The sequence below is a fragment of the Camellia sinensis genome, chromosome 12, assembly GCF_055761805.1.
Source record: "Camellia sinensis isolate YWXY chromosome 12, ASM5576180v1, whole genome shotgun sequence".
Taxonomy (NCBI): domain Eukaryota; kingdom Viridiplantae; phylum Streptophyta; class Magnoliopsida; order Ericales; family Theaceae; genus Camellia; species Camellia sinensis.
The window spans coordinates 121,418,496-121,490,584 of record NC_138972.1 but is presented as its reverse complement, the minus strand read 5'-3'; the positions used below and the strand labels follow the sequence as shown (position 1 = coordinate 121,490,584).

The 72,089-nt window shown below is 35.9% G+C and overlaps 3 protein-coding genes, 1 long non-coding RNA gene and 2 pseudogenes across 6 annotated transcripts in view; 3 read left to right on the top strand and 3 right to left on the bottom strand.

The window, feature by feature from the left end:
- Window positions 1–6,548: 6,548 nt before the first annotated feature.
- Window positions 6,549–10,541, bottom strand: LOC145804747 (nifU-like protein 1, chloroplastic). Its single transcript, XM_082899740.1, has 3 exons — window positions 10,029–10,541; window positions 7,116–7,255; window positions 6,549–6,979 (listed from the first exon to the last, which is right to left on the bottom strand). The coding sequence occupies exons 1-3, from the start codon at window positions 10,123–10,125 to the stop codon at window positions 6,791–6,793; spliced, it is 426 nt and encodes a 141-aa protein (XP_082755866.1). The 5' UTR covers window positions 10,126–10,541; the 3' UTR covers window positions 6,549–6,790.
- A 9,584-nt stretch (window positions 10,542–20,125) lies between these two features.
- LOC145804266 (uncharacterized) lies at window positions 20,126–22,432 on the top strand (annotated as a pseudogene). The gene has a single exon (XR_014345895.1). The product of XR_014345895.1 is annotated as an uncharacterized LOC145804266 (transcript).
- A 3,737-nt stretch (window positions 22,433–26,169) lies between these two features.
- LOC145804265 (uncharacterized) lies at window positions 26,170–27,886 on the top strand. The gene is made up of 4 exons (XR_014345894.1): window positions 26,170–26,259; window positions 27,377–27,451; window positions 27,533–27,584; window positions 27,678–27,886. It is a non-coding gene; the product is annotated as an uncharacterized LOC145804265 (long non-coding RNA).
- A 1-nt stretch (window position 27,887) lies between these two features.
- On the top strand, window positions 27,888–28,963 carry LOC114295565 (protein MAIN-LIKE 2). The gene is made up of 3 exons (XM_082897215.1): window positions 27,888–28,406; window positions 28,513–28,656; window positions 28,748–28,963. Exons 1-3 carry the CDS (start codon window positions 27,888–27,890, stop codon window positions 28,961–28,963), a joined length of 879 nt encoding a protein of 292 aa, XP_082753341.1.
- A 36,981-nt stretch (window positions 28,964–65,944) lies between these two features.
- The window catches only part of LOC145803841 (meiosis-specific protein ASY1-like), an 8,303-nt gene continuing 2,158 nt past the window's right edge, over window positions 65,945–72,089 (bottom strand). Inside the window, exons 3-20 of the mRNA XM_082897214.1 lie at window positions 69,655–69,751; window positions 69,492–69,560; window positions 69,310–69,402; window positions 69,009–69,132; window positions 68,851–68,920; window positions 68,664–68,705; window positions 68,066–68,194; window positions 67,870–67,983; window positions 67,706–67,748; window positions 67,559–67,600; window positions 67,345–67,469; window positions 67,208–67,220; window positions 67,026–67,102; window positions 66,829–66,927; window positions 66,488–66,638; window positions 66,314–66,390; window positions 66,166–66,223; window positions 65,945–66,069 (exon numbers count right to left, since the gene is read on the bottom strand). Of these exons, the coding sequence (XP_082753340.1) occupies window positions 65,945–66,069; window positions 66,166–66,223; window positions 66,314–66,390; window positions 66,488–66,638; window positions 66,829–66,927; window positions 67,026–67,102; window positions 67,208–67,220; window positions 67,345–67,469; window positions 67,559–67,600; window positions 67,706–67,748; window positions 67,870–67,983; window positions 68,066–68,194; window positions 68,664–68,705; window positions 68,851–68,920; window positions 69,009–69,132; window positions 69,310–69,402; window positions 69,492–69,560; window positions 69,655–69,751 (1,548 nt within the window). The remainder of the gene's footprint in view (window positions 66,070–66,165; window positions 66,224–66,313; window positions 66,391–66,487; window positions 66,639–66,828; window positions 66,928–67,025; window positions 67,103–67,207; window positions 67,221–67,344; window positions 67,470–67,558; window positions 67,601–67,705; window positions 67,749–67,869; window positions 67,984–68,065; window positions 68,195–68,663; window positions 68,706–68,850; window positions 68,921–69,008; window positions 69,133–69,309; window positions 69,403–69,491; window positions 69,561–69,654; window positions 69,752–72,089) is intronic.
- LOC145804264 (squalene epoxidase 3 pseudogene) overlaps window positions 71,673–72,089 on the bottom strand; it is a 1,382-nt pseudogene continuing 965 nt past the window's right edge. Inside the window, exon 1 of the transcript XR_014345893.1 lies at window positions 71,673–72,089. This exon is cut by the window's right edge and continues 965 nt beyond it. The product of XR_014345893.1 is annotated as a squalene epoxidase 3 pseudogene (transcript).

The following is a 72,089-nucleotide window of genomic DNA, read 5'->3' as shown; positions in this document are numbered from 1 at the left end:
ACAACTAAAATGATGGTCAATTCAAAGCTTAAAATCAGTCAAACATGCTAGATTTAATCATTTGCAAAAGGTAAGAAATTTCATATATTTTGGTCATTTCAAAGCTTTAAAAAAAGCTAAAATTGGGATTTATATGCCCGCTTTTGAACATGTTCTTGTGCAGACGTGGAATTCATAATAAAAATGATGAATTACAAATACACCCCTCAAGTTTACTTATAATATGAATTGTCTCATTGTGAATTAAAATATGAATTGTCTTATCGTAGTTTGAAAAATTACAAATACTTTTCTGTCAGGATTTTTCATTTAACAGAATTAATTGAAAAAGTGAAATTTTTAACTGTTCACCTATATAATAATAAAATTATCTGAATTATTAATTGAAATAAAATTTTAACAATATTAAAAATTATTAATTAACTTGATTATTTATTAATAAAATGACCTATTTATTATGAAATTAAAAATCTTAAAGAGCATAATATAATTCTTAGAATCACAGGAAGTAATTTGTAATTTAAGTAAATCTTAAAAAATGTGTTTGTAATTTACCCTAATAAAAACAAACGAGTGAAAATTTTAATTGAGTATAATTTGTAACTCAATGAATGACCTTAATTTAACTCAAAAGTATATATTCATAAAAACCAGGTTTCTCTCGCCCATATAAATGAACTTTGATCTGCAGTTTAGTTTTCTTGGTACGGGTTTGTCTTGGGCCTCTTTTGATATTCAAATTGTTAGTGCATTGCTTGGTTTTACTTTTTAAAAAATACTTTTCAAAAAGTTTTACTTTCTTATTTTTCGTATTTTTTTGTTTTTATTTATTTTTTTTAATATTTTAAGCAAATTTTTAAGCATACTTAACTTAGATATATCTAAAAAGTAAAAAATTTATAAAGAAAACATTTTAAAAATTCACTAAATATCCAAAATACGATAATTCAGTACATTTTTTATATTTTTATGTATTTATTAATTTTTTAAAATATTTTTTCATAAATTTTTTATTTTTTAGATACATCTAAGTAAGGTACATCTAAAAAGTAAAAAAAAAAATGTTTAAAATTTAAATAATATTCACTAAAAATAAAAAAACATAAAAATTAAAAAATTTAATTCAAAAAACTCAAATTAAACACACTGATTATTTTTATAAAAAATTAAATTCATTGAAATTACTTAGTCAAGTGATCAGATTATGATCATATAAGAAAATGAATGATTATAATAAAAGTGAAGCATGACGTTTAACAGCTGTTTATTTTATTTTATTTGTCACTTTTAGATATCCTTCACAAAAATTAAATCATTTTTATAAAATAAAAAAACTTCATTAAAGAAAGAAAAAAAAAAGTTAAAAAGTTGGATTTTTTTCTTTTATTTTTTTAAAAAACACTTTTTTGAAGTTTTTTTTATAATTATTTTTAAAATCTTTCTAGGTTATGAAAATAGCATATTTCAACAATAAATAAATAAAAATCACTAAAAATAATTTTTTTTTTTAAAAGAAAAACAATTATGATTTACGGCTGTTTGTCCCCTCTGATTCGATTTTGTAACCGACGGCGTGGAATTAAATAGTAATTCTTACTTTAAAAATTTCAAAAAAAACACTCATTTAAAAAATGTGTGCAATTATTGCAGAAAAAGTCTACATTCCAGACTTTTAGGGATCAGGAAAACAATGGTTAGGATTAAATTAGTGTGTTTTGGAGCGCATAGGTCCGTTTATTTTCAGATGGAAAGAATTTATAACGAGGGGATTGATAGTGGGGAGATTAATAGTGAGGAATTATTAAATTATTTTTATATAAAATAATAAAATAAATAAATAAATATAAAAAATTAAACATTATATTTAAAAAAAATTCCCAATTTATAAAAAATAAAAAAAATAAAAAAATTTCTAATCCCCTCACTATTTTTCTAATACCATCTCTACCTCTTCCTTACCAATCCCCCTTCCTCCTCCTTACTAATACCAAGGGATTACTAATCTCCTTCCTATCTTTCAATCCCCTCCTTACTATCAAATCCAATCCCCTCCTTATAACCCCAAACAAACGAGGTCATATAGTTAAAAATCTTGCTTACTTGATTTTATTTATTTATTTTTATTATTATTATGATTAATTTAAATAGTGAGTTATCATATTTATATTTGTGTCTGATAATAAATAATTGGGTAGAGTAGCCCTGTTTGGTAGAGCTATGGGAAAGTGCTTATAGTTTATGCCTAAACAGCTTATAGCTTATAACTTTCAGCTTAAGCTGATTTCCAGCTTATTCTTAAAGCATCTCCTGCCCCACTCAAAGAATAAGCTGATTTCTGACTTCCACAAAGCTATAAGGTATAAGCTATAAGCTAAACCAAACACATCAAAATAGCTTAAATTAAGCTGAAAACTGAAATAAGCTGTAAATAATTTCTGCCAAACAGGCACAGTATTACATGGCAAAAAATTTCTGGTACCCATTAGTTTACTAAAATATAATTTCACAATACTATATTCATATTTGTAAAGTATTAGTTTTTGCACAACATTTTATATTGTACACTTTCTTAAAAAAATTTCTTGGTCTTTGTTTCTCGACATTAGAAAATTTGGACAAGGTCGATTAAGATTTTGTGCATTTGATTTAGTTGTTATGTTTAAATTTTAAATTCATGAATATAAAATTATAAGACGAGATAAATGTCCCATAAAGAAGATGAAAAAAAGATTTTTGCTTCTATTCTATTTCTCTTCTTTTTATATATCAAATTTAAAATTCAAATACAAGGTATGAAAAACAAAATTTAGGATTTTTTTTTTCTTCACCAAACTACAACAGTACTTTTGTTACTTTCACCCATAAGAAGAGCAAATAGTTCATAAAATTATTGTCAACAATGCAAAATATGTCGTTGGTCCTCCACCTTTTGCCCCTAAAAAAATATATAAAAAAACCCCATCCAACAAATTTTAATAATACTCAACAAATAAATTCCAACTTAAAAAGAAACTTGAAACTTTTAAATTATGATTTTTAAATACACATCATGATATGGACCGTTGTATTTAAGTTATTGTAATTATTAATTGGTTTTCAAATCAATCATATCAACCCCCTACCACATCATTACAGGTAAATTTAAATATATGCTTTAAAGATTTCTGGCATTTCTGTCAATTTGTATGGCATTTGTATGGCATGGAAATAGAAATGCTAAGACTTCTAAATTTATCTCCAATGACATGGACTCCTGCATGTTATTTTATTTAATAATCAATTAACTTAGATTTGATCTCTTGTCATGTAAATATATTTAAAAGTGTTATTTTAGAGATTGCTAACATTATTAAACCTAATGACTTACAAAATTCACACATAAAACTATGAGTAAAAGATATATAAATAAAATAATAAAATATATACAAAAATGAAGTGAATAGTATTTTCCAAATATCATATTATTGATCGATCATTCTCAATCCTAAATTTTAGGAATACATGTCTTACTTTCTATGGACAAAGCCGGCCGATATATAGAACATGAAAACCAGAGGACAATACCTTCCATTATTATTAATATTGTATATGCAATGTAATGTAGGTTTTTTTATTTTTTTAAATGAGCAAAAATAAAAAGTGATTTCCTTGCAAATTATTATATGTTAGGTAATAGTGAAAAAAGTAAAAGTGGGTCTTAAATTCCTCCTTCCTTGCCACTTGGCACAAGCCTCTAAAACATATTTATGTCACTGATTGCATGTGTACTGTCCCAGCCAGCTGCAATAAAATCAAATTAGGTGATTCATAATTTTGTAAATTAGTTAATTAGGAAGCCAAAGTGGAACCATTAAACATGTCATTAGACTATATACTACCTATTAATTTTTAGAGAAATTATGCTTAAACAGGGAAGGAAGTCGAAAACGATAATAGTGGTGAGTTTAAATTAGTGATAATTTTGTGATCTCATATCAAAAAGTTTGTTGTGTTTGGTTGGGAGATTTGGAAATAGATATAGAAAGAAAAAAGGAAAAAGTGTGTGAAATTAGGTGAAAAATAAGTATATTTTATTTACATTTCACCTACCTTTCTTTTTTCCTTTTCAAATCCCTTCTAAAATCCTTTAACCAAACACAACGTAAATAAATCATATAAAAAAATTTATAAAAAAAAAAAATCAGATGCAACCGTCAGTTATGACTAGAAATTCGATTTGAACAACAATGTGAATCCTTTCATCTAACTATAGTCTCAGTCACTTTACATAAAAGCATTGTCTATGAAACACAACAAAACTCAAAAAAATTAAATAAATTAGTAGTTATTTAACTTTCAGTGTCTCAGTCACCAGACAGTTAAGCACCAACAAAGAAACACAAGACAAACAAGTAAAGCCAAAGAACAAATGACAATAACAAAAAAACCTTTGCCATATGTAGTTGGAATTGGCGTTGGACTTTATTAATTAGAAGTTCTTCCTTGGACCAAGTCTTAATTGGAGTTTCTCTGCCTATTTTTCTAACAAAAAATGATTTACGATCAGGCTGCGTTTGGCAAGTAACTATTTTGGTCAAAAAGTTATTAAAATCATCAAAAAGTTTTCAACTCATACAAAAAAGGTCAAATATTTCTTCTCATTCACTTTACCAAGTCAAAAAAAATTCCCATTTACACTACTTTTACATATTTTTTTCGTAAAAATTTAAAAAATCCTTTTCAAATATGTTAATTTTTTTCACCTTATATTTTAATCAAAAAAATCAAAAAACCATTTTCCAAACAAACCCAAGTATTTTCATACAAAGAAACTCATTCAAACGATATATCAACAATACTTTTGAAACTACAAGTCAAAATAGACACATCATTCCGCATAAAAATACTATTTATATATCGCTACTCTTTCTCAATATGAGAACACAAGGAAATAAAAGAACAAGAAAAGAATGTATGTTGTGGTCTTTAGACTATTTGACCTAGTTAGTTGGATCCTACTTAATTAGATGTTTGTCTTTGGACTTAATCTTAACTGGGGGTTAGTGCTTTCTTATCTTTTAATCCCAATGCCAATGGGCTTAATTAAGGCCAAACAAAATAATCATACAAGGACTTGAGAATTAGCTCATGTCTTGCCGTTCTAGTAGGGGAAAAGAAAACAAAAGAGAAAGAAGAATTGATGGAATATTACTGATGTCGTTTTGGTGATTGACAGTAAGAACGTCGTTACATTGATTTCTTTGATGATTTCTGCTGAATTATTCTATTAACCTCATGTCATTTGTTATGCTGATATCCAGCCCAATGGACTGTTCAAGAAACCAATCCAATTATAAAGTAGTAATATAAATAAACTAAGTACACAGAATACAATATATACGTAACTTGATAATATGCTACGTCTTTGAGTCAAAGTAGATCAAATCCATTATACACAAACACAATTGTCACAATCTTACCAAAACCAAACTTTGTCAAGCTAAGAAGCCTAGAATGGAATTGCAAACAAGATATATAAGATATATATATATATACAAGGTTCAATAATGTGTCTACGTCAACAAATGATAGGAGATCAAATCCATTCTAAGCAATAATTATAGAGCTCTGAATCATTTTAGTCTACAATGCTTTCACACTCTCACATTGAAATCCTAACTGATATAGTACAATAAATACCACCAAACTTCATGCCGAGAGTGCTACCCCAGACTCATATTCCCTTGTTGATTTTTGAACGTTGTTAACGTCAATAGAGGTGGTCATGAATCGGATTGGTTTGATTTTAAAGTGATCATGGGACTAAACCGCTTCTTATGATTTTAAAAAATTAAAACTAGAACCAGCCATTGAAGCTATGTAATCAAACCAAAACTAAAGTACAAATACCAATTTGGTTCTACTATTCTAAACTATTTTATTTCAGAAAATCTTAATTATCAATAGAAGATCAATTAATTACAACAGTATATAGAAGAAACTTGAATTTAATTAATTAATTACAATGTAAACAAATGTTGAGAATAGTGAAACACTTATTAACTACTCATCCTTAAGAGTAGTTTCTTTGATGTAATACAGACTGCTTGGAAAGAATTTAGCTAAGTTTCTTTGATGTAAATACTAAAATATAATATGTTTCAAAAGAATTTAGTTTGTTTTTAAGCATAAAACCCAAGGTTGTGATTTTTAATGCATTTTAATGTTAAATTAGTGGCTGCTATTATCTCCAGCTAAAATGGCTAGGTCTACAGCCCCACTCAGACATGGAATCTGTTTGGAGTTTCATACAGCTGACAAGTCATGCGATACCTGTTATTCCAGACTTTAAATAGACAAAATTTAGCCAATTGTTATTTTAAAAAATCATGTTTTGTTCTCAAAATCTCCATTACTTCTAAGCAAGAAATTGGGATATCATATAATGCCTTCAAGAAGATAAACGAAATGATTTCATATTTCATTTGTCCCATCAAAAGAAACAAAACAATTAGAGCAATGACTAGAGACTCCACACCAAGATGAAGCTAAGAGAAACATGGTTGAAATGACGCATAACAAGTGATTTTATTGATCAAGGAACAAAGCCAACACACTGATGACAGAGTGACTATACATTGTGAATATAGGATTTACACACATGCGTGCATGTTTGTCACACACAGAAGGTAAAATACACTGAGACATTGGAATTGAAGTTCTATCGTGGCGCTTAATATATTCCCCTCTCATGAAAAATATTCGAAAATCCAGTCATCTACTTCCCTGAGCTTCCAAAATTGACAGCAGCCTAACCAGTAAACACAACATTTGTAATGTCTGGAAACCTCTCCTTTATTGCTGCTTTGACTCCAGATCCAATGGAGTCAGGCCCTACATACTTTACAAGGCAATCGCCACCCTCAACAGATAATACTTGCACACTCCCACCATAGTTCTTTATGGCTGGCCTCAATATATCAAGATGGCCATTCACCGCCTACATTTACACAGCAGGAAATTCTAATCACTCCCAAATTTCAACGTAGTTCATATTATTGCTATCAATGGATGAAATTCAAGATATTTTGGTATTGTTTTTACTCCCTTCGTAGCCCAGGTTAGCAAAAAATTACCTCTACCGTTGTCTCACTTGTGCGGTCATCATCATACACTTGGCAAATATCCTTGACTGCATCTCCAAATTTTTCCTTCAGTACTCGTTCAATCCCCATTTTCATGGTAGTTGTTGAGCTAGGGCAGCTTCCACATGCTCCTGTTTTCCATTTACCATCGAAATCTTAGCCAGTTCACAACAAAAAATGAATTTGCAAGGCTCAAAATTTGAAACACCACTCAGACTTTGTATAATTATGTTGAAAATCTAATGACCATTTTCACCCTAGAAACACCGCTCAGGAACACGAGTAACAAATTTTAATGACTAGTTCAGACAATGAGGGGAAACAAACTTTCTCGAGTTTATACTGGTCACCCACCTCAACAATTTCAAGTTTCAGCCATTTCTGATTCATTCCAAACCACAAATTTAGCAATGGTTTATTTGTCATCTTAAAGCCATCATGGCATTGATTGGCAGCTGAAATGGGATGTGGTTGCAAACATGTTTAATGAATGAAAGCTTTACGCATGCCTGGTTTTGCTTATAATGTGTGTTCTGATAAGTGGGACAGTAGAATTTAGAAAAATACTTATCTAGTGTCACGGGAATAACATAAATCACCAAATTCTTGGTATCTCATCAGCAGTGCCAAGTGTCACGCTGTCTAGCAAATTTACATCATCTAGATGATTTTGGATGCCTCAGCTGCATGCAGTATGATAGTTTTTGAGTTAGTTGGAAGTTTCAATTGCATGCTTGTTTTATTCTTCCTCTTTTGTTTTTATTCATTGCATCTGAGGTATGGGATCTAAAATTCAACACATGAAGGCTCTAAAATCTACATCATCTCTATGTTTATGATTTGCAAAAGATCTAGTTTCGCGAACATCTTTAGGACAAAGTCGTTATGGACTTAATGTCAGCTTTAATACTTGAACGCTTACAGAAAATCTATGAAGCACTGACACGTTCCTAGGGCCTACGTACGAGTGTCGGACACGTATTGGACACAGACATCTCTCTAACGTGTCCTCTTTTTTTTTTTTGAATTTTTGCAGTCGGAGATGCCATGGACATGCTGTGACACTTTCCGAACACGTCTGAGGTGGATCAAAGCCCTAACTATTGGAGAGAAAGAGAGAACGACAGAAAGAGGTCGAGGGAGGAGAGGAGCAGGGAAAGAGAAATAGAGACAGAGAAAGAGATCAAGAGAGGAGAGAAGACAGAGATCGAGGGAGGAGAGAAGAGGAGACAGAGAAAGAGAGCGAGGGAGGAGAGGAGAGGAGCCCTAACCTGTTCACATCAACTGAAGAAGCTGAGGTATTCGTCTGCTATCTTCTTCTTCGCCTCGTCCTCTTTGTCTTCTGTCTCCATCTTCTTCTCCTTCTTCTCCTCCCTTTGCTTCGACTTATGCTCTCTCTCTCTCTCTCTCATTTGACTTTCCTCCTTTGCTGATTCACTTTCCCTCTTTTTTATTTCACCCGTTTCTCTCTCTCTCTCTTTTTCTATTTCTCTCCCCTCCTTTATTTTCTTCCCTCTCTCTTTTTTTCTTTTTTCTTTTTTTTATCTTTATTTTTGTTAAACCTAAAATTCATAAAATAAATTATTTTTATTTGAAAAAACTCATTTTTTATTAAAAAAAATTAAAAAATATGTTTATTAATTTTATTATTATTGTAATTGTATAAAAATTAATGATTTTCTTTTTATTTTAGACATATAATAAATAAATAAAATTATATTTATTAAACGTGTCCCCAGCATGTCGTGTCCCCTATTTTTTTAAAATTTGCGTGTCCCCGTGTCCGTGTCGTGTCCCGTGTCCGTGTCCGTGTCCGTACTTCATAGCAAAAAATGCAAAATTGAAATTGGTATGATTGAAAGATTTTCATCGAGTGCACGCATCACACTCATCCTGAATCTTTCACTGCAAATCTCCTAGTCCGTATTTTTATTGCATGACATAGGAGGCAATTCCAAAGGTAAAGAGCTCATAAAACTTTTTTGATTGTGTTTGGGAGAGTTTTCAAAAACAATTTTCTACTTTCAGAGAGTAATAGAAAACAGAAAATATCAAACCACGCCTTGTATCCTAATCAAGGGAAGTCCGCTACATGAATCCTTTTTTGCCATTGTATTCTATCAAGGGCTATATGATAAGTCAAATTAAATCAATTCATATCCTTTTTTTACTATCGTATCCCATGTTAGCTTAGATCTTCCCCTCTCCCTAACATCTCCATTTATGGTCTTCGTTGTAAATGGCCAAATCACCTTAGCCTGTTTTCTTTCAACTTATTTCAAGAGTAGTGCAATTCAGCCCCAAAAGTAAGACCCATTTTTCAAACCCACTGACGTGGGCGTGGCAATCTCTTAGAATATCCAAGACAACTTTCTCTCATATCTTCTCTAGCAATCAGCCAATCACCCCTTTTACACATCACTGATTGTAGAAAGTGGGTCTATAAAATGGATTTGTATCTCATTTTCCTATTTTCAATAGGTCTTATTTCTAATTTCATGAATACATCCATTTCTAATTCTACCTTTCCTACACACATCTCTCTAACCATTCTAATCTCAGCTGCACTCATTTTATCCGCACATTGTTTCTTGATTTCCCATAAAACTGAAAATAAAACTAAAATTCATTTTGTTTGTCTCAGACATTGTTTTCAAAAAACCCGAGTTAAAAACAATCAATTACCATGATGATGTTTTCTACAATGTTCTGATTGAAACCCAGAAGCAAAAATGAAAAAAGAAAAATAAAGACGCCCTCATTGAATAGTATCTATCAGGCAAGCTCAAAAACCAATACTAACAAAAATTGAATGTTCATTTGGAAATAAAATAAGATGAATATAATCAATTCAATTAGATTAAACCATAAAACAATGAAAGAATAGGCCAGAAATAAACAAACCTTGGAGTTTGAGAGAGATGACACCGTCTGCGACAGAGACGACGTCAACGTTGCCACCATCGGAGATGAGGTAAGGCCGAACGTCCTCAAGAACCATGTCAACGTTCTGAGGTGTGAGTTCGAAAATCTTGGCCGAGTAGAGTCCCGGAGGAGACCCACTGGCTGAGGCTTTAACTGCCCATTTTTGAGGAACTAATCTGGGTCCTCCTTGGAATGAAACGAAAGATGGAGATTTGTGGGATTTATTCGAGATTTTTGGGGGGGAATGAGAGGGGTCGATTTGGGGAGGACAACCCAGTTGCTGATATTGATGCCATTGTCGTCTAGCTCTTGTGCTGCAGAGAAGAAACGTAGATTGAAAGGTGCGGGAGTGTTAGTGCCCGTTTGGCATGTGGGTTGGGGTTATGTTAGGGCATGTGGTGAGTCCGGTTCGATTAGGTTTGATTAGGTTCAAACCTGAGCCTAGTTTGGGACCCGAGTATGGGTTTGAACTATCATTTTGAAGTCGGACTCAGCCGCTCTTGGCCGGCCTGTGGTCTTTCTAAGGCCCGAATACGCCTTAAATCTATACTTAATTTTTTGACTTATGAACCGGCTTGATTTAATCTAAATTTTAATGGAAGCTTATGAGACCCGACTTGGCCGGCCCAAATCCGAGCCCGATGTCATGTAGGCCAGGTCAAATTTACACCCCTATATTAAGACTTTTTAATTATAAAAAGATAAAATAAATTTTTTAATCTCAGATTGAAAGTTGTCATATATAAACTATAATTTTTTTATTTTTTCTTTTATAAAAATTAAAGGAGTTAAAAAGTTCATCCTAAACGAACTTATTTTAACCCCAAATTAAAATAGTTAAAAAAGTTTAAAGCCAAAAGTCAACTCATATTCCAAATGAAGCCTTGTGATTCATTAATGTTTGGTAAAAGAAAAATGAATAATGTTTGGTGGCCCGAATTATGTGGCTCGAATGGCTCGAATTCTGTAAAACGACGTCGTTTTACACCAAAAATGACGTTTTGGGTGTTTCGAGCCATTTGAGCCATGTATTTTCGGGCCACCAGCCATTGCTGAAGAAAAATACTACAAACTACAAAGATTTCGTTTGGGAACTGTGTTGCTTTTTAATTTTTTGGTTTTTTGGCTGGCCTTATTTGGAAACATTTTATTTTAGTAATTTTTAGCTTTTTACAAAAAAAATGTGTAAAAAATATATGCAGTTATGCTGGAAAATGTTATAGGTCGCAAATTGCAGACCTTACACCCATGCGAGACATTTGGTTATTTATTTGGTAGAAAATTTTGTATCCTTAACATTATTCCTGTTATGCTATGAATCCCAAATAATCTATCAAATTTTCTATCATACATCTCACATAGGTATGGGATCCACACACATGTGAGTTTGTATGGGCATCACCCATGTGAGAGGTTTGGTAAAAAACTGACAAATTATTTGGGATCTGTAGCATTTTTATTTTAGTCTCAGCTAAAATGTCTCGTTTGGGTAAGACTTTTTGACTTCTGTGAGAGAAAACGTGAAATGATTATAATTTAAATGTGATATTTTTGTCTTATTAATTTTTTAACGTATTTTATCTTTTTACAACCATTTTAACCTTTTAATCTCCCAAACCTTGAATGCCAAATTAGGGCAAAATTTTTATTAAATTTTGTAGCAAATGTTGCAAGTCTATGTGACATTTGGTAAAAGATTTAGAGTATAACTTGTAGAGAGAGTAAAGTTAGAGATATTTGAGGAACTATGAAAAAGGTTAATTTTTTAGTTTTTTTATTGTAGCTTTTTTTTTTTTTTTTGGAAAGCATGTAAAAAAATAAAGATAATGTGATCTAAAGAATCAATAAGTTAATAAATTAACTTTTTTCCTAGGCCTATTTTGAGAAGTGAATTTTTATTTTTTATTTTTTGACTTATTATAAAACAATGTGCAAAAAAAAAAAAAAAAGATAATATATGACCTAAATAAGTTAATAAGCTGACTTCTTTTATCATTCTCAAAAGAGGCCTTATACTCATAAATTCATTGTAGATGTGGCAAAAAAATTGAACCCTCCATTGTTAAATGTATAATAAATCAAAAATTAATATATATCAAATATATTATTGTGGGTAGCATTAAACATTTCCCAATCAATGATAAGCCCAGCCACAAAACAAATTACATGCAATGCAACAGAAAATATATATATTTTGGGAAAATTAAAAAAAATATATTTTTGTAATAAAATAATTTTTTTATTTTTAATTTTGTCAATTGAAATTGAAATTGAAATTTTAAATTGTTTATCTATTTTTATTTAGTAAAATTGATAGAAAAATATTTATTTAGTCATTAAATTCAATATCGATGTACATAAAATGATTAAAATACTATTATTAAATTTAATGAGAAAAATATTATTTTTTAGTCAATTTTATTTGACGAAAATAAATAAATTGTTTAAATTAAAAACAAATCAAAATATTAAAATTTAAATTAATAAAATTAAAAATTCATAATTTATTTTGTCACAATGATCATTTTATTTTATTTTTTTTGTAATTTCTCCTAAATTTTTTGTATTTAATTTTGAGACATAACATAATAAGTATCATTACTATGAAGAATGATGTAAAGTATTATTTTAAAACCAAATAATCTCTCTTAGAGACTGTTTGGCATGTGATTTTTTGGGTAAAATTATTGAAAAATCGAAACATCCATCACATTACTCTTTTTGTTTTTCCTCATGTGTTTTTGTAAAAAAAATGAAAAAGTCAAATAAAGTGATTGTTTGGAATTTTCTTATTTAGTGTATTTTTTGACTTTTTACAAAATAAAAAAAATATAAATATAATATGATCCAAATAAATACACTTATTTCTCAAATAATTTCTAATTCCCAAATGAGCCACAATCTGGAGATAATAATAAAAAAAAAATTAAGACATAACATTATTTATATTATAATCTAATACCAATTACGTAATTGAGTGACAAAATATAACTTACTCAATAAGCATCGTATGATTTTTAATTTATAATTTTTTTCTTTGAAGTATTTAATTTATAATTTTTTTCTTAAAGTTTAAATACTTCAAAGGAGAGATTGAGTTTAAAAATAATAGAAGTTTGTCTTTAGTCCATCCATTCAGCTTGATCCAATAGGTTAACAAGCAATTTTGGATTAAGCACATTACTAGTTCTTAAAATATGTATCATTTTTGGTATCTATTTTTGTAATTTTTTCAATTTGTGTAAGAGAGGTTAACTTGAGCCTATTAAATTAATTAGGCCTAATCGGAGTCCAATCGGAAAACCCAAAATTCGTGGACCCAGAGAAATTATCGCCAAGTAAGCTAAAGTGAATTATATTGAACAAGCCTGCAAGAAAGTCAGCAAATTGAGTTGAGAAAGACCCATCAAGCTTATATCTCTGAAGAGAGCCCAACAAGCTCATCCAAAGAGACTTAGGTCATATGATCATCCGATAAGGTGAACTGCTGCTTTTAGAGAAGATAAAACCCTCAGAGAAGATCCATCATTCGAGGTATCTGTTTAGTCTTGAAATGGCTCAAAATCACGAATCTAGAGACCTATTTGAGCTTGGATTTGAAAAGATTCGGATCCACAAACCCAAAGATCCGAAAGTGCTTGGCTTTGAACGGATTCAAATACAAAACTCGCTCCGTTAATGAGTCCCAGAACACCTGTGGGTTCGGAGCTTTACGGGATCGATGCACCAGAACCATGGAATGATGGAGTTTGAACAAAGAACTCGATCCTGAGAACAATGTGTGGAAATAAATTCACTCTTCGGTTAAACTAGTCTATACCCGAATCAAGGGGACACGATTTAAGGGGTCCTTGAGACTCGACAATATTTGCGGCATGGCGTCCTTTGGGATCACCCCTGACTCTTTGGGGGTGATTGATGATCATTGGTTAGATATGGCTAAGAAAAAGGATTCGTTGAGAGGTTGATCTCCTCTTTGGGATTTTTCTCATCCTCAAAGAGATCACTTCTTTGGATAAAATAGCTAGAGAGAATATTTCCCATGTGCCTTGCACATAGACTCCATCGTACATCATGAGGTACCTATAAATAGTACACGCTCGTGGCTTTACAATGGGATGGATTTTGGAGAGACAATTTTTTGGAGAGAATTAGTTTCCTTTCTCCATTATCTATCTTGAGAGTGAAAGTGGGAGATCCATAGAAAAACCTTGCCATTATTCTCTCTCTAACTACTTTGTTTTATTCTTCACCGAATCTCTTATCTCCATCATCTCTTTACTATTGTGTTTCTAATTGTAACCATTGAAGAATTTAAGCCTCTCGTCATTCCTAGAATATTCAAAGTTTCCAAACATTCAAATTTTTCGGCAAACATTTGTAAATTTTGGCAACCTTCGATTTTTTCGGCGACATCCCCAAACCCTTTCGTACAATTTGATTCGTGAGATTTATGATTTGAGTTTGAATGGTCCAATTGCTAACAAACATTAGCTTAATCTACAAATAACAGGCCTACTACGGAAATTCACATTGATAATTTGATCAGTTTTATGTGTGGGACTTGTCAACTAATTCATCCCTACAAAAAAATCGCGTTGATTTGATATCGATAGCTATTTGATCATATTAAATTTGTGTTAATGGTAACTAATAACTGTGATCTAATCAAGTGGTTATGGTTATCTGATTAACATGATTTTTTAAAAAAATTAAATACTTGATGAGGCCCATATACTGAGTGGTCTAGATTATCGATACGTGTTCCGTAGTGGGTCCATAGAGGCCTAATAGGATGTTCCAATTGGGAAACCTAATTGAAGAGAAGCTAATTCCTAATAATTATTAGAAAAATGATTGATCAATCGAATTTGAGCTCGCCTGAATTGTCCGAATTAATAAGTCAGACAATCGGGGTCACTTTTATCAACTGCTGTTGTCATCCTTATCAACCACGATCGTTATCATCGTCTATCGGTGTGCCAATTGGCATCTGCCCAATGATTGACATCTTACCAGATGACCGGTCGAACGATTGTCATGCACAAATTTGGACGAATCCAAATTCGATGGATAAGGTTTTCTTGTCATTATTATAAGAGTAAGAAAATTATTTCATATCTAAGGTTTGAGAAGAAAGAAAATGAAGAATGACAGGAAGATGTGTGATTCATGAATTTTGATGGATGTGTGATTCATGAATTTTGATAGAAATATAAATAAAAGAAGAAAAAAAAAAAAGAAGGTAAAATGTTAGTAAAATATAGAAGTATGTCAAAAAAAAAAAAAAATTCTATTCACTCAAGTAAACGAATTCAAATTATTTTTTTTTTGAAAAGTTATATAAAAAAAAATTAAAAGTCAAAATAAGCAAAAAAAAAAAAAAGAATCATTATTTTATTTATATTGTTTTTTTTAATAATTATATAATTTTTTGATGTCTTTAAAAGGCTGATTTTTTATAATAAAAAAAAATTAAAAAGAAAATAACTTAAAGATGAAAATAAATCAAAAACAAAATCAAGCAAACCCCAACAAACATCCAATTAGCATAGGCAACGTGAGACAGGTAAAGTTGTTTTAAAAAGATGGTTAAAAGTTAATTTTTTAATTTTTAATTTTTTTTTAAATATGTAAAAAATATGATAAGTAATATAACCTAAATTAATTTAAAAATTGAGAACCAACTATTAACCCATTTTTCAAAGAATCTTCAGTCGTCCTCCCGATCGATTGATAGTTTGATCAAATCCCAAATCACTCCATTGGAATGCGCGATATCAAATCAAGCTTTTTTTTAAATCAAATTTAAGTGAAATTTGATGAAAATTTTGAATAAAACATTGGATATGCTCTAATAAATTATTTAAATTTATTTTTATACTATCAAAATGATTTCTTTTTTTAACTATTTATTTTTATTAGTTAAATATAACTAATAAAAAAATGTACAATTTAACTTCTTTTTTTCTAATAAAAATCACCTCAAATCCTTATCATTGTCCATGATTAACCTTTTTTCCCAACCCATTTCTACCCCTCTATCTATTTTTTCTATCCACCATTGTTACTCTTCTCTAGGGATGTAATTTTGGCCCGGCCCATCCGGGCTCGGGCCGGGCCGAACTGGACTCATGTTGGGCCTTACGGGCTCCCTAAAAAAAAATTGAGTCGGGCCGGGACACAGGCTAGAAAACTAGGTCCAGGCCCAAGACCAGGCCCATGGATATTTGGGCTTTTGGGCGGGCCAGTGGGCCGGGCTTCGGGACGAGCCCTTGGGCTCGGGCTTTGGGCGGGCCTAAACAGTTTTTAAATTTTTTTTTTATTTTTTGTACCAAAATTTTATTATTTTTCATTAAAAATAATATTGGGTATCGGGTGGGCCGGGCGGGCAGGGCCTCAGGTCGGGCTTTTGGGCAGGCCTTGAGCGGTACCAATGGGCAGGACCAAGCGGGTCGGGCTTCAAAATAATGGTCCAGGCCCAAGGCCTCAGGCTGGGCTTGGGCTCGGGTCTTAACGGACTGGGCCCACATCGGGCTGCGGGCGGGCTTCGGACTGCCCGCGGATCACGGGCCAAAATTACACCCCTACTCTTCTCATTTTTGCATCTTACTGACACCGTTCTCATTCATTTTTTAATGGGTAAATTAAAAATACACCTCTTGAGATTTACTTAAATTATGAATTGCCCCTGTAATTTGAAAAATTACAAATATCTCTCTGTCAGAATTTTTTATTTAACAGAATTAATTGAAAAAGTGCAATTTCTAACTGTTCACCCATATAATAGTAAAATTATCTGAATTATTAATTGAAATAAAATTTTAACATTATTAAAAATGTTAATTAACTTGATGATTTATTAATAAAATGATCTATTTGTTAAGAAATTAGAAACTTTAGGAGACGGGATGTAATTTTTAAAACTTTGGGGAGAATCTATATTTTCATTAAACCTCAAGAGAGGTGTAGGTAATTTTTCCTTTTTTAATCCATAGCTAATCTAGTATCATTGATAAAAAAAAAGTTTATTAAAATTATCTAAATTATTTATATTTTGCTAGCTAAAATTTATATAAAATTAAACTTTGAGATTCCCTTTCTATTAAATTTTAATGGTAAACAAGTAAACTTCAAAATTCTTAAATTAAACCAATATAATATAACCATAAATGAAGCAACATTGTGGGAATGAAGCAACATTTCCAAACAAGAAAACATCCAAAAATTAAATTCTAATATTTATTGAAGCCCAATGCATCATTCTCTTTCACAAGCGTTCTGTCTAATTATTCCCGCGCACCTCAACTCCCTCTCTCTCTCTCTCTCTCTCACGCAAAAATCCCACTACCTTCAATATGTATTCAACCTTTCACATTTTGTTTTTTATTTCTGTTTCCATTCTATCACTCATCACTGGCATATTGTTGTTGTGGGCGTCCTCTGTCATATCTGGTATCGAACTCACAGTAGTGCTCTTTTCAAACTGCAACCGCAACCGCAACCGCAACGATGGCAAACCCAACGTCGAGATTCAGTCTTCCAACAATGGCGACACCGACGATGATCAGTCCGGGTCATTCGAGTTCCAATTTGCTTCTGGCTTCACACCGAGCTATATGACTTCGGCCGACGAGCTGTTTTTGAACAGTGAGATCCGGCCGATGTCACCACTACAAGCACAGCTCCAATGCCAAGAACACGAAGAGGCCTTTCATCACCATCATCCTGATCGCATTGTGGAGTTAGATACTCCGGCGATCGAGTCAGGCTCTGCTTCGAGGTCTCCGGCGATCGATGCTTCAAGGCCTCCGGCGATCGAGTCAGGCTCTACTTCGAGGTCTTCATCGTCTGGAAGGAAGAAGTGGATATTCAAGGTCTTCACTTGCTCATCATCTTCGAGGGACGAGAAGAAGGAAAAGAATAGCAAAACGCAAAAGCAAAAGCGAAGCAAAAAATCGATCGCCGGAAAACTAGCGAATGGCGTCGGAAAGCGTGCGAATAGAGCACAGGAGACGAAGAAGAAGACCTCCTTGCCAGTAGGTCAAGTACTGCTCGGATGTCTAGGGCTGTGCCCTTGATGGATTTACCAGAATTTTTTTTTTTTTTTTTTTGAGCTTAGCTTTACCAGGACTTTGAACTCTGTCCTCTAGGTTGTAATTTAATTGATGATTTTGATTCTTTCAATATGAAGATATTATTAGGTTCTATCCTTGTGGGAATGTGATGTTTTGGTATGATGTTAAAAAATTGATCTTTTAATTTTTTATATATAAAAAGTCTTATATTGGGTCATCTTTATCAGTGAGTTCCAATCGTATCCAAATGAGTGTGAATTTGGCTGAAGAATGAAAAAGAATTGTTGTTGAACATGGTTGGATCTTCAATACCTACTTGGTGGTTAGATTATGATTTTCGTTGCTAAAGTTGGAGACGTTTATTGTTTATGACTAGACGGAGAGCATACATACTACGTTAGAACATAGTTTGTGTTAAGGGAGAGAGATGGCCACAGAGATGGTGGATGATACTTATTAGTAAATTAATGAGAAGGAGACCTAGTTGAATACCATAAGGTATTCTCAGTTACATAGTTTCAACTTTCAAGTACAAGAAGTAGAAACATGCATGGTTTGTCTGACCCCATGTGGTTGATTGAACAATAATGGGTTTCGGAAACAGCAAAAACAAGATCAAGATGACCATATGAAAGGTTTTGTTTAGCAGATCAAATGCCCCAATAGTCCTTTTTGTATGACAGTGGTTACCATCTAGTCACAATTGCATACACTGTTGAAGATTGAAATGGCAAGTTGAAGTGGTTTGAGAAGCATAACCTAACCTTGGTGACAAAAGCTACTGAAACAACTGGGCTGTCTGTATATTTAACACATAAAGGGGGAGGGTTTCAATAGAAGGGAAAGAATTTCCTTAAATCCTGATGCTGAAAAAATACATTATCTTTAACTTATGAAAAAAAGTATTGACTTTAGAAATTACAAAATCCTGACTTGCACTATTGTTGTCTGTTGTTTGTGTTTGATTTTAATAGTGACAAACAACAATAGTATCTAAGGAAAGAAAAGGAAAAAAAAAAAAAACACAGAAACCAAAGTTTATTGAGCATCCATTCATATACCCTTGAATAATAGTCAATAAGAAAAAGGGCTCTCTAAAGAACAGGTTGATTGATGGTAATGTTATCTCATTCCTTCTTTGTAACGGGGCTTCGTTTAGGCATTATGTATGGAAAACCAGTGGCACATTTATGTATATTTGTATGGTTTCAGTTTTAGTGCTTTCATTTGGGTTTACCTTCTAAGGGAGAGAGAGAAGGCTGTGGTGTATAAGCAATCAGGTTTCTGTTCTTATCATTCTTGTTATTGTTAGAGGGAGAGGGTTTAGGGTTTCCGTATGACATTCCTTCTTGAACCATTATTAGTATTATTGTTGTTATTGAACCAGATATGCAAGAGTGTTACTATTTCCAGTTTTGCGACATTCCTACTTGAACATTTTTAGTATGATTGATTGTCATTGAACCTGATATGCCACAATGTTACTGTTTCCTGTTTTTGTTAAGATGTTTTTACATTTGGTTTATGGTTAGAACATCAGGAAAATTGTCAGATTCCATACTCTAATTGTTGCCTGGCGAAGGAGTTTTAAATTATCATGCCAGTGTATATTGAGGCTCATTAGAGCAACTTGTTCAGAATGTTTGGTTAATACAACTCAGTGTGTGCAGTAGTTTATGGGTTCTGTTGGTATTTAAAGCAAGTGTAATGTGTGTGAGACTTGGTAATATTTGGCATATCTTCCCTGATTCTCCTGTTTATTTATCCATACAATCCATCTAGCTTTCCAGAATTCCAATAATTTGCTCAGCTCTGTAAGGTGAATTGTTTGGCATACCATTTTTCAGTATATAAGGTTTATGCTCACAGGCGCTTTGTGGAGTTGTTGTTAACTACTTACTCCCTAAGCTTAGTATCATTTCTTTGTAGGTTTTAACTTTTATTATATGAGCTGTAGTGATTGATGTTTGCTTTAAAAATGCTGTTGGACATTTTGCAGGTAGACTCTGAAGGGTGCCCAAATCGGAAGTGCAGCTCTTGTTAGATATTGACATATTTCTGGCTTTTACTTCCCTTTTTATTGTGGGTTTCCTCACTTCTAAAGATTATGGCTCCCAAGACAAGTGTTCAGCTTATTTCTTACTCACAAGAGATTGTAGATGGAGGGCCAATCAATGTATCCTCAAATTGTCTTCCAATCAAGGCTTGTAAATTTGAACCTGCTGGGCATTCTTTTCACACTGCTACTCTTAGGCTCAGTGGTTTTTTTGAGGAAGAAGATGCAGATGGTGGTGAGCAGAATGTGTCCAATGATAAGGAACAGGAATATGTGCCATGATGCCATCATCAGAGTCATATAGCACTCAAGGTAAAAAAAAATCCGGTGCTGAGGGTAAGCAACAGGATCACTATGCATTGCTGGGGTTGAGCCATTTAAGGTACCTTGCTACTGAGGAGCAGATAAGAAAGAGCTACCGTGAGACTGCTTTAAAACACCATCCTGACAAACAGGCTGCTCTTCTTCTTGCCGAGGAAACTGAAACTGCAAAACAAGCAAAGAAGGATGAAATAGAGAACCACTTCAAGGCCATTCAAGAAGCATATGAGATGTTAATTGACCCTGCGAGGAGAAGAATTTATGATTCCACAGATGAGTTCGATGATGAAATCCCTACGGATTGTGCCCCAAGGGATTTCTTCAAGGTATTTGGTCCTGTTTCTATGAGGAATGGGTGGTGGTTAGTTAACCAACCTATTCCTTCTTTAGGTGATGAGAGTACTGCATTAAAAGAAGTGGATAGTTTTTATAATTTTTGGTACAGCTTCAATAGCTGGAGAGAGTTCCCAAATGAAGATGAATTTGATCTTGAGCAAGCTGAATCTCGTGACCATAAGAGGTGGATGGAAAGGCAGAATGCAAAGCTTACAGAGAAGGCTAGAAAGGAGGATTATGCACGGATACGTGCTCTTGTTGACAATGCCTATAAAAGAGACCCTAGAATCCAGAAAAGAAGGGAGGAGGAAAAGGCCGAGAAGCAGAGGAAAAAGGAGGCCAAGTATCTGGCAAAGAAGTTGCAGGAGGAAGAGGCAATCAGGATTGCCGAAGAGCAGAGATGCCAGAAGGAGAAAGAGGAAAGACGTGCTGCTGAAACTGCTTTACATCAGAAGAAGACGAGAGAAAAAGAGAAGAAGCTATTGCACAAGGAGCGTACCCATTTTCGTACACTATCAGGGCCTGTTTTGTCCCAGCATTTGCTTGATGTTACCAAGGATGATGTGGAAAGTCTTTGCTTGTCACTTGAAATTGAGCAGTTGAGAATTTGTGTGAAAAAATAAAGGCAAAAGAAGGGCTAGAGAAAGCAAAACTCCTTAAAGAGGCACTTGGGTGTAACCATAACTTGGAGGAGGATCAGAAACAAGATAAGACCCCAAAAGAAAACGGCTCTGTTGCGGTTAATGGAAGTGTTATATTAAGCAGCAGCGAGAAAAAGGAGAAGCCTTGGGGCAGAGAAGAGATTGAGATGTTGAGAAAAGGGGTGCAGAAATATCCCAAAGGAACATCTCGGAGGTGGGATGTTATTTCGGAGTACATAGGTACTGGAAGGTCTGTTGAAGAGATTCTAAAGGCAACCAAAACTGTTCTTCTCCAGAAGCCCGACAATGCAAAAGCTTTTGACTCATTCCTTGAAAAGAGAAAGCCAGCACAGTCCATTGCGGCACCCCTTACAACTAGAGAGGAAACCGAGGGGGTGTCTACCAGTAACGGGCTTGATGGCAATGATGCTAAGACGGCTAATGCAAAGGAGTCTTCCAGCCAAGGCTCGAACCGAAAAAAATTAGATGATGTGATTGGCGACGATGGGGCTTCTTTGAGTTCGGATCAAGATGTGTGGTCTGCTGTCCAGGAAAGGGCTCTTGTGCAAGCTCTAAAAACATTCCCAAAGGAAACTAGTCAACGTCGGGAACGAGTCGCAGCTGCAATTCCTTGGAAGAATGTGAATCAGTGCAAGAAGAAGTTTGCATTGCTGAAGGAAAACTTCAAAAACAAGAAAAACGTGGTTTAGTTTATTGTGTTCGACTCTGATAATGCAGCAAAGGTGAAAATGCAATTTGAGAAGATTGTCTGGTTGTTTAAATTCAGTACTTTTGAGATAGTAATAGCTACAGCTACATTACACTCTGGAGAGCAGTTTCCCCCCTGGTTTGATCGTCCGTGTCAGTTATCCTATACAGATCATATATCGAATAGTTTTTTGCAGTTAGAGCCATTAATGGATATATAGGAGGCGATTCTCATCTTGACGCACTCAGTGTCGGGTGATGCTATGGTACATTTAGATGTACCATACATTTAGTTATGAACTTATATGATTTATATCATAACCAATATCATATTAGTCATAACTACTATCATATTAAGTCATAACTTAGTTATATTCAATTATTTACTTATACCATATTACTTCATAACCAGGTCATAACTAAGATATTTAAATAAATTGACTCTCAAATCAAGCAACCTGTGTAACCGGTTACCAAACAGAGCACAAGATCAGAGTAGTCCAACAGTCAGAGTAGTCCATAGCATCACCCAGTTTGTCTCTGGCTCGTGCTCTTGCTCTTCTCTTCTCCCTCCTCTCTTCCACCATAGCCGAAGCTTCAGCCATTGCCGAAGACCACCAGCCCCGTCGGCGTCGGGGCCACCATTCTCTCGGTGTAGACATCTTTCTTCATAACCTCTCACTGTCATGATGCGAAGAACTAGAGTTTCTTCCATCCTAATCGAATATTTCCAAGAGATATTTTCTGTAGCTCAGGTTTGTTTCTAACTCTAAACTTCATTTACATTAGGGCTTTTGATTTGAAAACCCTAACCCTTATTGAATATCTGATATGGATGTTAACCCACTAGCTGAACCGCCTGAGATGATAGCCTGTTCGAACAGAGTTTTCGATACATATGTTTCTTGGCACCTTTGTATTACCGAATTCAATTATTGAATAATTTTCTTAGCATCTCTGTTCTTGATTTCTGATGTTTGCTGCAAAATTCTTGATTTCTTGTTCTTGAATATTTTTCTATTTCCTTATTTTTGAAAGTTCTTGATGGGTGAATTTCAATTCATATATATATACAATTCTCTACATATACATTGTTAGTATGAGATTATCACTGAATAATTCATGATGATCAGCAATAGAAAAGTTGAAGAACAATTCTGTTATTTCGAAAAAGTAAACTACAGCCAATTTGCTGGTTATCATCTACCAGGGGATACTTTATAGATCGACTTTTCCAAGTCTGCTTTTGCAAACAATATTGTACATTAATCTAAACATATCACAGTTTGAACTCATTTTGTATCCATTTTAAAGTTGCTGGCTTCTAGACCCTATATAATCCATGATTGAATCCATTTCCCTAATTCTGAAGCTATTTTTTACAAGTAATTCTGAAACATTAACAAGCAGAAGCGCGGTTTTTGATGGTCAAACAGGCAATGAGGGAGCTATATTAAGAGAATAGGTGAAAGGGGAACATGGTTATTGACCCATCCGCCAGCACCACTTCCATCTCCGCTCGGTACCACTACAATTACCCTGTTTCCTTCTTCCCAATGTTGACCCACCATTTTTTCCCTTCTTGCAGCGCAACGACTTCTATCCCTCAGATAACCCAACCCCTCTCCTTCCCCTTTTGCAATGCCATTATTACAAAATTTCATCACATTATTACAATTATAACCAATTACAACTAGTGAGTGTAAGGAGGACTCCACCTCCCAACGTAGCTCAATGCGGTCCCCTCGTTTATTTCCTGAAAATGAAGGGGTGAGTTAACAAGCCTAGTAGATAATTAAATTGGCTGATGCACCAAAAGTTTTCCAGCCCAAATGTAATGGAATGAAATGGACTCAAGCCCTAGCAGAAGCTAGCAGCAAGTCCCTCTTGACAGGTGGTTTGAGGAGGTTTCAGTTCTGTCTTTGGACTGATCACTTTCTCAAGGTGGGTCATTCATTGGTATTGCCATGAAGGTAAAAGATGTGAGATTTGAATTGATTGGTGATGATGCAATCATGTAGTTGCTAGTAGATGAAAAAAAGTAGTAATTGCACGATTGATTGTATTTATAATTTTGGGGGCTAAATTAAGAGGCTTTGGGTTGATTGATTTTTTCTATTTTATTTATACATGAGTTTTTTTTATTTTGTTCTCTTGAATTTATATATATATATATATATTGAGAAAAGTTATAAAGCAATTACATTAAAATAAATGTTAACATCGTATAGAACAATAAAAAAAAAACAACAAAGGACCAAACAAGAAAATCTACTAAAACTTCAACAACAAACAACAAAATCCGTCAAAAAAATTAGCAAACCACTAATCTACTTGTACGTGGAAAGGGATCGGAAACATGGTACGATAAGGGTAGATTTGTTTAGATTATATTATTAGAATTTAAGATACTTCTAAAGTAGCTTTCTTTAACAATTAGGCACCCAATTAAATAATGTTTTTTTTCCCCTTTCAAATTAGTCATGTTACAACTCGTTTGTATGAGCAATATGACCCATTTTCTTTTACATTTTATGATACCAAAACCCCTCTCTTCTTATATTTTAGTTTATTATATTTCATTTTTTTTTCTGCTAATGTAAACTTTAAAGTACACGTTGGAAAATATTTTGGGATTGCTTTATAGTTAAAAAGATAGATGCTATGGTACATTTAGATGTACCATACATTTAGTTATGAACTTATATGATTTTATATTATAACCAATACCATATTAGTCATAACTACTATCATATGATCAAGCCCAACCATATTTGGAAACCCCCTAGGAGAGATTGTTCGAAGACGTAAGAAATCCCTAGTCAACCCATCATTGCCACCTCCACCACCGCCGCCTTCATTACTTCCCCTCATTGCCATCCCTTTGGCATTACATGGTCTAATTTATTTTTTTTTTATCACCCAAGTAGAGAGAGAGAGAGAGATAGCTTAATCCTCTAAGGTGACCATAAGGGACGAAAGAGCAACAAAAAGCACAACAAAAGATAATGACCTTCAATAAACCCCTCCCACTTCCAACTTAGTTACTCCCAGTCTTCCTAGCAGGATTAGCAACCATCCTTGGCTTTTTTTTCTTTTTTTTTTTTTTTTTTTTTTTTTTTTTTTTGGCTTCAATAGAAGGTAAGTAACAATGATAAACACAAGCAATGTTAAACACAAGCAAATTAATAAAGAAAATATAAAAAAATAAAAAATCATCTGGATTAAAATAGAGTGATGATAGGATTACCTCCAACATTCATGTCAAATAACACATCTGACCGCATATCGAACTAGCAAATACACACATCTTGATTTTCCACTAAATAAAAAAAAAATATCAAAATTACTTGATTCGAGAAAAACCTATTTTCACTCAAAACCCTCAAACTTCAAAGACACTAAATTATTAATTTACTTCTTATTTTTCTTTTTCTTTTCTCCCCCCCCCCTTCTTTGTTGTTTATTGCTTTTTCTACAAAAGCATGAAGATACATGAAATAGAAAAATGGCTTTAAAAAATTATTGTTCTTCTGTTTCTGGGGTCTTTATTTATTGATTCATTCCAAACTAGAGTTTATATGGGTTTATGTGTGGTATGTATGGTCATGCTACTACACCCCTTTTGAGATGTGTACCATATGCAAATTATAACATTTGGCCTAATTTCCAAAGGATTTACACTCTAACATGTATCCTAATTAATGTGCTATATGCTTATTAGAGTTCTATAAACCCTCATGTGTAATTATAATTATTTTACATTTTTTCATCACTAATGATGCCCTTTCATATATGCTATTTTCCCACCACCTCATTAACTCTTTTACAAATAACAACTTCATTTTGGAATTTTTAAAGTTTTGACATGTTGGTTTATGTCTTTTAATTTTTTCCCCTCTCTCTTAGTTTTGTGTTTTGGTTGAAATGCTTCATTCCTTATTTTTGGCAGGTAAAAGGAGAGGCTAATACCTCTTACATTTGTGCTTATATTTCGATCGACGGAGTACGCTACAGCTATTGACTTCTGGTTTGCTGGTTGTGTTGTTGCTGAACTACTTCTTCGACAGGTACATATTTTTTCCTACAAGGTCCTCTATGCTTCAATATATTTAAATTATATAGTATGCGTGATGGCCAAATTAAAAAGCAAAATATTTATGATATAACTTGTACAGTCACACCCTCATTCATCACAATTTTTGTATTAAAAAAAAACTGAGACTAAAAGTATAAGGTCAAAGTTAAAAATTGTGACCTTTAACCAATTTTGTAGTAGTGCTCATATATTAGTATTATTTATTATGAATCTAAAGTATCAATGACAGAATAAATATAAATAATAAAATCAAATAATAAGCATAGCATTAATACAAGAGAAGCTCTATTCACAACCCAAGATTCAATTGTGAGTGGCAGTGGGTATAGCAGTATGCAAGGGTCCTTAGTGCATCAAATCTTTAGTTAGTGTATGTATATTACTGAATACAACTGTATCAAATCATTCTCCAATTTTCTAATTTCTTGTATTTTGTATTCTAAAAAACAAATTGCTTCCCTAAACATTTATAATTTTCAAGTGCTTTATGTGGTTCAAGCCATCCCCAAACCCATGCAGAGAATAAAATTAGCAAGATAAAATATGGGAAAGTGAACCACAACATAGCTAAAACCAAAGCAAGTAAAACCAGTTAATAAAGATATTCAACCTTCTGACTGTACACCTAAAGTGAGACTTGAAGGAGCAAAGGAGCTATACATAACCATGACATCGTTTTTTATTTTCTTTCTACAATAGTCCCAAAAATAAAATAAAAAACAATGTCGTTTTTATTATCAATTCGTATGGTGCCAAAATATTTGGCTCCTTTTTGCGACAAAAAGATTTCCTTACCAAATTACAAATTTTGTCCAAAAAAATTAACTTCTTTAATCTATTTTTTATGGTAATGTGACCTAAGCTACTGGGGTATCATTTTTTGTTTATGATTAGAATTTTTTTTAGTGTCTTTCCTTTTTACATTGGAAACATAGTCTTTGTTAACTACATTATTATAAAACAAATCCATTCATGTGTGCATGTCGTGCATTTGATGAATGTACTATAACCTTTAAGATTTTTGTTTGTTTGTTTTTTTTCCTAATCAAAGATATTATGAGTTTATTTTTCTTGTCTTTCTTTACAAGGAATTCTGATTGAAGCCTAATGGATAAGCCGACTGATCCTCCAAAGCGCCCGATCACTCCATTCATTTTCTTTTGGTATTTCGTTAATATCTATTTGTATGTAGTTATATATTTTCCATTATACGAATTCTTATATTCATTTTCATATGTTTATAGCCAAGAACAATCAATGGAGTTAAAAAAAACCCAAATGAAAGTAGACGTGAAGGTAAGTGCAACGTATTCTTGTTGTTTGTAGTATTCCTTTTGTACTTGTAAGCTTGTATGTAATTGTTCATATGATTTTATGCATGTAATGTAGGATATTGGGGACAAATGGAATCAACTTCCTGAAGAAGAAAAAAATAAGTATATACAAATGGGAAAGCTGCAATCTGAACAATATGCCCAATTAAAAACTGTGGTCCAACAAAAGCCTCCAAAAGTAAAAATTCAAACCCGGATTGAGCTTACATCAATTTGTAAGATTATTAGAAGGTTGGACAAAGCACAACAACAAGCAGTGAGTGATATGGGGTTTCATGGCATCTTAAGCCTTAGGTGCACGCACATAGATCATGACTTGTATCATTGGTTAGTTCAGAACTTTGATCCTTCAACTCATTCATTGAATGTCCACAGTCTTCGAATGCTTCTCACCGTAGAAGATGTTCATGAGTTGATGGGATTACCTTCCAATGGTCTACCTGTGAAGTTAACAGAGTCCGTAGATGAAATTACAAACCTATGTGATGAACTTGCGATGAAGAATAAATTTGTTCCGTTCACATCTTTGAAATCTTATCTGCTTGAAACAAAAGATGCTGGAACTGAATTTAAAAGGAAATTTGTCTTATACATCATTGGAGCCCTCTTGTGCCCCACCACAAAGGCAGGCGTACACCAATCATTCATTAAAATGGTTAAAAATGTTGAGTCCATCAGTCAATTCAATTGGGCAAAGCACACCCTTGATTTTCTTGTCGACCGCATTGCTATTGCCAAGGTCAAAGAGCGGTCTGCTATGTGCGGCTGTTTGCTTCTTCTAATGGTACTTCCCCTTGATGTGTAATTATTTCATCTATTATTTTTTATTGTATATTGTCTAACACACATTAAAATGACTTCTTTTATTTTTTATTTTTTTTCCCATGTAGTTATTTTACTTGGAACAATTTGCTCGCAAAAGGGAGTTGGTGGCTACTTCCAACTCCATTCCTCGCTTATCCTATTGGGGCAATTCAGAAATTAAACAGGGTTTGAATCAAATTAAAGCTTTGGGAGGATATTTAAATGTTGAGGTAAATATTTACAACACATGACTTTTTATAATTATAGCTCAATTTACATTACACCTGTGACATTAACAAGTTATTGTATATCTGTGAATAGGTGGCCTTGCCTAACATTGGTGAAAAGTCCAATGCAATAACTCTTAGCCAGGGAAGAATTGACAAGAATGATGACTCCCGATTGGCTAAAGTTGAGAAACAAGTCATTGAAATTCATGCCCTTTTGGTCCAAGGCCACAAGGACACAAGGCAAGATGAGGATGAGAAACGTCTAACCAAAGTGGAGAATCAAGTTGAAAAATTCTTGAGTTGTTAGAAAAACACATGCCAGTTGATGGAGAACAAGTTAAAACACCACCAAATAAACTACTTGCGGAGCAGCGACTGGTCAAAATGGAGAACCAAGTTGGTCAAATTCTTGAGTTGTTAGAACGACGCATTCCAGTTGATGGTGGACATGTTAAAACTCCACCAAGCAAACTACATGAGGAGCATCGAATTGACATTGAAATGGTTGGTCTCGATGATAGTGGTATCGAAAAGGTTGCAACCAATTCCCTGAAGTTTGTAGATGAGGATGAGATAAGGAATATGAATGACAAAAAACCAATGGAAACTTTGCATTTGAGAAAAACAAAACCAATCCTCACACCACCAAATGCAAAGGCAGTTGCAAAGAAACGAGCCAAATTGGTTGGTGGGAAAGCATTAAATAATGAACAACTTTCTATTCCACAAAAGGGGCGATTGCGCGCAAAAAAGAGCGATACAAAGGCAGTCGAAATGAATGCTGTAACAATGTCATCATCATGTAGTGTTGTTCGTGGTCCTCAAACTCGAGGGACCCAGAATTGCAAAGCCAGTCAGTGGTTGCGTACACCTTTTGTGAAATTTGATGTAAAGAAGAAAAGACCACAGTTGAAGCCATCGTCAACTGACAACAACGTTGACAATAATATTGATGACAATCTCGATGAAGTAAACTAAATGATTGTGTCTCAAAACATATTTGATATATGTGTAACAAATAGTGTTTGTTTCTTACTTTTCTTTTACTTGTATCAGCTATTTGATAATTTACTTGATCAACTTGGGGGTAATGTTGTTCCTGAAATCCCAAAGGTTTGGAACTAACTATTATAGTATCTTTTGTATATGTGGTTATTTTGCGCTAACATACACTAACCATCTTCATGAACATACACTAACCAAGCTTGATTTGTTTTATGTACTATTCTTCTCAATACTTTTACAAGTTATCCGTGCCTTTGCCAGACCCATTAAATGACTATGACAGTCTCGTTCTACGATATGCATTTGATGAATCTCTTTCAGAAGGGTACAATTTGACTACCTTTAACTTGTTATGTATGAAGTACTATACCTTCTAACTCACATAGTTATCCATGTGCTAGGGAATATCTTGTACGGATGAAACTGCACTACGTGGAAGCACAATCTGCCACGCGGAAGGAATTGTGGTCCTTGAAACCATATCAATGGATATCCTCGTGTGTAAGACTTTTCTCTTTCTCCTATTTTATTTGCTACCATTCCATCATCCAAGTTACTTTACTTTGCCTATTCATAAATTTCATATATTTTGCACTGCAGATTATAAATCTCATTGTTGTGAAATTGACAAATAAACAAAGGAAAAAGTTTCCAAATAAGGATCACAAGGTTTGGTACTTTCCGACCCATGTATCGGTAAGTATTAGCCATACCTAAAGACTTTTTTTATTTAGGCACAAGTTATTTATATGTTAAAATTGAATATGCAGCAAAAGATTTTGTGTCAACCTTCTGATGACACAATGAAAGATATAGTAGAAGATTATTTTGGAATTTACAGATAAACTGGCCCCCTTCATGCTTGTGAGGAGGTAACATGATAAAATACTACTATTACCCAATTTCCAAATTTACCATGCACAATAATATTTGATCCATGTTATGTATTTATTTATTTTTTGCATGTACATTCGACGTTATATTTTTAGATTTACATGCCCTTCAACCATAGGGAAAACCACTGGTTGTGCTTGAATGTAAACATGGAAAAACGGGTTGCCTATCTATTCGACTCCAGCAGATGTATTGACACCGATGAGGATCAAAAAAATCAAGCTACATTATTGGTAATAGAATAACCATTATGATACCCCACTTGTATCCACTTTTTTGTTTCTTGATCTATGTACCTTACTACCTACCACCAACAGGTACAATCATTGCATAAGCTGCTTCAATATGCGCATGGAGAAGATTACGTTCAAGATGTTAGTTCGTTTGCATTTCAATGGTTGGAAGACATGCTACGCCAAGACAACAAGTAATACACTACATTATCGTTCTTGATTTTTAAATAAGCATTAATGTTATAATCTCTAAGTTCGTTGACTCTATTGTTACAACTACACTCATTCCTATAGCTATGATTGTGGTCTTTTCGTCATCAAATATATGCAAGGGAAACCTTTGCCTTCAGGTGTAATCAAGGTACTTACATTTATACCCAACTGTCCACTTATCAGTATCTTATGTTTTATGAAGACTAATTTTATAATGTGTGATGTTTTTACGTACTCACTACTTTTGGCATGTAGTTTGACTATTTGCATAGGGCTCGCTTGTTACTTGATCTTGTGATATACAAGCATAATTCAGCTCCTATTGTTGGTGATATTATAGCGATCCCGGGTTTACCCTTGTTATACCGTGATCCGGACATGTGTCCGTGGATGTTGGTAGTTGTTTATTATCTTGTTTACATCCTTTCTTACTTTGTATTTGAGTTATAGGATGTGTTGGGCGGGTTGGTTACAGGTTGGTTGAGTTAGAAACCAAAACTAGTTGCCCAGATTTTTGGCCTGTCCGCTCGAGCGGAGGTGTTGGCGCTCGAGCGGGGAATACATCCATCCAGTATCTTGTTGTGCAGTGTTGTGAGCTCGAGCGTAGGGTTGGGAGCTCGAGCGTAGGCCTGGTTCTGCAAAAGTGCTGGGCGAGTGCATTTTGCGCTCGAGCGGGAGGTTGGCCGCTCGAGCGGAAGTCTGTGAGTGGCCGCTCGAGCGGGGTGTTTTACGCTCGAGCGGAGACCTGGGTTAAAGTCCCGAAGTTGTGACTTTTCAAATCACTTTTTCACTTTCTCTTCTCTCTCTTACTTTTCCAGAAACACCATTGTTGAGTCTCTCACTCTAGACTCTACCTTATCTCTAGGTTTTGATCTAGTAGGAGTGATTTACTCACCTTTGGCCTTTACAAAAAGGTTGTTGATCGTCGAGGGCTACATTTTAATCTGAAAATCACAGGTTTTGGAGCACGTTGGGTTTTGTAGTCTTCTCCCTTGGAGCTCCGAATTTGAGGTAGGGATAACCTACTCCTCTCTATGGGTTTTGTCTTTAAATTTTGGTATTTTGAGATGTTGGGCTTGGTTTGGTAAATTTGTGAAAGTTTGGGGCTTTTGTGTAATTTTACAAAAGTTGGGGTTTTATTCATAATAAACCTAGATGCATGTTTGGCATAGAAAAATAGAATGATTGTTGAATCATTGATGAAAATGGGACCTAAGGATTGAAATGGTAATTATGGAAAATGACCTAATTACATTGTTTAATTAATTGGGATAATTAATTGGTGAGAAATGAGGAAATGAAATGTTGATTGAATATCCATTTGTGCATTTATTTTCTGTTTTAGAAATAACTGCTTGGGGCTATCGGTGGAGGATAGTCGAGATTGTTGTAGACAATGCATGATGATTAGGTAAACGGAAACTAATCAATGGAATGTGTCATGGAACTTGACGGTTGATAGAATACATTAATTGTGTGTATTGTGTGATTGTATATAGAACCAATGTGTTTATATACGTTATGTGTAGAGGAGGAGATAGGGGATGTACTCCGCGGTTTAGGGGAAGATAGGGGATGTACCTCTAAACCGGATAGGTATTGGGAGGAGATAGGGGATGAACTCCGTAGACAGAGCTCATATGCTTGTCTAGAGAAGTGAAGATAGAGCTCATATGCTTATCTTGTGAAGTGTGGATACAGCTTGTATGCTTATCTGTGGATATTGTTGATATACATATCAGTTGTGAAGTGTGGATACAGCTTGTATGCTTATCTGTGGATATTGTTGATATACATATCTGTTGAGAATGTGGATATAGCTTTTACGCTTATCTGAATGTAAGATATAGTTTTTATACATATCTGTGGAAATGATGATAGAGCTAGCATGCTTATCTGTTGAAAAGGGGAAAATGAAAAGTAATTGGGACTTGTAAGTCGTTGACATAAATATGTAATTTATGTGATTGTATCAGTGTTGACTAACTATCAATTGCTAATGTTTTAGTCATTGTCCATGGTTGGTTTAGTGTATTTCTACTGGGCTGTGGCTCACCCTATATGGGAATATCATTTTCAGGTACAGGAAGCATGCCACCTCCAAGGACATAGCTGGGAGGCTAGTGGCGGGCATAGTTTTGTCGTTTTACTTTTGATGTATTACATGTAATTTCAAGCCAAGGGCTTAATGTGTAAACGAGTTAGAACTCTTTGTTGTAACCAAGTGTTAACTTGGAAAGCTGTAAGCCCGTAGGGCATTTTGTTATGAGGTTAACATGTAATACTTATTTCCTGAAATTCTAATGAATGAAAGGAATGCGGTTAGTTTAAATGTAAATGCATGTCTTATCTGATGGGTTTATTGTTATTATTTTTGAGGGCGTTACAACTTGGTATCAGAGCGTACCGGGTTCGAATACTTTGGGTACGTGGGAAGTGATTAGTATCACAATGGGTTTGTCTCGCTTGGTAGAGACTTAGATGTAATATCATATGCTATGTGCTTAAATGCTAACATGCTTATGTGACTATGTGGGTATGGGATTTAATTTCTGGGATATTGATTGGATCCTTGAGTTTCTGGGAGTCTTGTTGGAAAAGCACTTGATCAACGCTGTTTCTAACCGGAACTCTAGTAACGTCTCGGGACTATTATTATCCAGAAATGAAGTTCGTAAGTGCTTATGTGTTTATGTGCTTATGTGGAGTGAATTACACTTGTCCATGCATTAGGACGTGAGTGTTTAGTTTCGGCACATTTATGAATGTGCTAACGTTCTGTGTTGCCTTTATTAGGATGTCAGGACGAGGAAGAGGTGCTAGGCGTGGTAGACCTGCGAGGCAGGAAGTACCGTTACAGGGTGAGATTCCGGCAGTGCAGGAGGGAGTTGGGCAGGCCAATGTGGCTGAGCCAGTAGGTCAGCAGGCTATGGGTGCCTTGGCCAGAGAGATAGCAGGAGCTTTAGGTATTCTTAGAGCTGGGAATCAGGCAGCTGAGACAGGGCCTTCCTTCTTGAAGAGGGAGTTCTTTCGGTGTAATCCGGACGAGTTTATCGGGGATCCTAAAGAGCCGCTTAAGGCAGATGAATGGCTCGAACAGACAACGAAGACGTTTGAGATGCTTGGCATCGAGGACGGAGCACTGAAAGTGACCTTGGCATCCTTCCAACTGAAGGGAGATGCGGGTCAATGGTGGAAATACGAGAAAGCTCGTGTTGGTGGTACTTGGGAGGCGTTTGTGAATGCTTTTCAGGAGAGGTTTTTATCAGCAGCAGCTAGGGAAAAGCTGAGGGATCAGTTTAGCCGGCTTAATCAGCAGGGCTTGTCAGTGGCCGAGTTTGAGGCTACTTTTACCAGTCTGTCCAGGTTTGCACCTGAACTGGTGGCGTCTGAGGAACGCCGTTGTTATGAGTTTGAGCGGAAGTTGAGGCGGGGCCTCAAGTTGAGAATTGGTGGGTCTTACATTCGAGAGTATAGACACCTGGTAGATGCTGCAGCTCATATGGAGCTTATGATGCAGGAGGAGGATGAGGGTCAGAGAGGCTCCAAGAGGAGCCAGGATAATCAGAGTGATGGCAGGAGGCAGAGGGGTTCTAACCCTCAGCAGTCTCAGGGTGCAGTCTCTAGATCGACCTTTCCAGTGCCGAGTGTAGGCTCGGGGAGAGGCAGTCAGGGGGAATTCACTTGTTACAAGTGTGGCCAGCTGGGTCACAAGGTTTCTGTTTGCCCGCAGAAGGGTGGGGGTCAGAAAGCTGCTTCTTCTTCAGCTAGACCGCCGAGTCAAAGTTTGGGCAGGGGGCAGCTCCTGACTTGTTATCAGTGTGGACAACCTGGGCACATGAAGAGGTTTTGCCCACAGTTGAGTGCCACTTCGGGAGCGTCTGGTTCTAGGCAGACGTAGGGTTTTCAGCCAGCTCAGTCTGTGCAGGCCTCGAGGGCCAATCCGGGAGCTTCGTCATCCCAGTCTGTGCAGCAGTCTTTTGCTCAGAGAGGTGAGCAGGTAGACCAGGGGCCTACGGGGCGCGTGTATGCTGTTACCGCGCAGGACTTAGTACCGGCTCCATCAGTAGTGAGAGGTACTTTTCTGTTTTGCAACTCAGTTGCTAATGTGTTGATAGACACGGGTGCATCTCATTCTTTTGTATTTGCTGCATTTGCATCTGTTTTGGAATTGGAGTTAGCACAGTTAGCATCTCCTATTTGTGTGGTATCGCCTTTGGGTGGTGAGTTGATTCTGAAACAGGGTGTTAGAGGATGTGATATAGAGGTCGCCGACTATAGGCTTCCTTTTCCGTTTGTTGTCATGCCCATGAAGGGTTTTGATGTTATTTTGGGTATGGACTGGTTATCGTCATACCGGGCTGTTATTGATTGCTACCGCCAGAGGGTTACATTGTGTACCTTGAGCGGGGAGTGGTTCCATTTCTTGGGAGACCGGGTTGGTAGTGTTTTGCCACCGGGGTATGATTCGCGAGGGCGAAGTGAGCTTAGTAGTCTACTTGCTAGCTTTGAGAGTGGTGGGAGTGGTGAGACCCAGCATGCATTGCCGAGGGTGGTTTGTGAGTATTCGGATGTTTTTCCCGAAGATCTTGTTAGTTTGCCACCTCACCGAGAGATAGAGTTCTCTATTGATTTAGTGCCTGGTACGGCGCCGATGTCTATGGCACCTTACCGTTTTGCTCCAGCAGAGTTGGTTGAGTTGAAAGTTCAGCTCCAGGAATTGCTAGATAAGGGCTTTGTTCGCCCTAGTGTTTCACCGTGGGGAGCACCGGCACTCTTTGTTAAAAAGAAAGATGGTGCCTTGAGATTGTGTATAGACTACCGGAAGTTGAATCGGGCTACGGTTAAAAATAAGTACCCTATGCCCCGTATAGATGATTTGTTTGACCAGTTGAAGGGTTCCCGTTGTTTCTCTAAGATAGACTTGAGATCGGGTTACCATCAGTTGAGGGTCAGGGAGGAAGATATTCCTAAGACGGCATTCCGTACGCGGTATGGCCATTACGAGTTTCTGGTGATGCCATTCGGGCTTACCAATGCACCGGCAGTCTTTATGGACTTGATGAATCGGATTTTCCGGGAGTTCTTAGACCGATTTGTGGTTGTCTTTGTGGACGACATCCTTATCTATTCGTCTTCTGAGGAGGAGCACGAGGCACACTTGAGAGTGGTGCTTGAGCTACTTAGAGCCCATAGGCTGTATGCCAAGTTTGGGAAGTGTGAGTTCTGGCTGAGGGAAGTCAAATTCTTAGGCCACGTGGTATCCGGGGAAGGGGTGTCTGTTGATACATCCAAGGTTGAGGCAGTGCAAGATTGGGCACAGCCTAAGAGTGTGTTTGAGATCCGCAGTTTTCTGGGATTAGCTGGGTATTACCGTCGGTTTGTGAAAGATTTCTCCAGGTTAGCGTCACCGTTGACTAGACTGACTCGGAAGGGAGTCAAGTTTGTGTGGAGTGAGACTTGTGAAAGGTCGTTCCAAGAGTTGAAAATTAGATTGACCACCGCTCCGGTGTTGATTATTCCGGAGAGAGGGTTGGGTTATGCGGTTTATTGTGATGCCTCACGAGAGGGTTTGGGTTGTGTGTTGATGCAAGAGGGAAAAGTGGTAGCTTATGGCTCACGTCAGTTGAAAATACACGAGAAGAATTACCCCACACACGACTTAGAGTTAGCAGCTGTGATCTTTGCCTTGAAAATCTGGAGGCACTACCTTTATGGTGAGAGGTTCGAGGTATTCTCGGATCACAAGAGTTTGAAGTATCTGTTTACACAGAGAGACTTGAATCTGAGGCAGAGGAGATGGATGGAGTTCATCGAGGATTATGATTTTGAGTTGCATTATCATCCGGGAAAGGCCAATGTTGTGGCCGATGCCCTTAGTAGGAAAACCATTAGTGATGTAGCTTGTATAGCCATCCGGGAATGGGTGATGTTGGGAGCACTTGGCGAGTTTGATTTGCTACTGAGCGAATCTGTTGAGGCTGCGGCCTTGTTTTCTGTTGTGGTGCAGCCTACACTTGTGACTAGAGTGTTAGAGGCACAGAGAGGTGACCTTGAGGTAGAATCCCTCCGAGAGAAGATCTCCAGTGGGAAAGTTGAGAAGGGTTTGACGGTGTATCCCGACCTGAGTGTGAGATACCGAGACCGTTTGTTTGTACCGGAGGCTTGCCGTGAGGAAGTACTCCGAGAGTTTCACCATTCGCGCCTTGCGGTGCATCCGGGAGGTACTAAGATGTATCAGGATTTGGGTCGCCAGTTTTGGTGGCGGGGTATGAAAAGAGATGTGGCTGTTTTCGTATCGAAGTGCCTTACTTGCCAGCAAGTGAAGGCCGAGCATCAGAGGCCAGCGGGTTTGTTGCAACCTTTGCCTATTGCCGAGTGGAAGTGGGAGCATGTCACTATGGACTTCGTTGTAGGTCTTCCGAAGACTCAGCGGGGTAGTGATGCTATTTGGGTGGTTGTAGACCGGTTGACTAAGTCGGCGCACTTTATTCCTATGCGCGTGAGAGATTCGGTAGATCATCTTGCCGATTTGTATATTCGGAACGTAGTGAGATTGCACGGGGTCCCAGTGACGATCGTCTCAGATAGAGATCCTCGTTTTACTGCTAGGTTGTGGCAGAGTTTGCAGAGTGCCTTGGGCACTAAGTTGACCTTTAGTACGGCTTATCATCCTCAGACTGACGGGCAGTCCGAGCGTACTATTCAGATCCTCGAGGATATGCTTCGGGGTTGTGTCCTGGATTTCAGTGGGACGTGGGAGAGGCACTTGCCATTGGTAGAGTTTGCCTACAACAACAGTTTTCAGTCTAGCATCGGTATGGCACCGTTTGAGGCCTTGTATGGCCGACCGTGTAGGTCTCCAGTTTGTTGGGCCGAGGTGGGTGATGCACCTTTGTTGGGTCCGGAGTTGGTTAGGGAGACGACGGAGAAAGTTGAGCTTATCCGTAGGAGGCTTGTTACAGCCCAGAGTCGACAAAAGAGTTATGCCGACCGTAGGAGGAGGCCTTTGGCGTTTGAGGTAGGTGATCATATCTTTCTGAAGATATCACCTAGGCGAGGTCTGATGAGGTTTGGGAAGAGTGGGAAGTTATCCCCTCGGTTTATTGGTCCTTTTGAGATCCTTGAGAGGATTGGTGAGGTTGCTTATCGGTTAGCCTTACCGCCGCAGTTGTCCGGAGTGCATGACGTGTATCATGTGAGTATGCTTCGGAAGTATGAGCCAGATCCATCACATGTGTTGGATTGGACTGATTTAGAGGTAGATGAGGATGCCTCGTATGAGGAGAGACCAGTTCGGGTCTTGGATAGGCGGGATCAGGTCCTGCGTGGCAAGACCATTCCTTTGGTGAAAGTCTTGTGGAAACATCACGGAGTGGAGGAAGCCACTTGGGAACGTGAGTTGGAAGTCCGTGAGAAATATCCGGACTTGTTTGTTGATGTGTGATCTTGTATTTAAATTTTCCGTTTTGTTGAACTTAAGAGCTTTTATATATGTCTTAAGTTGTGAAACATTGAAAATGTTTGGTTTATTGAAAGTATGTTTTGGAACTTGCCTCATATGGAAGTTGAATGTAACATTATATTTGTTGAATATATTGTTGAAATTGGAAGGATAGTGCATAATGTTGATGCATGTTGAAAGTACATATGTTGTTTACATATTGTGATATGTCTCTTGTTAAAGGGATGGGATGACCGGTAATGGGTCGAATTGTTGAATGTTAAAATGTAACATTGTCTAAAATGAAGGAAAACTTGTTTGAAAACTTGTGCTTAATTTCGGGGGCGAAATTCTTTAAGGGGGGGAGGTTATAGCGATCCCGGGTTTACCCTTGTTATACCGTGATCCGGACATGTGTCCGTGGATGTTGGTAGTTGTTTATTATCTTGTTTACATCCTTTCTTACTTTGTATTTGAGTTATAGGATGTGTTGGGCGGGTTGGTTACAGGTTGGTTGAGTTAGAAACCAAAACTAGTTGCCCAGATTTTTGGCCTGTCCGCTCGAGCGGAGGTGTTGGCGCTCGAGCGGGGAATACATCCATCCAGTATCTTGTTGTGCAGTGTTGTGAGCTCGAGCGTAGGGTTGGGAGCTCGAGCGTAGGCCTGGTTCTGCAAAAGTGCTGGGCGAGTGCATTTTGCGCTCGAGCGGGAGGTTGGCCGCTCGAGCGGAAGTCTGTGAGTGGCCGCTCGAGCGGGGTGTTTTACGCTCGAGCGGAGACCTGGGTTAAAGTCCCGAAGTTGTGACTTTTCAAATCACTTTTTCACTTTCTCTTCTCTCTCTTACTTTTCCAGAAACACCATTGTTGAGTCTCTCACTCTAGACTCTACCTTCTCTCTAGGTTTTGATCTAGTAGGAGTGATTTACTCACCTTTGGCCTTTACAAAAAGGTTGTTGATCGTCGAGGGCTACATTTTAATCTGAAAATCACGGGTTTTGGAGCACGTTGGGTTTTGTAGTCTTCTCCCTTGGAGCTCCGAATTTGAGGTAGGGATAACCTACTCCTCTCTATGGGTTTTGTCTTTAAATTTTGGTATTTTGAGATGTTGGGCTTGGTTTGGTAAATTTGTGAAAGTTTGGGGCTTTTGTGTAATTTTACAAAAGTTGGGGTTTTATTCATAATAAACCTAGATGCATGTTTGGCATAGAAAAATAGAATGATTGTTGAATCATTGATGAAAATGGGACCTAAGGATTGAAATGGTAATTATGGAAAATGACCTAATTACATTGTTTAATTAATTGGGATAATTAATTGGTGAGAAATGAGGAAATGAAATGTTGATTGAATATCCATTTGTGCATTTATTTTCTGTTTTAGAAATAACTGCTTGGGGCTATCGGTGGAGGATAGTCGAGATTGTTGTAGACAATGCATGATGATTAGGTAAACGGAAACTAATCAATGGAATGTGTCATGGAACTTGACGGTTGATAGAATACATTAATTGTGTGTATTGTGTGATTGTATATAGAACCAATGTGTTTATATACGTTATGTGTAGAGGAGGAGATAGGGGATGTACTCCGCGGTTTAGGGGAAGATAGGGGATGTACCTCTAAACCGGATAGGTATTGGGAGGAGATAGGGGATGAACTCCGTAGACAGAGCTCATATGCTTGTCTAGAGAAGTGAAGATAGAGCTCATATGCTTATCTTGTGAAGTGTGGATACAGCTTGTATGCTTATCTGTGGATATTGTTGATATACATATCAGTTGTGAAGTGTGGATACAGCTTGTATGCTTATCTGTGGATATTGTTGATATACATATCTGTTGAGAATGTGGATATAGCTTTTACGCTTATCTGAATGTAAGATATAGTTTTTATACATATCTGTGGAAATGATGATAGAGCTAGCATGCTTATCTGTTGAAAAGGGGAAAATGAAAAGTAATTGGGACTTGTAAGTCGTTGACATAAATATGTAATTTATGTGATTGTATCAGTGTTGACCAACTATCAATTGCTAATGTTTTAGTCATTGTCCATGGTTGGTTTAGTGTATTTCTACTGGGCTGTGGCTCACCCTATATGGGAATATCATTTTCAGGTACAGGAAGCATGCCACCTCCAAGGACATAGCTGGGAGGCTAGTGGCAGGCATAGTTTTGTCGTTTTACTTTTGATGTATTACATGTAATTTCAAGCCAAGGGCTTAATGTGTAAACGAGTTAGAACTCTTTGTTGTAACCAAGTGTTAACTTGGAAAGCTGTAAGCCCGTAGGGCATTTTGTTATGAGGTTAACATGTAATACTTATTTCCTGAAATTCTAATGAATGAAAGGAATGCGGTTAGTTTAAATGTAAATGCATGTCTTATCTGATGGGTTTATTGTTATTATTTTTGAGGGCGTTACAGATATCGCGCAATATAAAGCTGGTGATGCTCTATTCTTTTTTATTTTTCATAAGTTCGTACAATCAATGACGTTATCACATTTCTTAAACTCGTGAACTTTGAGTTTATAACTCAACCTTTGTTATAAAATTATATTCTCAAGTGTGCTACCTTGTGCAGAACTCAGAGCTAGGGGTGAATTGAAATGGAAGTAGAGGCTATACGACTTTTGTGATCCTGAAAGAAGGAAAGATAGTGGATAAGGTTGTGGGAGCGAACAAAGACGACTTTGATTTTAATTGATGTATTTAAAATTTGAACATGAATTGTTTCTATTCTTGGGTATGCAATGCATTGTTTTTTTTATTTTTAATTTGAACATGAATTTTGCTTTCAAGCTTTAGTTTATTTATTAATTTAATATACATCAATTATTAGTTCTTAATAATCGTTTATGACAGGTATAAATATCTATCGCTATATTTAAACGTCAAGCTTAGCACAATTAAAAAGAAAAGAAAAGGCTATGGCAGCGTTTTTTAAACGTCCCTATATCCCAGCCCCAACGGTTGGATTTTTAAAATGTATAAATATCTATGACGGCGTTTCAAAAGCGTCGCTAAATATCATAGTGACGTCATAGTACCGTTAGGGTAGGACATTGGGCGGCGTTTATTTTTCATGATTTCAAAAATAAAACTAATCATTTTTAGTATTATGCAAAAACAGTTTTGAAAAATTCAAATAACAACATTAAAGTTTCTTATAAAAAGTGTACTTCAAAAAAAAAAAAAATGTTGTCCGTTTTCATTTTTTCTATTTTCGAGAATACAAAACATTAAAATAAAACAATACCAAAGTGTTTTAGCTTGTGTCTATTCATTTTTCTCTAGGAACCATGCAAGAAAAATAATGTTTTGAAAAATTCCTATGCATTCTTCCTTGAAACTCAACTAGGTTGCAAACGAACCGAATCAAAATTTTGAATGTTTAAGCTCGTTTATTAAGAATTAGTCGAACTCGAGCTTGAGCAAGTTTTAGTCGAGCTTCAAAAATCGAACTCAAGCTCAGCTCGTCAAATATTTGTTGAACTCGAGCTCGCTCAATTACATAAACGAGCCAAGTTCAAACTCGAACTTAAAAATGAATTAAATTTAAATTAATTTACTTATTAAAATTAAAAAAATACAAAATTATTATTAAAATATATAATAATACTTATATTAATAATAAATTTTAATTCGTTAGCAACCATAAACCCAGCCCAACCAAACCCCAGTAAGAAATTTTTGCTTCTCATTTTTTTTTTTAAATTAACTTTTTCCTTTCCTTAACAAATTCAAGAACCCAAAAAGATATCACAATTCAGGCTTCTCTAATTTTCCGTGGCTATATTATCTCAATCACTTCACAAAATAATTATATGTATCCCGTACCTAAAAATATGGATAACAAAAACACATTTAACAAATTCCCAGTCAAGAGTAAATTCAGATACTTCGCAAAATCTGCTGTCAAGAATGGCAGAGGCAGTTACTTCTATAAATTAGAACAATACAGTGTGTGATACCAAATGACAGTTTGGCCATTTTCAAGAGAATATTTTATGGGAAAAAACGATCGAATAATGACCTTCAATTTTCTATATGCACTTGCTGTTGTGCAGTTGCTTCGAAAATGAGCAAAAACACTAAACAAAATGGCTTTATAGCCTTTGCTAGTGCAACTGTGGTCTAAAATTTATATTAAAACCTTACACATATATACATCTTAAAGAATTGATCCATCAACGATATTAAAACCACACATATATATACATCTTGAAGTGTCTTTTGATGAACCTGGACGGAAGATCAACAATATTCAAAAGCAAGTTATTATTGCAAGGCAGTGTAGGATTTCTTACAACCTCGTTTGGTGAATGATAATTCCTTACAAAATTCTTTCTTCAAGGAAAAAAAGAAGTGTGCATACAAAATATGAACTTCCATACAGCAAAACAAATATCCATTAACCATCATTTAAGAGTATTTATACAAAATACTAACAGATTTAAGTCCTCAAAAAAAAAATTTAAAAAAAATCTTAGTTTAGCTTCCAATATCACCCGCTCGATCATATCAACTATTACCCACAGCAACACCTGCAGAAACAAATTATATTGTCGTTAAGGTTTGTTCACTTGAAATCTATGATTCAAATCATAACAAATTGAATTTTGATATATTGGTCATTACACACTCTTTTGTCATTTTCTGTTCGTAAATTATTTATTTCCATAATCAAGTTGTAAACATCATAATCAGTTATGACATCTAAATGTTCTAGCTAAAATCTATCTTGGCATATCAAGAAATTAGAATTAAGCAGCCACACATAAAATTTGCAAAGCAAATGTAAACAAAATGAACATAATTTGAACTGAAAAGATGCCATAAAAGTAATCACCTAGAGACGTATCCGCATCAGTGAACGTTGAATTTTGGACAACTTGTGCATCGCAACTACGCAAGTCATTAACATCCTTGCTCAACTGCACTGGAGACGTATCCACATTAGTGACAAAAAGTCGTCTTTTCACAGGGTGGATCTTACATGGCCTCATATTATTCCTGGGACGCTTCGGTGTAAAAGGGGTGGGAGTACCAATTGGATCATAGTCATCGCATTTCTCAAACAAATTGCTACCCACTTGTCCCGTTTTATGATCGTTTTGGGGGCAAGTTCTCCTCGTGTGGCCGACGACCCTACATTGTCAAGTAAATCACCAATCATTAAAGAGAACAAAAATGCCAAGACTACCTCACAATAAAAAAATTAAGACACAAAGCACAATATAATGTATACCTGCAACATTGGCATCGCCTTGGCTTTCGAGGTTTAGCCATGTAGGATCCCGCAGTATTCCCCTTCGTGTTCACTACTTTCAGATCCCCAACCCCAAATGGCGGTAGTGAACTTTTTCCTTCATCAACATTAGTTCCCTTGGCCATGCAAAGCTGCTTCATCCAACATGTCATAGTGAAAAATGCATTCCTAGCCTCTTCAAATCCTTCAGATGTTTGTGAGGCATAGTAACACATTTCAGTAAAAAAGGAGCAAAGAACCCCAAAGCGTGTCTCCTGTGTGAGAGTGCTAGAGAATTGGGCTTGGCAATGTTGTTCACCAACCTTTCTTGCTTGCTTTGTCCAACGATGCATCACACAACCTGGGGGAATTTCAGTCATGTGTTCACATTTCATCACAGAAATCATATGGCTGCAAGGAAGTCCAAAGAACTCAAACTTTTTGCAACTACATTTCATTATGCTAGTTGCGGGATGGTATGACACTTCCCATGTGGAACCAAATTCAGTGTACTTTGAAAATTTGTATATGCGATGATCGAACTCCTCTTTCCTTCCATCAAAAATCAACAATGCTTCCTCAATTATTTCATTACGGAACATTAAGAACAAACGTCTGGTAAAGATGGTTGCTGCATGTTTCTTTAGAGGCTGAAGTGTTGTGGTAAGACAAGGATCACTGTTGTCAGTTTTTGCCTCGGCATCCGCTTCTTTGTTCCGTAACTGATAAAGGGCCATGTCAAAACATCTAACAAATTCGAATAGTTTCAGTTTTCGCTTGAGGCGCTCATTGAAAAAAGCATGCATACCCTCACAACGCTGACTGCTCTTCATTCCAGCAAAAAAATGACCACGCAAATATGACTGAGCCCACATGCCTTTGTTGTTGTAGGTGTCTGATACCCACTTGTTATTTTGAAGGCCATATTTTCTAACCATCTTACTCCAAGCTTCCTTAAATACAACCTCATTCGCATCAAGATCCATGAGATTCTTGAAATGTCCCTCGAATCCATCAACTCGAACATTTCGCTTGGCATTTCTGTGCATATGCCAATTACATAGACGATGCTTGGCACTCGAGAAGAATTTTTGTATTGCCTCACGCATGGCCATATCCCCATCTGTCAACACTGACACCAGTCTTTTGTTATCCATGGCCTCTAATAACTTCTGCAAAACCCATGTGTATGTTACAATTGTCTCATCAACAAGCAAGCTGCATGCAAATATGGTGGTTTCAAAATGGTCATTGACCCCGGTGAAAATAACAAAAGGTTTGTTATATGCATTCGTTTTATAAGTTGTATCGAAGACCAACACGTCACCAAATGCAGCATAGTCTAGGCGAGACCTTGAATCTGCCCAAAACAATTTGTCAAGCCGATTCTCTTGATCCTTGTCATACTTGTAAAAGAAGTAAGGGTCAGCATCAGCTTTTGCACATAAGTAAGCCAAAGCACACTCCGCATCACCATCCTTCATTTCTACTTTGCGCTCGGCTTGAATATAATTGTGCAAATCCTTGTGAATAAAGCCCACGTTCGCGAAAGACCTAGATTGTTGCACCAACAAATCCATTATCTGGCTTGTCTTGACACCAACATCGTGCAAAGTCTTTACTTGAGCTTTGTCGAGGATCTTTACAAACCTATGCGACCGAAGAAATGGCACACATGGTGATGTTGCCAATGGATGGTTATGTTCCATGTTAAAGTGAGTGACAATGTATTTGCCTACATCCAGATTGTACCTTATGCGGAAATGAGCATCACAACCAACTCTAGTCAATGCCCTGGCAGCTCTTTTTCGATCAATACAGGCCAAGTGTTGCTTTGCTCTTTGGCCTTGCCTTGAGCATACCCATTTTATACTAAGAACCTTTGTTGCCTGCATTGTTCGTGTGTCTTTCCTAATGCTAAATCCCACAACTTTAGCATATTGATTATAGAAATCATTGGCATCCTGTTTTGAATTGAATTGCATTTCAAGAACATCATTCTTGGTTAAACTTTGAATAGGGTCATTTGCATGGGAACCTAATTCTTCTTTATTCCCACAAACTTCGTCATCTTCAAGCTTGTGCTCAAATTTGGTACATCCAAAAGGATCCATGATAACTACATCAAAAACAATACGAAAAGAATAACATTATCTTACAACATGAATGAAAATTCCTAAAATCACATAAGAGAATTTTGTAAAAGAGCAAATAACAGACAAAAACAATAGTAGAATAATGTACATAGATTTAATGACATAGTTATTGAAAACATTCAATAATTTGCCATTAATGACATAGTTATTGAAAATCAAAATAAATAGAGAATGATTCTGTAATCAACAATCAAAATATTGGTTGATCAATAGAAACACAATAAAATAGAAACAAAGAAAAGGAAAAAGCAAATAAATAAAAATATCACGGATTGTCTTTTTTTCTTAAGACTTCAATAAAAGATTATTTTGGAAAACAAGGAATAATTCATTATGAATTAAGACCTATAGTGATCCCGATATTCCCTGTTGTTATTGAACCGTAATCCGAACTCGGTTCCGTAGAATTGTTGTTGTCTTATCCTCTTTTCCATCCCTTACTCTTTATCTTAGAGTTTTGGGTTGTGTTGGTCTTGTTGGGAATAAGTCGGTTGTGTTCTAAAACCTAGAATCTTTGCCCAGTTTTTGACCTCTCCGCTCGAGTGGGGGTTTCGGCGCTCAAGCGGGAAAGTCACCTTCCCAGTATTTCCTCTGTAGTGTTGGACGCTCGAGCGTGAGATTTGACGCTCAAGCGGGAGTTTGTGTGAGACGCTCGAGCAGGGGCCTGTTCTGCAAAACTTCTGGATGGTTGTATCCGCCGCTCGAGCGGGGTTTTTGGCGCTCGAGCGGGAGTCTGTGAGTGACGCTCGAGCGGGGGTTTCCACGCTCAAGCGGGGAGACCTATATAACACACCGAGAGTCAGCTTTTTGAATCACTTTTTGATTTCCTTTCTCTCTCTTGCTTTTCCGAAAAAGCCATTGGAGAGCACCTCACTCTAAAACCTAACTTCTCTCTTAGGATTGATCTAGCTAGAGTGTTTTCCTCACCTTGGGCCTTTGCAAGAAATGTGTTGATCGTCGAGGGCTTCGTTGTGATCCAAGAAATTTGGGATTTGGAGCACTTTGATTTTGGGTCATCTTCTCCATTTGAGTTCTCCATTTGAGGTAGGGATTCTCCTTGTTCTTTTTCAATACTCCGTCTATAGATAGACATGTGGTAATTTTTGTATTGCATGAAAATTTTATCATGTTGGATTTGTTTGAAAATCATGAAATAAACCTAGGGTTGGTTGTGTGGAGAATGGTTTTGGCTTCATTGATTGTTGTCTTGGCTATTTAAAATATAAATTAGCATGTTGTAATTAAATGAAGAAAAACCCTAAATTATATTTTGGTTGGGTAAATTAAAATGGGGGTTTGTTGACCATTGTGTGTAAATCTCTTTTGTCAAAATGAGTGTGGTAAGGGTGTTAATGCCTAAGGGATTAACCATGGCTTTGGAGTTGATTTTATGGAAACAAGATTAGTGGAATCGTTTTTGTGAAAATGAGGGAAGTGTTTTCGAAATAAGTTTGTGTTAGGTTTTATTTCTTGGCAATCTCGTTTGACAAAACTCCTTTGAGTTGTAATTTTATTCGCATTTTTTTATTTCAGTGAGGCTATGAGTGTTTAGATGCGAATCCAACCCGAATTGTGCTTTTCAGAGAAGTTTGTGATGATAAAACGTTCAAGATTGCCACTTCGCTGATTATGACGGGGATCGAGCTGCCCGGTCAGCTCGCGGGGGTCCAGGGGGCAGCGCCCCTTTGCGGGTCCGGGACAGCACCACGGTGGGGTCGAGGGGCAGCGCCCCCGAAGCAAAATGCAAAAATGCATTCAAAATTGCCTGTCCGCTCGAGCGGACATACCCACGCTCGAGCGGAGAATCCCTGGTTCCAGCAGTTTTGGTCGCCTGCAAAAGTACTGAGATATGTGATTTTGCGCTCGAGCGGGCTTTCTGGCGCTCGAGCGGACCTCTGTTATATGACGCGCATATTTTGTTGACGACGCTCGAGCGGGCTGTTGGGCGCTCGAGCGGAGATCGCGGGACAGATCCTATAAATTCGCGTGTTGGGTCAGATTTTAGGATTACTACTCCAGATCTTCTTTTTGGGTTCTAGGGTTTATATCTGGGGATACTTTGTGAGTTTTCTTTGATGTTTTATTGAGTATCCAACTCATGGTTTACAGAGAGTACATCAAAGGTTGTGTTTTGTTCTACAAAAGAGAGAGTTGTTCTTCGGTGGATTCTGAAGAATTCGAGCCTGAAGCTTTGGTGGATTCCGGGGTGGCTCATCGTAAAGACAATTCCAAGGTGAAGACGGGTTGGAAGAGGCACATAGAGGTTGGTTCAATTAGGCGTGGATTCGCTAGGTAATTGAGAGTATACCTGTGTAATTCCTTTAAATCTTCTTAGTGGATTGTTTTGTGGCTGTTGCCCGTGGTTTTTTATCACAGTTGGAGGTGTCCAATTGTGATTTTTTCCACGTAAAATCGTTGTGTTTCTTTGTCTTGATTGTTTGATTGGGATTGTTATATTCTGCTTAAAATTGATACATAATCACAAATCAACATCTAGGGGATTTCTAGATTTTTCAATTGGTATCAGAGCAGGTCGTTCTATTTTTTTTAAAAAAAATTCTTTTAGAACGAGATCTTGTTTGATTTGTGTTAATGGATACAATTCGTGAAGGAAATTCTATGGTTCGACCACCCCTACTTGACGGATCCAATTATTCTTTTTGGAAAGCTTGGATGAGATCTTTTTTAAAATCTATTGATGAAAAAGTTTGGCAATCCGTCATGAATGGGTGGACTGAACCAACAATTATCGTTGATGGAGTTATAATCCCTAAACCAATTGATAAGTGGGACACAACTGATTACCAAAATAGTAGCTGGAATAGTAAAGCTATCAATTCTCTCTTTTGCGCTGTCACACCTGAAGAATTTAGTCGTATTTGTAATTGTGAAGTCGCAAAAGAGGCTTGGGATATCTTACAAACTATTCATGAGGGCACTCCTTCTGTGAAACGTTCAAAACTTCAAAGACTCACATCTAGTTTCGAAAACCTTTCAATGAAAGATAGTGAGGCCTTTGATGAATTTTATGCAAAGTTGAGTGACATTGTAAATTCCAGCTTCAATTTAGGTGAAAAAATTCCAGAATCCAAAGTTGTGGGAAAAATTTTGAGATCCTTGCCCGATCGGTTCCAACCAAAAGTTACGGCTATTGAAGAGGCTCAAGATGTTGACAACCTCAAGCTGGATCAATTGGTTGGAAACCTTCAAACTTATGAAGCACATAGGAATTTCAAAAAGAAACAAAAAGATACTATTGCTTATAGTAGTGCTCATAAAGTGGTAGAGGATTCTGATGAGGATTGCGAGATAGATTCCAAGATTATAGCTGCTTTTGTTAAACAATTTAAAAAATCTTTTTTGAAAAAGAATCCTAATCTTTTGGAATCTACTCATTCTCATAAATCTAAAGGCAAAGATAAACTCAAAATTAATCCTATAGCCAAGAAGGAGAAAGGAAAGATACAAGAGAACTCTGAAAGACTCCAATGCTATGAATGCCAAGGATTTGGCCACTTTGCTTCAGAATGCCCTACTCGTTTGAAGAAGAAGAAAGCCCTCGCTATCACTTGGGATGATGAATAAGAATCTGATAAAGATGAAAGTGACAATGAAGATCAAGGTGAAGATGGTCATAAACAATTTCTTGCTTTCATGGCGGCTTCCGAAGCTGAAGGACAAACAGATTCTCCGAAGATGTCAGTTGAGAATATCACTGATGATGAATCCTCGGAGAGTGATCATGAAGAGCTTGAGCAAGCATATGAAAAGTTGTATAAGGAATCTCTTAACTTATTCAAATTGAATGACAAACTCACAAAGAAACTCAAAACATGTGAAAGTGAGAATGTCAAACTTAAGGAGGAGATTTCCGAGGCCAGAATTAATGCCATCAAGGTAGCTGATGATCGACAAGTTCTTTGTGCAAAACTGTTGACTTGTGAGACAGAGAGGAATGAGCTACTGCAAACCCATGCCATGTATGAAGAAAAGATTGAATCTCTCGAGATGTCACAAGTTGCTTTGGAAGAACTAATGATCAAGAAAGAGGAAGAGCTCAAGTGTGCTATGGCTACCATTGGTCTTTGGAACAAAGGATCAAAGACTTTGGAGGATATCATTGGGTCTCAACAAATGATTTGTGACAAGAGTGGCATTGGCTTTGGTGGTAAGAGAGAGCAAAAGCAGAGTGCTTCAACATCTCATGATACAAGAACTCAAGGAAAGAGAGAACAAAAAATTCAACATATGGATGGACTTCTCAAACTTCCTAGAGTTGGTAAGGTAAAAGAAAAGAAGGTACACTTTGGACACCCTGTTTTTGTTTGTCATCATTGTGGTTTGCATGGTCATATTCGCCCTTTTTGTTATAAGTTGCATGGGACAGTGTTTTTGCCTAGACCTAGGAATAGGAAGTTGGAAACCATGTCGAGACGGGCTCCTATTGCAGGGGAAAGGAACCACAACGTCAAGACACCACCCAAGAACCGCAATTCTCACAACTTTGTTCGTACTAAAGCATTTTAGGTGAGAAAACTTGACTTGTGTTAATTTGTTTATTTGTTTTTAGCTTTTGGGTTTTTGTGTGTTGTTTTTAATGAAAAAAATGTGTGCTTGTTCATTTTTTTGTCTTGCTTTATTTTTGAAAAAAAAAAAAATCCCAAAAATATTTTCTTAGTATGGTTTTGCAAGCTTAAAATTTTTGAGTGGTCCTTGGTGCATATTGGATTTGATGAGAATATCCATTACATGTTAATATATGTGTGCTTTCTGTGGTCATTACTCATTTTGGAGTGTGTGTTTTTTGATTAGTATGTCTCATTCTGTACACACTCTTGGATTAGCAAATTTTGGAGTCTTCCGCCTTAGGGATTATTTTTTTTATGGACTTCTGGCATTGGTCTTTTGCATTTCTAGAGGAATTGACCTATACTAGCATATCATGGGTAATGTTGAGTCTCTTAACCACCTACCATCCTTTTGCATCTCCATGGCTTTCCCCTTAATTCTTTGCAGTCTAGCCATGAGGAAAAGGCTACCTCAGAGTCACCAACCAGGCCATCCTTATTATATCCATGCTTCTCTGGTTTGGTTTCCATACTCTTGAGCGTGTCAGCCACCAATGATTGTGCAAAAGAAAAAGAAAAAGAAAAAGAAAAAGAAAAAGAAGAAGACAAAATATGCAAAAGAAAGAAAGAAAAAAATGTGCAAAAGAAAGAAAGGAAAAAAAAGAAAAAGATTCATTGATTGAGGGGGAGCCTCCGCCTTTACTCACCAAATACCCCTTGATTCCTAGTGGTTTGACTTTCCTTTGTCGTGCTTAAGATTCTCTTGTCGGAGGTCCAGCTTTCATATCACTACTAGGATTGAATCTAGTGTTTGTCGAACTCCAAGAGTCACACACACACTTTTATCATGGGATCTATGCTTTTCACATAATGCATCACTTTCTTGCATGAGGAATCTTCTACAGACTGTGCACATTGTGTTTTCTTGTAATGGTGCTTCTTGGATAATCTTATGTGTTTTAAGGTACTAATCTGAAATTCCTTGCTTGCTCCACCATATTGTTTTTATCGTTTTCTTTTTGTTCACTGTTTTTAGTGTTTGTGGTTGCTTTTAGTGAGGGGGAGTTTGGTTTCTCATTGCAAGAGTTGTTTAGCATGAACACTTTGTTATGTTTGGTAAGGGAGATTGGCTTGCATGTTACTATGCACTATTTGCCCTTCTTGTATGTTCATGGTATTTACATCGTCATATCATTGCTTGTGTGGTTTATGATCTTGCGTTTGTTGTTTGAGAGTTGTTTTTCATGAGTCTTAGTTTTCATCTATTCATGTTTTCCATCTCATGTTTCAAGATAATCGTGTCATATGTCTATTACTCTTTCATATACTCTTGTGGGACTAATAGTTGTTTTGGAGATTGTGGCACTAATAACTATTTTGCAGATCAAGACCTTAAAAAAGAAGTTGGCTTTTGTTGGCTGTAATGGGTTGGGGTGTTTAGGATTTTATTTGTTAGGTGTGTTTTGTCACGGCATTGCCAAAGGGGGAGATTGTTAGGTTTTATTTCTTGGCAATCCCGTTTGACAAAACTCCTTTGAGTTGTAATTTTATTCGCGTTTTTTATTTCAGTGAGGCTATGAGTGTTTAGATGCGAATCCAACCCGAATTGTGCTTTTCAGAGAAGTTTGTGATGATAAAACGTTCAAGATTGCCACTTCACTGATTATGACGGGGATCGAGCTGCCCGGTCAGCTCGCGGGGGTCTAGGGGGCAGTGCCCCTTGGCGGGTTCGGGGCAGCACCACGGCGGGGTCGAGGGGCAGCGCCCCCGAAGCAAAATGCAAAAATGCATTCAAAATTGCCTGTTCGCTCGAGCGGACATACCCGCGCTCGAGCGGAGAATCCCTGGTTCCAGCAGTTTTGGTCGCCTGTAAAAGTACTGAGATATGTGATTTTGCGCTCGAGTGGGTTTTCTGGCGCTCGAGCGGACCTCTGTTATATGACGCGCATATTTTGTTGACGACACTCGAGCGGGCTGTTGGGCGCTCGAGCGGAGATCGCGGGACAGATTCTATAAATTCGCGTGTTGGGTCAGATTTTAGGATTACTACTCCAGATCTTCTTTTTGGGTTCTAGGGTTTATATCTGGGGATACTTTGTGAGTTTTCTTTGATGTTTTATTGAGTATTCAACTCATGGTTTACAGAGAGTACATCAAAGGTTGTGTTTTGTTCTACAAAAGAGAGAGTTGTTCTTCGGTGGATTCTGAAGAATTCGAGCCTGAAGCTTTGGTGGATTCCGGGGTGGCTCATCGTAAAGACAATTCCAAGGTGAAGACGGGTTGGAAGAGGCACATAGAGGTTGGTTCAATTAGGCGTGGATTCGCTAGGTAATTAAGAGTATACCTGTGTAATTCCTTTAAATCTTCTTAGTGGATTGTTTTGTGGCTGTTGCCCGTGGTTTTTTATCACAGTTGGAGGTGTCCAATTGTGATTTTTTCCACGTAAAATCGTTGTGTTTCTTTGTCTTGATTGTTTGATTGGGATTGTTATATTCTGCTTAAAATTGATACATAATCACAAATCAACATCTAGGGGATTTCTAGATTTTTCAGTTTGAGAATTGGATTGTTGTATCTTGAGTGTTGAACACATATGTAGAAGTTGTATCTTTAACTACCATGTTAATATTGTTGTTGGGCTTGTGATTCATGATATTTGAGTCTTTAAATAGATGTACTGACTATATGCATCTAGAGGTTTTGTCCTTGGTCATCGGTGGAGGATGACACGGTTGTGTAGAATTGTCGGGTATGCATTTTGTCATTGATTAATTGAACATCGTATGTGATGAAATGCTAGATACATTATATATATGTATATTTGTTTGGAAGGAGATAGTCATGTGTTCATATATTTTAACACATTGCTGGTGTCTTGATAGTTTATGTATATGCATTATACATGTTGGTTATGCCTTGACGTGCTGTGATTGTTGGTGTTATACCCCGCGCTTAGAATCAAAGGTACCGTTACCTTCCAGCTAGCGCCTGGAGAACTGTCTGCGCTAATAATCGAAGGTACCATACCCCTCCAGCTAGCGCCTGGTAAACTGGCTTGTTGTTGTAAAAGGTGTATTGTTGGCTTACTACGCACATAGCTAGTAGAGCGAAGTTGGTTGTAGTTATTTCCGTATATTGTTGGCTTACTACGCACATAGCTAGTAGAGTAAAGTGGGATTGTTGTTGTTTCGTTGTAACTAAAAAATATCATGGATTTTGATTGGTTACAGTTCGGAGGACCGAGTTACTCCATTGGTTGATTGTATACATGTTGGTGGGTTATAAATTTATATTTTTACAAAGATATGCATGTATAGTTATGATAGTAATGGAAACGAACCAAAGTGTCTTTTTGTCTTTTGGAAAGTGTGGAGGAGAACGTATGTTTTAAAGATAAACATGTTTGAAAAGGTGCATCTGAGTATGTATAGGAAATGGAAGAGAGTATCGGGCTTAGTGAGATTACTTCCTAAGTATTTATTAATGTTATGAAAGATTGGGAATGGGGGTTAATGAAAGGAAAAAGGAAAGACAAACCACTTGTAGCGTTGAATGAAACGGTTGTTTGCGAGAAAAGTTCATATATATATATATATTTTGTATAAACTGTCACATTACTATTCTAGTATGAGAATGAGTGTTCATGATCATAGCTATCTGTATGTTGTTATTGTTGAGGGCCATGTTGAGATCCCTACTGGACTATATGTTCATCCCACGTTGTTGAATCTTTTTCAGGTATTAAGCAGGTTGAGCTGCAAGATTTGGATCTACTTATTTACTGGCCACGAGGCCTCAGTTATGTTGGCGGAACGCCATTGTTGTGAAAGGGTTACACCCTTCTTCTTGTACCTTAAGTGATGTAAGCCCAAGGGCAATTTATTAAGTATGTTCATGTAATATTTACTTTGCATACGAATGAGAGTATTGTCAATCACTTTTACGGATTGAATGTATGAGATTATTTCTGCATGTTATCCTTGAAATTGAATTAAGTTAATGAATTTGGTAATGACTTCGAGTAATAAAAAGTGGGGCGTGACAAGACCTAAGAAACTTCGGAATTCTGGACTAAATCAATGGAAAAACTAGTTAAAAGGTCATTATCAATACCATTTATCTCAAATTAGATGGTCTAGATTAATAGCAGCAAAATGGAAAAATAGAATCAATCAATGTCGTACAATTCAAAATCAATATTTAAACAAAGAGAATTCATATGAAAAAGACCTATTAATTCATTACAAAAAACAAAACGACTACAAAGTATATTCATTACCAAATCAAAATGAGAATTTTCAAAAATACTATAGATATAATCTTTCATCTTATAGATCTATTAATTATGAAAATAAGAGGGACCCATATATTTATGGATCACCATTCCAAGTAAATAAGAATCGAGAGAGTTCTTATAATTACAACACACATAAACATAGGGGCAAATTTTTTGATATACTAGGGGATATCCCTATCAAAAATTATTCAGGAAGAAGTGATATTATGTATATCCCTACCAAGCAAATTACTTTTTTTTAATATAAATGAAAATGGTAGTGAAAATAAAAACATCAATAGAAAGCAAAAGGAGGTTATACCCTCGAATGAAAAAAAAATTATACATGTGTTCAAATGAAAAGGAGGTTATCTGTCCAAAAATTTATCTATATGTTCAAATGTTATTTATCTGTACACATGTCACGTACTTTTCTAATTACTTGTCTAAATATCACCTAATTATACACGTGTCACCTATTTGTCCCACCTTACCGCTACCAACCATTGTTGCCAGCTACCGCCATCCGCCAACCATTAGCAACTTTTGCAACAACTTTAGGAGTGATAAACGAACCAAACAACTTGAGCTCAACTTATGTTCAGCTCATTAAAAACTCATTCGAGCTCAGTTCGTTAAGTAAATAAGCCAAACTTGAATAGTCAATTGCTTGTTCGGCTCTGTTTGATGAATCTAAAACTACCAAACTACTTCAGGTCGGCTTGAGCAAAAACTCATTTGATATCGACTCGAAAATTTAACGAACCAAAGTTGAACAAATTTTAAAATTCGCTAAAGTTATCAAAGCAAGTTATAACAATCAACTGTTCAGCTCGTTTATTATCCCTAAAGAGGGTTTAAATAGGACTACAACTATTTCTCTTCTCATTTTACATCCCCTTCATACCTTATTCTCTCTACTATTTACAACACAATTTTGGAAGCAATTATTATATATGTAGAATCACTTGAAAATAAAATAAAATAAACACTCTAGAGGATTCATGCTTCGTCTGTGATGGGTGGCTGTAGGCAAAAATCTCAGTATAGAATTTTCAAATGTCTATCAAAATTAATGAATTTACTTGAACCAGACTCTCTTGTGATGTATTTGCCCTAGAGTTCTTTCTTTTCAAACATGTACATTTCTCTAGTCCCTCAAAATTATGTTTATTTTTGTCGTGGGTGGGAAGCAAAAGTATCAGTTTAGAATTTCCAGACATTTACATGTCATTCAACAAATTTGAGTTCAACCAAAAATGAATTCAATCTTTCTCTTGTGACATCATCTCCCTCTAAAAAACAGACAGTACACCCGCAAATATCCTACTATCAATTAAAATAAACAAACAAAATAAAAGCACACCTGCTAGTGCCCTGCTATCAATTAAAATAAACAAATAAATAAAAAAGACAGCACAAATAAATAAAATAGCACACCCACCAGTGCCCTGCTATCAATTAAAATAAACAAATAAATAAAAAAAGACAGCACAAATAAATAACGTAGCACACCCGCCAGTGCCCTGCTATCAATTAAAATAAACAAATAAATAAAAAAAGACAGTACAAATAAATAACGTAGCACACCCGCCAGTGCCCTGCTATCAATTAAAATAAACAAATAAATAAAAAAAGATAGCACAAATAAATAAAATAGCACACCCGCCAGTGCCCTGCTATCAATTAAAAGAAACAAATAAATAAAAATAGACAGCACAAATAAATAAAATAGCACACCCGCCAGTGCCCTGCTATCAATTAAAATAAACAAATAAATAAAAAAAGACAGCACAAATAAATAAAATAGCACACCCGCCAGTGCCCTGCTATCAATTAAAATAAACAAATAAATAAAAAAAGACAGCACAAATAAATAAAATAGCACACCCGCCAGTGCCCTGCTATTAATTAAAAGCAAATAAATTAAAAAACACACCTACTAATGCAACCGCTAAAGACGAAGGGATGGAGGAGGTATAGCTTTACTTTTACGTTAAGATGGAGAAATTGAGGACCTATAACAAACAAAAAACAGAACATTGAAATAGAGTTAGTAAAGAAGACAATACGTAAGGAAATTAATGATTGTGGGGAGAAAAGAAAGAATCTATGTACGAAAAATATTATTTTGCACATCTTTTGACATTAACAAACTGCATAAATAATAACAAAGATGAAAGTCTACTACCTTTGTTCAAAGTCTTAATAACCATTACATAAATAAACACTTAAACAAATGTACCACAACCAACCGTTTGACCACTTCAACAAAAAATTAAATAAAAATATATTAAATAAACAAATGTTCTTATAATTACATTCAACACACATTTTCCCTTTCCCTTTCCCTTTCCCTTTCCATTTCCAAATCCCTAGCTAAATCTATGATCCAAACATAACATTAAGGAAATATGATGGTTTCAACGTTATAGAAAGCAAAGCACATTCACATAATTTTCTTCTTCTTTTGTGCTAGCTTATTATTTTCCAAAAAAATTCAAAATATAATAAAAATGTGGGAGTGGATTTTCCAAATGACTTGAGCCAACATCAATCAATATGTTATAGTTACATGAAGTTATATATCATAAAGTGAGTAATTATAAATGACAACAACTATGGCTTTGGTTATAATTCTTGCTTAACATAAATTATTTATACGTAGAGAAGTTCCTAGAATTTGAATGTTTGGTATAGATTTAACTTGATGTGATGTGGACCACACCCTATATTATTTATTTATTTTTTGTGTGTTAAAAGTAGAGTCGGCATATAGGAAAGTATCATACTTGATGTTAAAAGTAGAGTCGGCATTGGATTACCTATACAGGTGATCTTCAACTTATTTCTCATATCAATAAAACTTTTCCTAGTAGCAAAACTATTAAAAACTACTCTCAAATTTATTTTATTTTCACATTTTATTTATTTATTTATTTATTTATTTATTTTTTGTGTGTATAGTACTTCTAATACTTATTTTATAGATAATCAATGTGTTCTCTTTCACTCTCTTTGAAGAATAATAGGTGACTAAAAAATTGGATAACATGATATAAAGTAAAGAATGTTCGGTTATTGGAATTTTACCATAAAATGCCACTTTAATATTTTTTCGTATATATTTTCATCTAGGTTTATTGGAATGTTAGTCTAGTTTCCAACATTTTGGAAGTCATTTTCATGATAAATCACGCAAATTTGTGCAAATATTCATATATTTATCATGTCATCATAAAAAGAATTATATAAAATTTTGAAAAATTACTATGCACTTGATTTTTTATACTGCAATTCCCCCTATGATTCTGCCACAGAAAAACATGGACTTTACACTCAAAGTTGTAGGTGGGGAATTATCAGCAATTCTCGAAATTTCTGATGCTATTGAGGTTTCAGAAATTTTATATTTTTATTTATTTATTATTTGTTTCACACTAAAATTGGAGTTAAACAAGCAAGTAAACTTGTGTACAACACTATTGCATATGACATATAAAGAATAAAAACAAAATGTACAAGGACAATAAAAACAATGTAGATTTGATATTGAAATGAAATTTGTGTAGGACCTACTAAAAAAGCATAAAGTGGTTGGCCATTGGCTCAAAAATGGTTTGAGTTTATATATAATACAATACTAAAAATTATATATATATTTTACGAATGTATGTTGGTTGTACCCGTATCTTAATTTTTAGGTCTTTTCTCTATTTTTCATTTCTTAGTTTAGAAGAAAATCTATTTCACTAACACAAACAATTCATGAAGAAAAAATTGTTAAAAGAATAACAAAACTTCACAAGCGAAATCCATTTGCAAAAGCATGAGCTCTGAAATACAAAACCAACCTAGGCAGAGAAAATCAAATAAAAACAAAACAAAACCACAGAACCCAGAATTGCACCCTTAAGACAAAACTGACGTGAGACTTTTACGGTAGATACCCAGATACAGATGTTCCACATAATCCAATAATCCTATTTGCACTTCTCAGCACTCAGAGCCATGAAAATTAAAAAACTGAAATGAAAAAAGAAAAAAAAAATGCAAATTCCAACTATATTACTGGTAGATAATAAGAAATAGGAGCCAATGATGATTACATAATCAACCTACACACCAACACACAGATAACACATTAAACCCCATCACAAATGGTGGATGTAAGCCACCAAGTCCCCCAACTTCTCTGATTTTTTGGCTTTGATTTCATTTCCCAAACCAAGTTGGTGATAAATTCTGAAATTTGAAGATTTAGAAGGAAAAGAAAACTAAATCAAAATGTTATTTTTAAATGGTGAGTTTCACCTTTTTTGTGTCACATCCTAAAAGGATGCTTGTGATTGGAACATTGCATTGAAGAGAAAATTAAGGAGAAAACCAAAAAGAATGAGATTGCTAAAGGTAATACATCAACCAAAAAAAAAAAAAAAGAAGGAAAAAAACAGAAAAGAAAAGAGAAAAAAGAGTCCAGTCATATATTGAGATATGACAATGATCTCAAAACCATTTTCCAAGACCTCCTAAGAAGCTTCATGGTACTACACCAAAATGGCCAACCACCCATATTGATTGTTAGCATTGATATCTTAACATAGTCGAAAATGCATACTTTCCAACATTAATGAGTATAGGCACAATAGTCATGATGTTGTGCACAATCATTCAACATACCCTATACCAATCAACCTAACATGGTATTATATTTTGCCTGCACACATCAATGGCATATAACAGTTCTTGTAGGACAAATATCAGATAAATGAAAATCGAAAAAATAATTACATACTAATAGAGTATAGATATGTATTCGGTGCAAATGAAAATTAAATTTTGAAATTTGCAATTACTTTATCTATTTCTTATTTATCTGATAGTCTCTCATTCTTGTAAGAGACATAAGGGATCTAGACCCTAAAATGAGGTTGCCTTTTCATGAAAAGCATTGGATTCCATTTAAAGACCAAATCAGAGTCATCAATCCCCCTTTTCTATCTTTGTCTATTCCTATCAAATGCCTGACAAAAGCTGTCCTATAGAATTCACCATCCTAGAAAAGACTTTTGTTTATCTGAAACTTTGTTAGAAATTAACCTAAACTGATATTACTATTGAAAAAGGTACCCCACATTACTTGCCATTCAATGGAAAGAAAATATGTATTGAACATTTTTTACATCTCAAAAAGAAGATAATCACACATGACAGTGCCAGATTAATGACATAGGTGAGCTCACAAATTGCCCAACATATTTATTACTTCAATTCTTGTATAGTTTTCTACAATTCCCTCAAAAACCAAAACAAATAGATAATTCTAACCAATCCCAAAAGAGAACATGCTAAAAATTTAAAGAAGGTCGAGATTATGAACACTACACCGAAGGTCCAACAAATTTATGGCCTAGATTATGGAGGCCTAACCATTTAGATGAACTATCTTAAATGGGTTTGGTTCTTAGTCAAATCAGGGTTGAGAAGGCAGAATTTAAACAATTAATCCAACAGAAAAGAGTCATAGACAACTCAAAATGCAAGGTGAGGGGGGAAGAAAGAAAAGAAAGGAAAAGTAGCCCTAAACTAAAAGGTATATATCTCATGGACCTATTTTAGTAATCTCTCAACTGATTATAGCACAAACACTTCTTTTGTTTAATAAATTATTTGAATTAATAGTAATCTATGTTCCTAGTATGGTGCATCAATCATGATTCCAAAGCTTAACGGCTAAAGCATGTTCTTCATTCCATGGTGGCGGATTCTTCCTTAACCTGGTATACAAAACATTAGCATCTGCTGATAACTGATGATAATAATCTCTGATATAATTAAGACTTCCTAAGAATCTTTGTAATTGAGTTTTATCCTTAATTTCATCAGGAAATTTCGAGGCAAACTCAATACTTCTGTTAATAGGAATAATGCTTCCATTGGAGATATTATGTCCTAAATATCTAACTGTTGTTTGGAACAATTGCATTTTTGGTGCTGAAATAACTAGTAGTCTTTTGGAAATATCGGGTAGGAACTATACCTTCCTGAATACAGTTCATATCTGCACCACTATCAACTAAAGCGATAGCATCTTTGATCCAAAAGTCTGGTTGTATCATAAATGAAACTTTAATATACCATTTCTGGAAAGTGACTTGATTAACAAGCAATAAATACTGGGTTGAAGATTCTGTTTGTTCTTCAGATTTTACTTCTTCAGTTTCTGATTTCTTTGATTTAAGCTGGCTATGTAGATATTTAATATCTTTAATAGTAGCTGCACTGGCTGTTTGTAAATGTTTGACTTCTGTTTTTAAAATATTTATTTCCATTTTTAAATCCTGAATTGTTGTGGGTTGTTCTACAGAGGTAGAATTGAGATTTTGGATTCTTTTAAACACATCTTGAAGATTGTAAGAGTGTACTGGTATTAGAGGTTGCTCTTGAACTGTTTGTTGGTGTTCATAACACATTTTCAGATATTTAATCTTTACTTCTGGATCCTGGATCTGATCTGCTACTGCTAGCATATCTTTTTGTGTATCAGTTAAGACATTAATACTGCTAGGTTCACCTAAATGTAAACCATTCATTTCAACTATTGATTTCCAATAATTGATTTCTGACAATTGATCCTGGTTGTTTGAACAAGGACAGGTAGATTCATCTTGTTCAGGGTCACTACTGGAGGGTGAAAATAATTCATTAATTTCATCTTCGGAAGGAGACTCGTTTTCGGTTGATTCTTCCTCTATTGTTTGAAGAAGTTGCTGTTTAATATCTGGGTCAAGATTTAACTCATTAATCTTGGATTTGACTTTAGATTTGCATCGGTTCGCATAATGACCAATTTGGCCACACTTATAACATTTAATATCTGATTTAGATTTCTTTTTACCTTTTCTTGTATATGAAGCTTTGTTGGAATCAAACTTCTTATTAGGTTTCTGTTGATATGTCTTATATGACTTTTTTCGGATGGGTTTAGACTGTTTCTTATGCGAAACCTTTCTAGGTTTAGTAGGATATTTAATACCTGGTTCATAAGCAAACTGTTCGCAGAATTCTCCTAATTCTTTTCGTCCTGTTAAATTCTGTTGCTTCATTTGATAGTGAAGTTTAAGGTCATTACATAAGGATAGACCTTCGTCGGTAACAATGGAACAAAGTTGTCCATATGTATACTGTTCATAGGGAATAGACATCCGGTTCTTCAGTCTTAAGGAGAATATCCTTAGCTGAGGGATTACTGGTTTGTCCACGAGAAAGGGACGGAAATTCTGTTGGATCATAGCGAGGGTTGTGACCCCTGCCACGACCACGACCTCAATGGCCCCTACTGGTCATTCCTCTTCAGGAGTGGATTTCTGCAAATATTCACGGGTCAAGAAATCAGGCAAAGAATTAGATTCGCCTTTGATATATTCAATATCAAAATCAAAATTAGATAAAAAAAACTTTGCCATGTTAAAAATATCTGTTTGGAGGCAAGATTTTTCACATCCTTTTTAAAAATTTGTTTTGCAGCAGAGCAATCAACTCTGATGAGAAAATGCTGGTTTAATAGATCATCCTGAAATTTAATAACACATTTGACAATGGCTAAACATTCCTGTTTAATTGTTGGATAATTTAAAGCTGCTTTATCCCAATGACCAGAATGGAATCGTAATAATTCCTCTTTCTTAGTATTAGGATTAAACTGTTTTAATATCCCACCAAATCCTGTATTAGAAGCATCAGTTTCAACAATCTTTTTCCAATTAGGGTTTGGTAACTGTAAGCAAGGTAACTGTTGGACTTTAGCTTTAATACGCTTAACGGCTAAAGTATGTTCTTCATTCCATGGTGGCGGATTCTTCCTTAACCTGGTATACAAAACATTAGCATCTGCTGATAACTGATGATAATAATCTCTGATATAATTAAGACTTCCTAAGAATCTTTGTAATTGAGTTTTATCCTTAATTTCATCGGGAAATTTCGAGGCAAACTCAATACTTCTGTTAATAGGAATAATACTTCCATTGGAGATATTATGTCCTAAATATCTAACTGTTGTTTGGAACAATTGCATTTTTGGTGCTGAAATAACTAGTCCATTTCTGATGATGACATTGTTAAAAATATTAAGATGTTTGAGATGCTGGTCAATTGATGAAGAGAATATTAAAACATCATCAATATATGATAAAGCAAATTCTGTATAAGGAGTGAAAATATCGTTCATGATATGTTGAAATTCGGATGGAGCATTTTTAAGGCCAAAGGGCATTACATTCCATTCATAATGTCCAAAGGGTACTGTAAATGCTGTTTTATAATGATCCTGTTCTGCTATTTGGATTTGCCAATATCCTGATTTAAGATCAAATTTCGAAAATATGATAGCATCCTGTAATCGATCTAAAAGATCTTTTTTGTTTGGAATCGGGTACCTAATCCATTTAAGTACTTCATTTAACAGTTTATAATTAATAACAAGGCGTGGAACACCTCTTTCAATTTCTGCATTTTTATTAACATAAAAAGCGGTACAACTCCAAGGAGATTGGCTAGGTCGGATGAGTTTCTTAGAAAGAAGATTTTGGATTTCTGTTTTACATAATTCCATATATTCTTTTTTCATTTGACTAGGGCGAGCTCGAGTTGGAATATGTTTTTCATTAAAATTTGGTTCATATGGTAATGTAACTGTATGTTTTTTACGTTCCCAAAAAGCATTTGGAACATCATTACAGACTTCTGTTTGAAATTCTTTTTCAGTTAATTTGATTTTCTGTTGTAAAGAAGGCTATTGTAACCTTTGTTCGGTTGTCAAAAATTGAACTTCTTTTTGCAAAAAGTTTATCTGTTTTTCTTTAAAAGTTACTAAATCACGAATTTGATCTAATTCTTTTGCGTATGGTTCTGTTATGGATTTAAAAATAACTGATCTTCCCTGTATTTGGGAGTAAATACCTGTTTGGTCAATTTTCTGTATGGGCATAAGAAGGCACAAAAAAGGAGTACCTAGAATGATGTTTTGTGCAAGATTTTTTACTAATACAAAAGATGTAGGTAGGCAAGAATCTTGATTACAAATATAGGCTTCTGGAATCTTATACCTGATCTGGAGTGAATTTCCACTAGCGCTGGTTAGACTTTGAGTAGTCTTTTGGAAATATCGGGTAGGAACTGTACCTTTCTGAATACAGTTCATAGCTGCACCACTATCAACTAAAGCGATAGCATCTTTGATCCAAAAGTCTGGCTGTATCATAAATGAAACTTTAATATACCATTTCTGGAAAGTGACTTGATTAACAAGCAATAAATACTGGGTTGAAGATTCTGTTTGTTCTTCAGATTTTACTTCTTCAGTTTCTGATTTCTTTGATTTAAGCTGGCTATGTAGATATTTAATATCTTTAATAGTAGCTGCACTGGCTGTTTGTAAATGTTTGACTTCTGTTTTTAAAATATTTATTTCCATTTTTAAATCCTGAATTGTTGTGGGTTGTTCTACAGAGGTAGAATTGAGATTTTGGATTCTTTTAAACACATCTTGAAGATTGTAAGAGTGTACTGGTATTAGAGGTTGCTCTTGAACTGTTTGTTGGTGTTCATAACACATTTTCAGATATTTAATCTTTACTTCTGGATCCTGGATCTGATCTGCTACTGCTAGCATATCTTTTTGTGCATCAGTTAAGACATTAATACTGCTAGGTTCACCTAAATGTAAACCATTCATTTCAACTATTGATTTCCAATAATTGATTTCTGACAATTGATCCTGGTTGTTTGAACAAGGGCAGGTAGATTCATCTTGTTCAGGGTCACTACTGGAGGGTGAAAATAATTCATTAATTTCATCTTCGGAAGGAGACTCGTTTTCGGTTGATTCTTCCTCTATTGTTTGAAGAAGTTGCTGTTTAATATCTGGGTCAAGATTTAACTCATTAATCTTGGATTTGACTTTAGATTTGCATCGGTTCGCATAATGACCAATTTGGCCACACTTATAACATTTAATATCTGATTTAGATTTCTTTTGTCAAACAATGGGTAATCAGTTAACTCGAATTGAAGAAGCTATCAATACTTTCTGAGATAGGAATTTAGCTCCGCCAACCGTAGGACCTTCTACAATCCATCCAGTATCCATTAAGCCACCATTAGAGGTAACCAATTTTAAACTAAAAGCCTCTAATATAGAATTTATGGACACTCTATTACAAAAAATGAAAACATTAAATGTTAGACCAGAACTCCATGAACCCTCTGGTTCAATTCAGATGCTTAGAGCGGATCTTACATCTGAACAAGAAGAGGATTTATCACTTGAACAAATTCAAGAGATACAATTCAATTTCCAGGAACCCACATCTGTCGCCAAACTTCATTCCTATAATTCTTCTCGACCAGCTATGTTACCACCAACCAGAAATTATTATGCATGACCAACTCCTCCTGATGTACTCTATGAAGAGACGTATATCAATGATCAGGGATCCTACCATGGTAAAACCATCTATGAATGGAATATAGATGGCGAATCCGAATATGGTATTTACAAGAAATTACATCAGATGATGATGTACGCCACTGTTTGCCGTCAATACAGTAATAGCGACCATGCAATTGTTAAATTCATTATTAATGGATTTACCGGCCAGCTCAAAGGATGGTGGGATAACATTCTCACTCCTCTCCAGCATAATGAAATTCTTACTTCTGTTAAAGTTAAGCTTGATCCAGCCACTCAACAACCTGTTCAACAAGAGGATGCCGTTTATACTCTTATCCAAACCATTATTCTTCATTTTGTTGGTACCAGTACTAGTTCCTCCGACCGTAGTCGTGAACTCTTACAGAATTTACGCTGTCCATCTTTGACCCATTTTAAATGGTACAAAGACGTTTTTCTCATCAAGGTCACTCAACGCCCTGATGCTAACAATAGCCATTGGAAGGCTAAATTCATTGATGGCCTTCCTACCCTTTTTGCCCAACGTGTTAGGAAAAAACTTCGGGACCGCCATGACCGGATGTCTATTCCCTATGAACAGTATACATATGGACAACTTTGTTCCATTGTTACCGACGAAGGTCTATCCTTATGTAATGACCTTAAACTTCACTATCAAATGAAGCAACAGAATTTAACAGGACGAAAAGAATTAGGAGAATTCTGCGAACAGTTTGCTTATGAACCAGGTATTAAATATCCTACTAAACCTAGAAAGGTTTCGCATAAGAAACAGTCTAAACCCATCCGAAAAAAGTCATATAAGAGCCATTTTGATGTGTCTCAGATCCACCTCTCGTGCTCGTGAGATCTGATCCAATGGAGTGGAGCATCCCACAGGTGGACATGTCCTTGTTGATCCCTGATCATCAATGAGCATTCTTAGTTTCTATTGTTGCAAAGTACAAAAACAACTAGATAATGAAGAATAAGCATGCAAGTATTCTGATCCACTTACTGATTTTCTGAAATTCAACATGGTTGGACTTGTTATGTGATTCATTAATATCCAAATCCTGTTTTATTTAATAGAGTTCCAAATGATCAACAAAAATATATTTGAAGTTGTATGCATTAATAAATCCAAAGAAAATTTTAAATATCACCATGGCATCAATGTCCAAGACTTTCTTGACTTCCATTAGCTTTTTCTCAGTCAGATCAGAATGGATCACACTTTGGCCTGTGACATTTAACGGCAAAAAGTTTAAGAGGGAAATTTTATTCTGCCAAATTATGCCAGAAACTAGGGAAAAAAAAATTAGTTTGAGCGAACACACCTAGCCTCCGGTTGCTTTCGGCATCAAGAAACCCATCACGGGTCATTTTATCAATTAGCTTGCGTGCTGTAGTCTTGTTGGCTTCTCCTTCAAGCTTGTCCTGAAGCTTTGTAGCAGTAATGTAGTTCATTGGAAGAGCATGATACAAAGCCTGTGATTGGAATTTTCATAATAATAAGTACACCATGCTCAGCTAACATCACACCAGTATCTATTGATTGGTAAACCATGCTCAGCAATCATCATGACATGTTTTTATTAGAATAGAAACTGCCTATATAAATAAATCAACTAGTTTAGAGTCCTATTTCCTTGTTCCAAGGATAATTAATACGACTCACCTTCATGTACATGTGATCTTCGCCCATACCCTGCTGAGCTTTCTTCCCATCTGGGACATCCATTTCTTCTTTTACAGCATTGAATTTATAGGCTGATTCCTAAGATTGTGGTTTTGTTACAAAAATAAAAAGCACTATGAGCCAGCAGTAACAAGAATATACGAAATTCAGACTGGCAATGAAAAGAATTAAACAACATTTTGCTTGTTAATGGTATAACTGTCGGTTCCACTTTTAGATAGAATACCTTCCTTAACTAGCTTGTCCATAATTTCTGAAAAAGAATAAAAAAAAAAATTTAATTATTCCATAGCTTAATTGTGCAGGATGAGGATGCCTTCTTTTATGGGCTTCAACATGGATCAGATCCTCCATTTACCTTCTATCAAAACCTGCAACCATCAAGTTTCATACCAATATTAAGAAACTGTAAGATTCAAAAGAAATTGTAAATAGTTAATTTAAAGAGCACTAGTCTTTAACACCACCAATTGAAGTATAGGAAAATTTCTTTACCATTGAGATGTCAGGGAAATTTGAGATAACATTAGTGAGCTCAATAGTGGCAAGGTGATAACAACCGATCCAGTCCTTTACCCGGCCTAATTGGTGTTCATCTTCCACTGGGTCTTCAGTATCATCTGCCAATTGAATATTGTATAGTGGATTATGATATGCCCTGAACTTGTTCTAATACAATCAGCATGCTATGTCGTTTAACTGAAATCACCTTCATCAACCAAGCCATTATCATCACAATTCTGTTGCTTATCTATCTAAAGAACTAATGTCATTCACATTTCAAACTTCAGAGACTACTGGAAACACCTAATATGTAAACAAGCTGAAACAGCCGAGCACAAAGACATGTAATTACCTATTGGCGCGACTATGTATTCGTTATCTTGCGAATGGCTAACCTGAAGTGGGTTACAAATTGACAAGTAGTTAACTAAACACTTGTGCTATATGGTAAATCAAGCTTTCAGCAGTTAATGAAGCTCATGGAGAACAAACAGCAATGTAATGTTAACACAGTACCTCACTGTCAGATTCAGAATGCTCATCCCTTTCTACAGAATCAGCTCCCAAGCTCACATCATCGTCTTGAATGTCATCATTTTCATCCTCACAAGGATCAAGCACACTCTTAACCTGCATAATTTCCAAATACAAAACTCAAAATTTGAACAAGGGATCCAAGTGTCTCACTGTTCCTGCAATCTTACACCTTTACCTTGACAGCTAATACAAAATGTTTGCTGTTGGCATTCCCAACCTCCATTTTCAGAGGATTTTTAGTCCATGGGTTATGAGCTTCTTGTTCTGTGCAGCTTCTGAAGAATGGAGGCTCGTAATCCACAGGCTGCAAGATCAATAAGTCAGTGATCATGCTTTTCATGGTCAAATATGAACAAACAAAAATAAGGATTTTTAGATGCATTATTGGACAGACTAGTGACAAGCCAGAACACCCCAAACTCTGTAAGATTCAGATGATGCTTTATCTTTGTTAGCATTTCCCACTCCAGCAGTTTTGCAGTTTGAAAATTACATAATTCTAACTGCATGGACATGTATAAGTTGATATTATCATTGGACTACTATCATACAAACAAAACACACAAGTAAGAAATGTATGCAACTTGTATAGAGATAATAGTGCTTGTGAGTTGCATTATTTAGTTCCTCAGACTTTTCAGTGTGTATCAGATTTTGTTTGACTATTCTATGCAAAAAACATTTCAAGAAAAAGATCTATGGAACTGAAAGTCTAAGGGAACACCAATTAGCAAGATGAAGTACAAAAGAAGCTAATTAAAGTTAGGGCATACCGTAACATCGTCATAGTAGAAGAGTTTCATCAAAATAGTCCGCTGAAACAATAATCAAATATCTTAAAGTCAAAAGCATTGCATTTAACATAAGCCACACCATGTCATTCCCTTTAACAAATTGAAAAGTGCATCCAACCGGTAAAATCCTAAAGCTATCTCTCAACTCAGTCACTGGAAGTGTTACCTCTTCTGGCATTCTATCCAAAGTTCTCATCAATTGAACGAGTGTACGGACCATTTTGCAAGCAGAACTCCTGGATTGTTAATTTGTATCACAAACGAGGATATACATGGAAGTTCAAAATCTCGCCAACAAAAGATTGAGTTGTCTGGCTTAAGTACCTGATCTGATTGGGAGTAACTTCAGTCAAGGAGTTGCACTTAAATGTTCCTCCCTGCTTGTTTCCAGTGCGATTGATCTTCATTGAAACCTCTTGGCTTTCAAAATTAGAGTAACTGAAAGCAACTGCAGCAGAAGAATTATAAATTTATTTACTATTCTAATAATGCACCGAAGGAAATCTACAGATACTAAAAGATTGGCACAGGCATTGCCATATAGCAGAGTCATTAACGTTACTTATGCATATTTTCCTGGCAATCATTGATAGTTCCAAGGAAAATGCGATTCTTAAAATCTTACATGCATATTCCTCAATCATTGAACCTTCCACTCCTTCACAAACACAGAACAACAGTGTCCGTAGGTATTTCTTCCGCAATGCATCATAAACACCTACCAAAATTAAGAAACACAAACAGATTAAGAAGAGTGTAAGAACATTTGAGTGTACAAAAGCTATCAGATCAGCAAAATCTACATGCCTTTCTCCATCCAATCAATCAGTCTGCGAGACTCTGCATCCATTGGTGTAAGCTTCTTGATCTTCATCTCTGTTCAAAATTTCATGATTGTTCAAATATATTCACCAACGAGACCTTAAATTTCATAGAAAACTTGAAGTAAATCTGGTGATAACAAGCTCACCTAAGGCAGGAACAGACTTATCATTGAAATATTTCTCAGGAAAAAGGCCTTTGATGTAACTAATGTTAAAAATGGCAATGCGCAGCAGATTCCTCGTCTGTCTCAGACAACACCATTAAAGAACATGAGATCAACACTGAATAAATTAACAACATCAATAAAGTTTTTGAACATCCATTTTGAAACATTAACAGGAATACGGTATAGGTTTTGAACTCCAGGAATACTGTAAGCTTCAGGTACAAATTAACAGTCAACGGTTGTTCATCATATCCTCTTTCTTCACTAAAAATCAATGTACTAAAATCAACAACGCAACTTCAGTTTATCACTTAATTTTATGAACGATCTCCCTAATCTCCAATAAACAACCAAATCATATTTTCAAGACATTATAATTTCTCTCTAAATGTGAAAAATTAAAGTATTTCAGATCCAAACTCTCTGCAACATAGCTAGCATTTGCAATACGGAAAAATTGTTCAATTAATTACAGCAGAAAACAACATTTAGTTTCGATCTGCCATGCATTAACCGATGCAATCATCTGAGCATAACAAAACTAAAATTCAAGTAGAAATCCAAATTTCAATTAACAATGAAGAAAAACAGATTAAACAAATCTACATATATTGTAAAATTCAATGTATAAAGAGAGAAATACAGAGAGAATAAATGTATCTATTGATGTATTGAATAAAGAGGTACACTCTCCGTTATATAGGAGAGAACATTACAAACATCATCATGCCAAAAGTGTATCCACTAACTGAAAGTAAATGCACTAATCTAAAGCCTAAAGCACTAACATAAAATATACATAAAATATATTAACAAATATAAAAGTGAAAGTGTGTGGTAGTGGGTTGACAGCTACAAATGCACTATGATGGATATTGTATGTTAACAGCCCCCCGCAAACTCAAGGAGGGTAGGCATAAACCAACTTGAGTTTGGAGAGAGTAACAAAACAAGAAAATAAACTGACAAATAAAAGTGGATAGGAGACACTGTATGGTCGTGTCAGACCGTTGGTGAAGACACTATATGGTCATGTCGAACCGTTGTAGAAGCTAACCGGAATCAATATCGGAATAGTTTACGGGGTCATGCCGGACCGTTGTAGGAGCTATTCGGAATCAATGTCGGGACAGTTTACGAGGTCATGCCGGACCGATGTAGAAGCTAACCGGAATCAATGTCGGGACAGTTTATTGGGTCATGTCGGACCAATGTAGAAGCTAACCAGAATCAATGTCGGGACAGTTTATGGGTCGGACCGATGTAGCAGACACTGTGTGGCCGTGTCAGACCGTGGGAGCCCAAAAGATATATAGATATATATATCGCACCCTCAAAAGTCGTGCCTAATCTATCAAAAGACGTGCCCAACAGAAATCTTCGAGCGGCGAGCCATCAAAAGGGGCGCCGGACACGCGGCGATGCACGTGACCGACAGAGTGTCGTGTCGTCCTCTTCGTCATTGTCTATATAAACCAAAGTGAAGCCTGAGGCTTGGAAGCATAACAAATCAGTTGAAACCTGTTCGTTCTCGAAGAGCTTTTCTCTAAGAGCTGCAAACCCTGAAACACTCTGTAACCCATAACATGGCCTCTTCTTCCCGTGGTCTGCTCACTCTCTTTCTAGACCTCAACGAGGCCACAAGAGAGATAACCGGTGCGGTTGCCCTTGAACCTCAACCAAGCGCCCCTGGGTTTGCTCCATTGACCTTTCCTATGCGGTCTGTGGAGCAAATAATGGCAGCGTAATCAGATATTGAGGCCAATCAGTATACATTGAAGTCATGTGTGGAGACGATGACTGCAGTCACAAACTTGTCGCACCGGCTTCAGAGTAGGACAAATGAGGTGCAGCAGTTAAACGCCCAACTGGCTCTGCTCCAGCGTATGTATAAGGATGCGCGAGCAAAGATATGTGTGCTAAAGGCGGAAAATAAGGAGCTGAAGCGGAAGGCCACCATTATGTTCCGATTCGGAGGTCCGCCATATGCTGCGGGGGAGGAGCAAGGGGGAGTGAACGGGCTCGGCTGCGTGGGAAACACGGAGGCAGTGCTGTCAAGGGACGCCCAAGACCGAGGTAAGAGGAAGAGAGTAGTGGAAGAGGCAAAAAAGTAAGGCCGATGTTTGGGATGGGATTTTTTTTTTTTTGTTTTTTTTTTCGGTTGTGGTGTAAAATTGTGATCGGGGTTGATCCCGGCATGAAGAAATGACAAGTTTGTGGAATGAAAACCGAGTTGGTTGTGAATGGATTTTTTGTTTTTTTTTTTGTTTTTGAGAATAAAATCAACCATCATTCAGTAATGCAGTTGCTAAAGAGAAATATTAAAAGAGAGTGGTGGAAAGAAAAATTTAAAAGAAATGATGGGAAAGAAAAATAAATGTGGATATTTAAAAGAGTGTAAAAATAGTTTGGAG

Excerpts from the sequence above, each read along its gene's own strand:
- LOC145804747 (XM_082899740.1), bottom strand. The coding sequence starts at position 10,125 with ATGGTTCTTGAGGACGTTCGGCCTTACCTCATCTCCGATGGTGGCAAC. Across the intron at positions 7,256-10,028 it reads CATCTCTCTCAAACTCCAAG|GAGCATGTGGAAGCTGCCCT; the intron begins GTTTGTTTATTT and ends AATGGAAAACAG. Across the intron at positions 6,980-7,115 it reads CAAGTGAGACAACGGTAGAG|GCGGTGAATGGCCATCTTGA; the intron begins GTAATTTTTTGC and ends GTGTAAATGTAG.
- LOC114295565 (XM_082897215.1), top strand. The coding sequence starts at position 27,888 with ATGGGGTTTCATGGCATCTTAAGCCTTAGGTGCACGCACATAGATCAT. Across the intron at positions 28,407-28,512 it reads GCTGTTTGCTTCTTCTAATG|TTATTTTACTTGGAACAATT; the intron begins GTACTTCCCCTT and ends TTTCCCATGTAG. Across the intron at positions 28,657-28,747 it reads GAGGATATTTAAATGTTGAG|GTGGCCTTGCCTAACATTGG; the intron begins GTAAATATTTAC and ends ATCTGTGAATAG.